Below are 72,089 nucleotides of genomic sequence, written 5' to 3'. Positions count from 1 at the left end.
TTGCAACACTCACTACTGAGTTCCAAAACTGCCTCTGGAAGCAATGTCAGCGCAATAACTCTTCGTCGGGGGCTTCATGAAATGGGTTACCATGGCCAAGCAGTTACACACAAGCCTAAGATCACCATGCACAATGCCGAGTGCTGGCTGGAGTGGTGTACAGCTCGCCTCCATTAGACTCTGGAGTAGTGGAAATGCGTTCTCTGTAGTAATGAATCACACTTCACCATCTGGCAGTTCGAAGGACGAATGTGAGTTTGGCGCATGCCAGGAGAATGCTACCTGCACCAATAAATATCGTAAACTGTAAAGTTTGGTGGAGGAGGAATAATGGCCTGGGGCTGTTTTCATGGTCCGGGCTAGGACCCTCAGTTCCAGTGGAGGGAAATCTTAACGCTGCAGCATACAATAACAGCATACAATAGCATTCTAGACAATTCAATGTTTCCAACTTTGTGGTAACAGTTTGGGGAAGGTCCTTTCTTGTTTCAGCATAACATTGCACATGTGCATGAAGCAAGATCCATATAGATATGGTTTGTTGAGATCTGTGTGGAAGAACTTGACTGGCCTACACAGAGCCCTGACCTCAACCCCATCTAACATCTTTGGGATGAACTCCAACAGCGAGCCAGGCCTAAACACCCAACCTCACTAATGTTCCAACTACAATTGGAAAGCCTTCCCAGAAGAGTGGAGGTTGTTATAGCAGCAAAGGGTGGGAATGACGAGCAGGTGCACACATACTTTTATTAATGTAGCGTATATGAAATTAGTTTCTATTATCAAATGGGCAGGAACAGGGGCAGGGGAAAAAAGACATCACCTGTATGCACTCGAATAGCGAATGGAGGCATGCTTTCCCGCTACTCCGTTTTTTTTCTTCAATTTTGCCTGGAGGCTACTTCGATTTTATAGCAGAGCTATGCTTATTATGAGCAGCTGAAAAAATAAATATAAGAACACTTATTTCGCTAAAACTCTGTAAGACATGGGCTCTCGAACCCTGTTTCTGCAGCTACCCCGTACTAAATTTGGGAAAGGAAGTTATATAGACCAATTAGCCTGTGTACCAAAGACATTTTAAGTCAGTTTTATTGTATGTTTTTCTGCCATGCGTAATGTGCAAAATGCGGTAGGCTATGTATTGTATAAGACACAATCAGTGGAGTAGTGGAGGGTATACATACTGTAGGTAAGCCCTGTAGGCTACGCACTTATTTTTAAGTGGGTATTGCCTATACTCACTGATAAGTATCAAAGTAGTGTAGTGGAGGTATATGCCGTATCAATTAATAGGGCTGATGGAACAGATAGTAATGTTTAGCTTAAAATGTTGACAAACTACTATTTCTTCACATTTTATGGACAGAGATGGAAATATCAGTTAGGAAGAGGGGGGTTTAAAGAAGCAACAACTATCATGGGCTGCTAATATGAATAGGATAATGCAATTTGGTTGCTAGACAATAAAGAAAGTTGAAAGAAAACTAATAGAACAAGAGAACGCATATGAGTAAGTCTTTATTATAATAATTGTCTCCAAGATTCTATGGTGGGATTTTTTCTAAAGGCTACTTTGTAGAAAGTTAACACATGGCTCATAAAATGAAGCGAAACATCAAGGTTTCAAACAATTTAGGAACAGGAAAAAATATAGTGATGCTAATGATTGGCCTAACAGTCTTCTGGTAGATGGAAAGGCTTTTCCAAAATTCTTCTCTATTAAATGTTAACTACTGTACATACAAAGTAGACTATGCCTACCTGTCAGAATGATATCATGATTATTTGCATCAATTCAGAAACACCTTCAATCAAACAACAGTGCCAGGTGCCTACACATTTGAATTAAAGGGTAAATACTCTCAAAAGTGGTCTCCTGGTGTGGGTTAAGCATTGTTATGGAATTAGAACATACATTTTTGTCATATTCAGTTAAAAAAAAAAAAAAAAGTATGACTGAGAATGAAAACCTGAAGAAATGATTTTAGAAAATCTGAAACCTGTGAATTTCAGACTTATATGTTTCAATAGTAGGCCTACCATTAGCCTACTGCACAGTGCAACTTGGTTTGGCCTGACTGAAGGACCAATATGGGATTTATCATATAAGTCATTCAAAGTGTATGTCACTGTTTGTAATATAATTTTTTACACAGCCTTTCCTTCGCCTGGGAGGGCCTCTTGCATATTTTGGGGCAAAATTATAGTATACCTACTTCTTCAGGCACCACTACACCACTGGTACAATTTTATTTATTTATTTTATTTAACCTTTATTTAACTAGGAAAGTCAGTTCAAAGAATTTTACAATGATGGCCTACCCCGGCCAAACCCTCCCCTAACCCGGACAACACTGGGCCATTTGTGTGTCGCCTCATGGGCCTCCCGGTCGTGGCCAGCTGCGACACAGCCCAGGACCAGGCTTCTTTCTTCAAAATTATCATCACATTGAGGTGAGTTTAAAAGCAGAATACTCTGTTTCATCTGATTTTCAAATACATTTGCATTGATATCAGAGTTAGAGGGATAATATAGCCCTGAGTGCCAGGCCATCAGGGCCTGATGGTTATTAGGAAGTTGGGTACTACCAAAGAATGTCCAAAATGCATAAAAGGAGATTACCTTGAGTCAACGGTCACATGGAATTATACTTGCTGTCATGACTCATGACTGCCGGTGTGGCGGTGATAGTCACCGCAACAGCACTAGTTAGGACAGCATTTTGTAGCCAGACTTCTTTTTAGCTATCCCATGAGTGTTTGCGAGTTATTAGACAGATCAGTGCAGATGGCCGTCACGCTATCTGACTTGAGACAATGGTGTTGGAAAAAAAACTGTCACTGACTTGAAAGCAGACCACTTTGGTAACTAACAGCAAGCAACACTTGGTAATACGTGTGAAGTATTTCAGCATTCCCTATGGGTCTGCCCTATGTGACAGACCTTGCTAAGTGAAATCATGGCCACAGACAATTTGGATGTGTCAAAGCAGAGATAATCACCTAAAAACCAAGAGATTGAGGAAAAATGACTAAATCCGACAGGTATTCACCGCCAAGGGATAAATGTCTGTCAATCTATTGCTGCAAAGTTGCTCTCATTTACTCTACACTATTCACCCTAACTGTATTTCAATAAAGTGAACACATAATTGCCGTTTTTTGCCTGTCGAGTGTGTCATCACCAATGTAGAGGGAGGAAAGAGGTGATTATTACAAAAATGTTTTACCATCATGAAATGTAGTACACAGGGAACATGTCACACACAAACAAAGAATTAAACTGACATGTATCAAACACACACATCACATTGACACCTTAAAAGTATAATTAAGGGGGTGGTGTCGTTGTTAAAATGACTTCAAATCACTACAAAGACATGCCCAATAAATAGCAATAGTTGTCTCAACTCAGAACATTGGACACCAAATGTATCATTAAAATAAAAAAGACTACTACTGTATGGTGTCTATGTCAAATGTTCCTCTATTTCAATGCAACTGCTGTGTGGTATCATCTTGACAGCAGTGAAACTGTTTCATGCCTCCTATCGACAGAAAACGGTTGCCCAAACCATCAAAAATTGGACAGGAGATGAGACGTGTGTGTTGGAATGGCAATTACGGAGAGGAGAACAGCTTTCATTGCGAATATAGGACAGTGAAAGAATCAGAGAGTGATGATCAAAAATAGAAGAGAAAAATACAAAAAGGGAGTTTCAGAGAATGAACATATGGATCAGGAATATTGGCTCAGTTCCAAAATGTCAGAATGAAGAGTTGTATTGGGTATGCATGCTAACTTTGGAACATAGCCATGGATTGTGATAATCAAAAGGTTTGAATTTCTTAACCTGCAGTTTCACTTAGGATAAACCTTTAGCTGGTGAAACTATGTAAAAACTTAAATCATCAGCACATTCTCTAAATCCAATTGGCCGCTGAGGTTTCTCCCAATCTATTAGGGCAGCTTTACAGAAATCAAATTTTGTAAACTCACAAAGTTCCATTGATCAAAACATCAAATGGATTATATATTATGTGGTTATAAGAGTAATGAAATTAATGGTGAACATGAAGGTATCTCTAATCTCTAATGAATACATCAACAAATTAATTAGTTCATTATACCAAAGAATTCCACATATAAGGTTTCAGATGTGCTCACAAAAATAATCAGATTACCACTGACAAAATTACTGAACCGATGGCCTGTGTCAATTTGAATGCGGGCAATTTCCTCTGAGCAAATATAGAGCCAAGATAAAAGATCATTAAAATAGATTACAGGTATGGAACAACAAATTTCATTACTGTGATAGGCTAGTAACGGACGCTCTTTGGAAACATGATAATTGTCACAAAGTTGCAGGGTTGCCAAATTGAAATATATAAGATGTCAGGTCGGTAGCGCAGGCAGTTAAATGTCAGGTGGTTCCACACTCAGGAACAAAGAACATCCCTAAGAGGTGAGCGATTCATTTTTCAATGGTTGGTGTCAGTCATATGCTGCCACGGCAGAATGGAAGGAAATGACATCTATGATTATGGCCTGGTACGTTGCCATGGAAGTAGTCGTTTGTTTGCTTTTCTTTCCCAATAGTTTAGTCTACAATTTTAAAAAGTTCAATGGAAAGTAGTACTAATCGATTAGTGCTTTTTGAGGTTGGTTCGGTTTCAGATAGATTATTAAAAGATAACCATGTTTTTCGATTTCAGTTTTGATTATTATTACATGAAATGCACTATGCATTATGTGGGCTGAATACTGTAACACAGAATACAACAATTAATAAAAATCCAATGATGGTAGTGACTGCCCATTTTTGCTTATTACTTATTAACCATCATTTATTCACATTACTTTACTTTAATAAATATATTGTCACGTTCTGACCATCGTTCGTATGTGTTTTCCTTGTTTTAGTGTTGGTCAGGACGTGAGCTGGGTGGGTGCTTTCTTTGTTGTGTGTCTGATTTGTCTATTTCTATGTTTGGCCTGATATGGTTCTCAATCATAGACAGGTGTTAGTCATTGTCTCTGATTGGGAACCATATTTAGGTAGCCTGTTTTGTGTTGGGTTTTGTGGGTGATTGTTCCTGTCTCTGTGTTTGCACCAGATAGGGCTGTTTAGGTTTTTGCACATTTATTGTTTTTGTTAGTTTATTCATGTATAGTGTATTTATAAATCAAACATGAATAACCACCACGCTGCATTTTGATCCGCCTCTCTTTCACCAGAAGAAACCCGTTACATATAATATTTCAGTTGTTGTGTTATTTCATGACTCTATAGAGCTGCTGCCTATGCTGTGCTGTCTTACAAAATCATTATTTTAGTAGTTCTTCAAAGTAAATAAGTCATAATTTATGACTGCTGAATACCAACTATCAATCACTTAGATCATGTATTTTCAGGTAGAGATACCTTGTCAAGCAACTGCTTTCTATCCCTCTTGATCACGTGTTCTCTCTTCTCTCCATCTCCATATGTGATCCACATAGATGGGACAAGTAGGCGTGCATGCAATGGATTATGGTCATTGAAGTTAATTACCATGTTTTCTGCGGTAAACTATGTAGATTATTGGTCTGGTGGAAACTACAACTCCCTAGTACATCGCACAGTTCAGGCTTGAACTGATTTATTTTTAGAGAAACTGCGCATCGAGCTCACACATTGTCATGCTGAAACAAACAAGAAAGATCCTTCCCCAAACGGTCGCTACAAAGTTAGAAGCACATGTTATTGTATGCTGTAGCGTTAAGATTTCCCTTCACTGAAACTAACGGGCCTAGCAGTTACAGTTGGCACTATGTATTGGCGCATGTATCGTTTCTCCTGGCATTCGTCCATCGGACTGCCAGATGGTGAAGCGTGATTCATCACTCCAGCGAACGCGCTTCCAATGCTCCAGGGTTCAATGGAGGGGAGCTTTACACCCCTCCAGCCAATGCTTGGCATTGCCCATGGTGATCGTAGGCTCGCTATGCACTTCAGCACTCTGTCGTCCGGTTCTGTGAGCTTGTGTGGCCACTTTTACCACTTTGCGGCTGAGCCGCTGTTGCTCCTAGACATATCTACTTCCCAATAACAGCACCTACAGTTGACCGGGGCAGCTCTAGCGGGGCAGAAACTTGATGAACTGACTTGTTGGAAAGGTGGCATCCTATGATGGTGCCACGTTGAAAGTCACTGAGTTCTTCAGTAAGACCATTCTACTGCCAATGTTTGTCTATGGAGATTGAATGGCTGTGTGGTTGATTTTATTCACCTGTAAGCAACGGGTGAGGCTGAAATGGCCGAACCCACTAATTTTGAGTTGTCCACATACTTTTGAATGTATAGGGTGTCTGATTTTTTACATGGGCAGCTTCTCAATCCACCGCATCCGCCTCAATCCACCGTCGGCCTTCCTCATCTACGGTGGAAGGTGGCCGAGCTACAGCGGTGTTTGTCAGACCATGGGACATCCTGAAAATCGGTCTTCTCACAAACTAATTGGACCACTCTATGAAAAGATAAGACTCTCACGATGGTGTTCTCCATTTTCCTCTACGACCCTCACAAGCCCCACGGGACTCGTCTGAAGTCAGTCATGCTGATGTGCCAACTGCTGTCTGTAGCGTCAGATCCGTTTCAGCTACAATTGTCACAGAACTCTTCTGAAGGTACCCCATACAAATGAATGGAAGTATGGAGGTAGTTTTGTGCCAACAAAAATAAGGGGTTAAATAAAACATTTTCTGAGCTGTCTTATATCTTATATTTTTGATTGTCTTTTTGCCATTTATGAATTTCTTATTCAATGCGTTTTAAGGGCTATAGTAGTAAAGGCCAAATTCAATATTGTATCCAATATTTCATATGTTATAAAGTAGAACCCCCCTTCCTTTTCGAAGTTAAAAAACGAAAAATAACTGACATTTCGCTATTTTCTCATTTGAAGGTGCAAACTAATGAAATTCCTCAGTGTCCAGTTCCACAGCAATTGAATGGGTCACTGCTGTCATGTGGTTTCGTAATGTAAAGATTAAATTAGTAGTCGATCCTATACAATTACAGTGATACTGTACATGTACAGTATTCAGTAGATTGTATAATGTAATTTTAGAGCCAGCAATAAGCCAAGGTCTCTAATGGAAACAATTACTATACATCGACTATCACATGTGTATGTGCATGTGTAATGACTACCGTGTGTGTCGTTTCACATCAGTAATAATTTACATTCACAGGAAACTAAGACAGCTCTTCCAACCACACAGCTCGCAAATGGCATAGGGCATGGACAATTTCCCCATTACTTATGCCTCAGCTAATACAAAATAGTAAAGTCCAAAAGTAGGTATGATTTTCCAATAACACACGGCTCTGCAAATTGCTCACTTTGCCCAATCCCGAAAACCAGGTACAATTTCACACACTTGTGCACAAAAGTACACGAGAAACACAGACGCGCTTTGCTTCACTGCTTCGTTTATCACTCTTAAGACGGGGACTAAAGGCTGGTTTACAGTCCGTCTATCAACATGTCTATAGGCAATTGTCGTAGCGACATCATGAACATTCTATTGTCTTCCGACATCATTGTCATTATGAAAAAGTATAAACACAAAAGGACAGCCTCTGCATGACATCAGCAGCCTGGTGCTCCAAATAGCATACCTTCTCTGTTTTAACACCAAGAAACCCATCCGCTTAAAACTACATTCAGTAAATGTCAACCTAGCATGCCAGGCAACTAAAAAATGTTTTATCAACAAAGGTTTGGTTCGTTGCTAGCTAGCTAGCTGGCAAGATAGCCAGTTCAAATAATGACCAACATCTTAACTTTAACTACTTTTTATTCATCATTACAGGTAAATAAACCCACAACAATATAATTTACAAGTCTGGTTGCTGTGGCAGTCTGGTAAACATGACAACGGATGTTGCGACAGTCACAGAGACAAACTTTTTTCATGTCTGTGCAACAAGGAAACTGACAGTTGCAGCGATGTTCTACAGACATTCCACTGGAGTATAAATTAAATTGCATTTTGACCATCAACACTTGTCGCATTCTAATTGTCTATAGACATATCGATAGACAGACTGTAAACCAGCCTTAACACAAAGGCACACACATGTACACACACATACACACACACAAACATGTACACACTTGTGTGCACACACACACCCTGGGACCAGTTCTGGTTTCAACAGCCATATTATCAAGCTGGTGGAAGCTCAGCACACAAAAGGGGAGAGAATGTGGGTGAGGGGGTCGAATCCATAGAATTAGGAATTAGAATAATAGAATGGATATGAACCTTCTTATGATGGGATAAAGGTCAGACATTTTGGTTAGTTGGTCAACCATGGTTTTGTGTAAAATAATGAATTTGAAGAATTTATCTGCACTGTATGTTTGTCAAATGTGTCAAATTAAACTGCCAATATGCCAACATTCCATTCAAACAATGCAGTCCATCCACAGCCATACACTGGCTGAAATCAGTTGATAATAGGACTTAGACAAGTTGTAAATGCAACAAGTACTGATATTGTATCATATACTGTAATAGCACTCACAGCTTTCCCCCAAAACTAAAATTGAGACATTTATGGTCTGTTTACATATATTTTAGAGGCTATTTATATAGACAATTGGTATAAAACCAAGATAAACTATGACAATATTTTAGGTTGACAATCATTTTATTACAATTAAGCAATAAGGCACTGGGGGGTGTGGTATATGGCCAATATACCACGGCTAATTAGAGCAATAAAAATACATGTTTTGTCATACCCGTGGTGTACGACGACTGTCAGCCAATCAGCATTCAGACTCTCGAACCACCCAGTTTATAAATACTGACATATCACATGCCTTACTTTTATTTTCCTGCATAAGTAAAATTATGCCTCAACTGCCATTCATTCCAATTTGACTGGTTTTGATTTCTTCCTGACCAATATAGATGTGGTAAAGAGGTCAATCAAACTCAACCAAAACAATGGAATTGCCATAGAAATGCATGGGGGAATTATCCCAAATCTCCTCACTGCCCCCCAGAAAAATTTGCCAAATGCAATGGTTTATATGTGTATTTCACACTATGTTAAGGTAAAAATCATCTGAATATAATGCTTGTATGGATGTCAACCCCAACACATGTTCATGTCATAATCACCAATCAACTGCATTACAGTTAAAAAACTACTTTGACTACCACTACCCATTTCTGTATGCTAGCTATGCTAACCAGCTTAATCGAACTGCAGCATTTAGCAGTCCCTTCTTCTAATCCTGAAAAAGGACAACTTCTAAATATTGCCAGCAAAACAGCCACATATGCCCAAATCGGACTTAAGTAACCATATGTGAGCCTGTTACAATGCATAAATCATTACGGATTTCACAAATATCCATATATTTTTTTTATTTATTTAACCTTTATTTAACTACGCAAGTCAGTTAAGAACAAATTCTTATTTACAATGACGGCTCCAGCTAAACCCTTACGACACTGGGCCAATTGTGCGCCACCCTATAGGACTCCCAATCACGGCCGGATGTGATACAGCCTGGATTCGAATCAGGGATTGTAGTGACGCTTCTTGCACTGAGATGTAGTGCCTTAGACCGCTGTGCCACTTTGTTAGATCAGATTTATAGAATGTGTGCTAATCTGGTAAAAGTGTGGGGGAAAAAAACATATTTAATGCTGAAGCCCTCATATTAAACAGCATATTACATATTATGGTTTATATTTAGGATAATGGTTTAATGCTTTTTATTTTATTTTTTAAATCATCTTATTTTTATTATCTTATATATTTTACATTAAATTACAGATACCTGTGATAATCTGAAGAACCCAAAAAGATGACTGAACATGCAACAACAAAAAGTCTATTTACCAAAATTCTGGTCGTTTACTGGTACATTTTTAACCAAATCGTAGCTCTTTTCTTTTCCTTTTCCTTCCGAATGGCAGAAGCTTTCCTAGAAAACTTCAATTTGAACCCCTAGCACATCAACCACCTATGTTTCCCTCTGCTAATCAAAAGTCAAGAGTCAAAGAAGTAGTGGAATAATCTGATTCAAGGCCTCGTAACTACAGGTTAACGATGCGGATAGTATTGTGATGCAAAGGCGCAGAGAGACAAAGAGAAAGAGTGAGACACACAGAGCGACAGAGAGAGTGGTTAAGAGATTGAGAGAGATTAGCTAAAATAGAGAGAAACGGAGAGTGAAGGAGCGAGACCTGCCACTTGTGGCCCACACACAAACTGTACAAGAGCTTCCTCAAGATCACTTGCAAAGGTCCCACTAATTGGCATTTTAAAAACATGCAAACTGTTTGAGTCAGATAACCATGTGTTTCTGAAATGCAAAGTATACTCTCTAGATGTGTATTTACAGACAAGCATGTGTATGGGAAAGAAAACAAAGGGTACCACAGGATATTACATGGCATGGTATGAAATTTTCCACCAACAGTTTTCTGCGCCAATGCACCACACAACAATGATGTGTGGTAAGATTGCTAGTTAGCCTATTGCAGATCTGGACAAATGATCCACCTCCCACTATTGTCACTATTAATGGTGGATATTGTCACGCCTTGATCTATTTTAACTGTCCTTGTGATTGTCGCCTATCTTCCCCCTTATCCCCTGTGTATTTATACAAGTGTTCTCTGTTTTTCTGTTACCAGTTCGTCTTGTTTGTCAAGTGAACCAGCAGTTTGTCTCGGCTCCTGCTTTTCCCCATTCTCTCTTTTTCTCGCCCTCCTGGTTTTGACCCTTGCCTGTCCGACTCTGAACCTGGCTGCCTGACCACTCCACCTGCCCCTGACCTTGAGCCTGCCTGTCGTCCTGTACCTTTGCCTCTTCTCTGGATTACCGACCTCTGCCTGACCTGACCCTGAGCATGCCTGCCGTCCTGTACCGTTGCCCCACGACTCTAGATAATCAACGCCTGCCTGCCTTGACCTGTCGTTTGCCTGCCCCTGTTGCTGTAATAAACATTGTACTTCAACACAGTCTGCATTTGGGTCTTACCTGAAACCTGATAGATAGAGGACAGGACACACCGTTAGGCTGCTACATTTACAGTACCTGTGGTATAGTTAGTGTGCCGAAAAGCGTAGTGCATATGGGAGGTACCAAAATACCTTGATAGGGGAGCTGCATGCAATCAGATGAGAACATTTGACTAGGATGGAATAAATTATATACAGTGGCTTGTGAAAGTATTCACCCCCTTGGCATTTTTCCTATTTTATTGCCTTACAACCTGGAATTAAAATATATTTTTTTTTTTTTTTTGGGGGGGGTTGTATCATTTGATTTACACAACATGCCTACCACTTTGAAGATGCAAAATATATTTTTTTAAATAAGACAAAAATACGGAAAACTTGAGCGTGCATAACTATTCACCCCCCAAAGATAATACTTTGTAGAGCCACCTTGTGCAATTAAGTCTCTATAAGCTTGGCACATCTATCCACTGGGATTTTTTCCCATTCCTCAAGGCAAAACTACTCCAGCTCCTTCAAGTTGGATGGGTTCCGCTGATGTACAGCAATCCTTAAGTCATACCACAGATTCTCAATTGGATTGAGGTCTGGGCTTTGACTAGGCCATTCCAAGACATTTAAATGTTTCCCCTTAAACCATTCGAGTTTGCTTTAGCAGTATACTTAGGGTCATTATCCTGCTGGAAGGTGAACCTCTGTCCCAGTCTCAAATCTCTGGAAGACAAACAGTTTTCCATAATTTCCCTGTATTTAGCGCCATCCATCATTCCTTCAATACGGACCAGTTTCCCAGTCCCTGCTGATGAAAAACATACCCACAGCATGATGCTGCCACCACCATGCTTCACTGTGGGGATGGTATTCTCTGGGTGATGAGAGGTGTTGGGTTTGTGCCAGGCATAACATTTTCCTTGATGGCCAAAAAGCTACATTTTAGTCTCATCTGACCAGAGTACCTTCCTCCATTTGTTTGGGGAATATCCCATGTGCCTTTTGGCGAACACCAAACGTGTTTGCTTATTTCTTTCTTTAACTTCTTGACGCTACCCAACCCTGTCGTAGGATCATTTTCTTCAGCAACCGCTGAATAGCAAAGCGCAACAGTCAAATAATATTACAAAAAATATTCATATTCATGAAATCACAAATGCAATATTGCAAAACACAGCTTAGCCTTTTGTTAATCCACCTGTCGTCTCAGATTTTGAAATTATGCTTTACAGCGAAAGCAATCCAAGCATTTGTGTAAGTTTATCGATAGCCTAGCATAGCATTATGTACACTTAGCAACAGGAAGCTTGGTCATGAAAATCAGAAAAGCAATCAAATTAACCGTTTACCTTTGATGATCTTCGGATGTTTTCACTCACGAGACTCCCGGTTACACAACAAATGTTCCTTTTGTTCCATAAAGATTATTTTTATACCCCAAAATACCTCTGTTTGTTTGTCGCATTACGTTCAGAAATCCACAGGAAAGAGCAGTCACGACAACGCAGATGGAAATTCCAAATAGTCTCCATAATGTCCACAGAAACATGTCAAACGTTTTTTTATAATCATTCCTCAGGTAGTTTTTAAAATGTATATTCGATAATGTATCAACAAGGAGGAACAATGGTGGCTTTACTCAGTTGCGCAAAAACTCACTCTGAGAACCCCCACCTATCCACTTTCGCAATGTGATCTTTCACGCTCATTTTTCAAAATAAAAGCCTGAAACTATGTCTAAAGACTGTTGATACCTTAGGGAAGCCATAGAAAAAGGAATCTGGTTGATATCCCTTTAAATGGAGGATAGGCATGCATAGGAACAGAAGGGTTTCAAAATAAGAGGCACTTCCTGATTGGATTTTCCTCCGGGTTTCGCCTGCAATATCAGTTATATTATACTCACAGACAATATTTTGACAGTTTTGGAAACTTCATAGTGTTTTTTAATTATATGCATATTCTAGCATCTGGTCCTGAGAAATAGGCCGTTTACTTTGGGAACATTATTTTTCCAAACATAAAAATAGTGCCCCCTAGCTTCAAGAGGCAATGGCTTTTTTTCTGGCCTTTCTTCCATTAAGCCCAGCTCTGTGGAGTGTACGGCTTAAAGTGGTCCTATGGACAGATACTCCAATCTCCGCTGTGAAGCTTTGCAGTTCCTTCAGGGTTATCTTTGGTCTCTTTGTTGCCTCTCTGATTAATTCCCTCCTTGCCTGGTCTGTGAGTTTTGGTGCGAGGCCCTCTCTTGGCAGGTTTGTTGTGGTGCCATATTCTATCCATTTTTTAAATAATGGATTTAATGGTGCTCCGTGGGATGTTTCGGATATTTTTACCCAACCCTGATCTGTACTACTTTTTTGTTTTTTGTTTTTCAGACATTTTTGAAATAAGTACAAAAACATAATTTCACTTCACCAATTTGGACTATTTTGTGTATGTCCATTACATGAAATCCAAATAAAATCAATTTAAATTACAGGTTGTAATGCATTTCCTTTTTGAAAAATGGCAAGGCACTGTCGTTAAACCTGCAAAACTGTCCCTAAGTCTTCTCTATGCAAGGACAGACTCCTCTCTACTAATAAACACCCTTCATTTCCATACAATGCGGCAGCAATAAAAAGACGATAACACCCACAATGGGGAAGCTGCATCATCCAAAACTTCCCTCCCTCCCCTCCCTTACGTTGATTGGCTATTTATTTTGTATTTCACCTTTATTTAACCAGGTAGGCTAGTTGAGAACAAGTTTTCATTTGCAACTGCGACCTGGCCAAGATAAAGCGTAACAATTCGACACATACAACAACACAGAGTTACACATGGAATAAACTAAACATACAGTCAATAATACCGTAGAACAAAACAAAACAAAAAGTCTATATACAGTGATTGCAAATTAGGTAAGTAATCATTTTATCATTGATAAGGTACAGATGGTGGAGCCTGTCGCAGCTTAAAAGAGATTAATCAATTTTGTTATTCTCATGTGGCCCAGACCATAGACGAGCACTTTATTAGATTGGGGAATTCAATGCTGTCAGCTTCTCTGATTTCATTACTATGCGTCTTCAGAAGACAAAAAAGAAAAGGAAAAAATTAAGAAAGGAGGGATCTGCTTATTAAAATAATGGAAACTTTGGTCATTATTCATATCACTCCTCATGGTTGTTGATGAGCCGCTGAGCGTTTATCATTTAAGGCATGATGCACAAAGAGTTAAGTGAGCTGTAATCCTGGAAAGATTGCTCTGAGACCGTCTTTCAGAAATCAGAGCAAGGCGAGATCCCCAGGAGGTCTCTCTCTCAGTGTGTGACAACGCTTCCTTTACAGCTTGTCTGCTGATAGTCAGAGATGAGAGTGGAAACTAAAATAAAAGCTGCCATAGTTCATGATGATTTACTGGGGTAATAATGCTCTTAAGAACATACAAATGTGAGACAAGTTGGAAGTACCGTAACATACATCATTGCTACACTCTGGACAAAATTGTGGTTTAATCCATATATTGTATCGTATTTAACTTCTGAACTTGGACAATGGCTGAAAAATATTTTAATGCGTGAATCTCTAGTCATTTCCACGTGTTTTTACAACAGCTAGTCTATTTACTGCCACAATAAAGTAGCTGCAAAAATACCCCCATAGTGTGTGTTGTTATTAGTAAGGATGGGGAGGTCGGAGATGTCTCTGGTAACTGCAATTCAGCACTGCCGAGTCCAAGGAACAGTAGTCCATGCATTTAGTAGTGTGCACTGTAACAGAGTTGTGTGCAATAGCTACTGTAATCAAAATCAACATGAATAAATGTATGAATTCAGGAAAACAAGTGTGGTTGTCCTACTCACCTGTTTGATTGCATGCAACAGCTTACCATAGCAGTAGACTATGACCAGGAAGGGGATGATGAGGCAGAAAACAAAGAGACAGAGGATGTACGAGACATTGTTGGAACTCTTGGCCTTCCAGTCCACGGAACAGGTGGTACCGGGCCCCTCGGGGCCGTAGCGGCTCCAGCCGAAGAGCGGCGGCAGGGTCCACACCAAGGAGTAGAACCAGGAGAAAGCAATGCCCAAGGCTACCTTCCGGTAGTTGGTGGAGTCGGCCTTGGTTGGGCCCATCATGGTGCTGTAGCGCTCGTAGGAGAGCACGGCCAGGGAGATGAGGGACACGATGCCTGGAAACGAGAACACAGACACTCGCTCAGACTATGTAGAACAGGATCAATACAGGAGTTCATCGGGGGGTCAAAGACAACACAGACACAACACTCCAGCCTTAAAACAAACGTTAACCTACGGGGTGTTTAAACAAAATGCATGCAGAAACATTAGTAGGAGTACTCATACAGACACAAGTAAATTATATCACACTTGAGTGTATGCTGGCTTCCTACAGTTTTACCCTGGAAGGGTAAGTAATGCATCCATATAGATTGTTATTACTTTGCAAAGAGAGATTCCAATGTACATGTAAGTGTGATTGCTTCACACAAAGTAGCATAGGGCATGCAGAATTAAGCTTTTAGACATTCTGCGGGAGGGCCAATGATACCAGTGATGAAGAGATGCCACAAAAGCTTCCATATAGCATTCTATAATTTCTCACCTTTCAATGCACATACTTCCTGCTCTGCAGCATTTGCAAAGGAGCATTTCATATCCAGCCACTGCTCCCAGAAACCTGACCCCTCATCTTCTTTATCTTGTTTGTTTTTTCATTGAAGTGAAACGTAATATTTGTATGTAATATTTCCGCCATCGTTTCCTATGACTGAAAAGGACATCAGAACAGCGATCACTAACCTTGATTTGGATGAGGATTTCTACTTCAACGAGTCGAGGGCGCAGGATATACCACTTACCCGGACCAGGCCCTAATTTAAAAAAACAATGTATTTCACCTTTATTTAACCAGGTAGGCCAGTTGAGAACAAGTTCTCATTTACAACCTCGACCTGGCCAAGATAAAGCAAAGCAGTGCGGCAGAAAACAACACAGAGTTACACATGGGATAAACAAAAGTACAGTCAATAACACTATAGAGAAATCTATATACAGTGTGTGCAAATGGAGTAAGGAGGTTAGGCAATAAATAGGCCATAGTAGCGAAGTAATTACAATTTAGCAACTTAACACTGCAGTGATAGATGTGCAGATGATGATGTGCAAGTAGAATAAAAACAATATGAGTGTTACAACTTCTAATGATGGTGAGTGGAGGAGTCAAGCGCAGAGAGCAGGTAATTCAGTATGTGGATATTTTATTCCATAGACTGTGATTCCACGACATGTAAAACACCAGGGCGCATGAAACAACCCCTCCCAAAAATACACCTGACTAAAACCTGTCCGGAAAAATACTGATCACACTCATACATAGATAACAGGAAACAAGCCCGCACAAATACCCAGCGGGCCTAGTGCCCTTAAATAGCCTACAAACAAAAACTAACTCAATACCGTGTACCCAATTAAACCCAATAAACAGAAACAAACGGAAAGGGAATCGATGGGAGCTAATAGGCCGGCGACGACGACCGCCGAGCGCCGCCCGAACAGGAAGAGGCACCATCTTCAGCGAGATTCGTGACAGTACCCCCCCCCCCGGCTCCCGCAGCGCGCCGACCCTGGCCTCGATGGCGACGCGCGGGGTGATCCGGGTGGAGGCAGTGGAAATCCCTCAAGAGGGAAGGATCTAAAATGTCCCTCCCCGGTACCCAGCACCTCTCCTCCAGACCGTACCCCTCCCAGTCCACAAGGTACTGCAGGCCCCTCACCCGGCGTCTCGAGTCCAAAATCGCTCGTACTGTGTACGCTGGGGACCCCTTGATGTCCAGAGGGGGTGGAGGGACCTCCGGTACCTCACCGTCTTGTAGGGGACCAGCTACCACCGGCGTGAGGAGAGACACATGAAACAAGGGGTTAATGCGATAGTAAGAGGGAAGTTGCAATCTATACCACACCTCGTTTATCCTCCTCAGGACTTTAAATGGCCCCACACACTGCGGCCCCAGCTTCCGGCAGGGCAGGCGGAGGGGCAGGTTTCGGGTCGAGAGCCAGACCCTGTCCCCTGGTGCGAACACCGGGGCCTCACTGCAGTGGCGGTCAGCGTCTCTCTTCTGCTGTTCACTGGCCTGCCTGAGAGAATCCTGGACTGCCTGCCAGGTCTCTCTAGAGCGCTGTACCCACTCCTCCACCGCAGGAGCTTCGGTCTGACTCTGATGCCACGGAGCCAGGACCGGCTGGTAGCCCAGTATGCATTCGAATGGCGACATATTTGTGGATGAATGGCGAAGTGAGTTCTGGGCCAACTCTGCCCACAGGACGTACCTCGCCCATTCTCCTGGCCGGTCCTGGCAATACGACCTCAGAAACCTACCTTCTTCCTGGTTTACTCTCTCCACCTGCCCATTACTTTCGGGGTGATAACCAGAGGTAAGGCTGACCGAGATCCCCAGACGCTCCATAAACGCCTTCCAAACCCGGGACGTGAACTGGGGACCCCGATCAGATACGGTATCCTCTGGAACCCCATAGTGCCGGAAGACGTGGATAAATAGAGCCTCTGCAGGGCCGTAGGGAGACCAGGCAATGGGAGGAGACGGTAGGACTTAGAGAACCGATCCACAAAGACCAGAAAAACGTAGTGTTCCCCTGAGATGGGGGAAGATCAGTAAGGAAATCTACCGAGAGATGGGACCATGGCCATTGTGGAACCGGGAGGGGTTGTAACTTCCCTCGAGGCAGATGCCTAGGAGCCTTACTCTGAGCGCATACCGAACAGGAAGAGACATAGAGCTTCACATCCTTAGCTAAGGTGGGCCACCAGTATTTCCCCCTAAGACTCCGCACTGTCCTATCAATCCCCGGATGACCCGAAGACGGTAGTGTGTGGAGCACACCGAATCAATTTATCACGGACACCAAGCGGCACGTACCTACGACCGGTCGGACACTGTGTAGGCGCAGGTTCAACCCTCAATGTCCGCTCGATGTCCGCGTCCACCTCCCATACCACCGGGGCCACCAGCCGAGAGGCTGGAAGGATGGGAGTGGGTTCAATGGACCCGTCCTCGGTGTCATAGAGACGGGACAGTGCATCGGCCTTAGTGTTAAGGGAACCTGGTCTATAAGAGATCGTAAATCTAAAGCATGTAAAGAACATGGCCCAACTAGCCTGACACGGATTCAGTCTCCTCGCTGCTCGAATATACTCCAGATTGCGTTGGTCAGTCCAGATGAGGAAAGGGTGTTTAGCGCCCTCTAGCCAGTGTCTCCACACCTTCAGGGCCTTTACCATAGCTAGTAACTCCCGGTCCCCCACATCATAGTTCCGCTCCGCCGGACCCAGCTTCTTAGAAAAGAAAGCACAGGGACGGAGCTTCGGTGGCGTGCCCGAGCGCTGAGACAGCACGGCTCCAACCCCAGCCTCGGATGCATCCACCTCCACTATGAATGCTAATGAAGGGTCCGGATGCGCCAACACGGGAGCTTCAGTGAACAGCACCTTCAACTGGTTGACGCACCGGCCCCCCCTTCAGCAGTGAGGTAATGGGCGTCGCCACTTGGCCAAAACCCCAGATAAACCTCCGGTAGTAATTGGCAAACCCTAAAAACCGCTGCATCTCCTTTACCGTGGTCAGAGTCGGCCAATTACGCACGGTGTTAACGCGGTCACACTCCATCACCACCCCCAAGATGGAAATGCGATAACCCAGGAAGGAAACGGCTGGTTTGGAGAACACACATTCCTCAGCCTTGACGTATAGGTCATGCTTCAGCAGTCACCCAAGAACCTTGCGCACCAGGGAGACATGCGCGGCGCGTGTGGCAGAATAAATCAATATGTCATCAATATAGACTACCACACCCTGCCCGTGCAAGTCCCTGAGATTCTCATCTACAAAGGATTGAAAGACGGCTGGAGCATTTTTCAACCCATAAAAGCATGACAAGGTACTCATAGTGGCCTGATGTGGTACTAAACGCTGTTTTCCACTCGTCTCCTCCCCGAATACGCACCAGATTATACGCGCTCCTGAGGTCCAGTTTTGTGAAGAAACGCGCTCCGTGGAATGATTCCACTGCCGTAGCGATGAGAGGTAGCGGATAACTAAAACCCACTGTGATCGAATTGAGACCTCGATAATCAATGCACGGATGCAGACCTCCCTCCTTTTTCCTCACAAAAAAAGAAACTCGAGGAGACGGGTGACATGGAGGGCCGAATGTACCCCTGTCTCAGAGCTTCCGTGACATATGTCTCCATAGCCAACGTCTCCTCCTGTGACAGTGGGTACACGTGACTCCGGGGAAGTGCAGAGTTCTCCTGGAGGTTTATCACGCAATCCCACCGTTAATGGGGTGGTAATTTGGTCGCTTTTTTCTTACTAAAAGCGATAGCCAAATCAGCATAAGCTGGGGGAATGCGCACGGTGGAAACCTGGTCTGGACTCTCCACCGTCGTGGCACCGATGGAAACTCCTATAAACCTACCCGAACACTCGTCTGACCACCCCTGAAGAGCCCCCTGTTTCCAGGAAATGAGGGGATTGTGAATAGCCAGCCAGGGAACGCCCAACACCACTGGAAACCCAGGTGAATCAATAAGGTAGAAACTGATCCTCTCCCTATGATCCCCCTGCGTCACCATGTCCAGCGGAATCGTGGCCTCCCTGACCAGCCCTTACCCGGCCCTGGCCCTGACTCGGCTATCTAAGGAGTGCACGGGGACAGGTGGGTCTATCTGCACTAACGGAATACCCAATTTACGTGCGAGTCCGCGATCCATAAAACTCCTAGCTGCGCCTGAATCGACTAGCGCCTTATGCAGAAGAGAGGGGAAAAACACAGGGGAAAAAAAAAACAAAAAACGTGACCAACAGGGAGCTCTGGGTGAGTGTGGTGCCTGCTCACCTGGGGTGGCCGAGGAGTGTTCCGCCGACCAGCTCGAATCCCAGAGGAACTCCTCCAGCACCGGTCCGAAGTGTGTCCTCTCCGTCCACAATAGGCGCAGGAGGAGCCTCCTCCTCTGGTCTCCCTAGATGCAGCTCCTCCCAACTCCATCGGAGTGAGAGCGGGAGGGCCGGAGGGTGGAATAAACAGGACCCCTTCTGAACGCCCGCGGGCAGCTAGCAGGTTGTCCAATCGAATCAACATGTCTATCAGTTCATCCAGGGAGAGAGTAGTGTCCCGACAAGCTAGCTCCCGGCGGACGTCCTCCCGGAGACTGCACCGGTAATGGTCCATCAGGGCCCTGTCATTCCACCCAGCACCAGCAGCTCGGGTCCTGAACTCCAGCGCGAAGTCCTGCGCACTCCTCATCTCCTGTCTGAGGTGGAACAGTCGCTCACCCGCCGCTTTGCCCTCTGGTGGGTGGTCAAAAACGGCGGGTGAACTCCAGGTAGTTGTCCCGAGCTGAGTCTGGACTGTTCCAGACAGCGTTGGCCCAGTCCAGGGCCCTACCCGTTAAACAGGAGACGAGGAGGCTCACACTCTCCTCACCCGAGGGAGCCGGACGCACGGTAGCCAGGTAGAGCTCGAGCTGGAGTAAAAATCCCTGGCACCCAGCCGCCGCTCCATCGTACTCCCTCGGGGGGGGGGGGAGACGCAATGAGCTGGACCCAGAGGACGACGTAGGTGGAGTAGGTGGTGTCGTCTGTGGGGGAGCTGGGGTAGACGTCGGTAGACCACTCATCTCCCATCGCTCCATCCTCTCCATCATCTGGTCCATCACTGTACCGATCCGATGGAGGAGAGGGGTGGTCGCTGCTCCTGCTGACTCCATTTCGGTGGTGCGGGCTTCTGTTACAACTTCTCATGATGGTGAGTGGTGGAGTCAAGCGCAGAGAGCAGGTAATTCAGTACGTGGATATTTTATTCCATAGACTGTGATTCCACGACATGCATGGGCGCATGAAACAACCCGTCCCAAAATACACCGGACTAAAACCTGTCCGGAAAAATACTGATCACACTCATACATAGATAACAGGAAACAAGCCCGCACAAATACCCAGCGGGCCTAGTGCCCTTAAATAGCCTACAAACAAAAACTAACTCAAAACAGGTGTACCCAATTAAACCCAATAAACAGAAACAAAAACGGAAAGGGAATCGATGGCAGCTAATAGGCCGGCGACGACGACCGCCGTGCGCCGCCCGAACAGGAAGGCACCATCTTCAGCGAGATTCGTGACAATGAGGATGAGGTAAACAGTTGGATGGGCTATTTACAGATGAGCTATGTATCCCAGATACTCGGAAAAGGAAAAGACGGCGTAAGAGAGGCCGGCATGCGGGCACTCTTACAAAACTAAGTCTGCAAATAAATTAGCCACCTCTATCCTCCGTACAATTGCCGAATGTACAATCACTTGAGAACAAACCGGACGAGCTCCGTTCAAGACTATCCTATGTTACTCGGAGTCGTGGCTGAACGAGAACATGGATAATATACATCTAGTTGGTATTTCTATGCATTGGCAGTATCAAACGGAAGCATCGGGTAAGCTCAAGGGGGGAGGTGAGTGTCTTTTTGTTAACAACAGCTGTAATACTAAGAAAGTCTTGAGGGTTCTGCTTGCCTGAGTTATAATACCTCATGATAAGTTGTAGACCCTACTATTTACCAAGATAGTTTTAATTTATATTTATTATAGTTGTCTATTTACCACCAGAAACTGATGCTGGCACTAACACCGCACTCAAAGAGATGTATAGGGCCATAAGCAAACAAGAAAATGCTCATCCAGAGGCGGTGCTCCTAGTGGACGGTGATTTTAAAGCAGGGAAACTGAAATATGTCTTACCTAATTGTCATCTGTGCAACTAGAGGATCAAAACTCTAGATCACCTTTACTCCACACACTGAAATGCATACTAACTCTATCCTCCTGAATCCTGCTTACAATCAAAAACTCAAACAGGAAGTACCAGCTCAATATGGAAGTGGTCCGATGAAGCGGATGATAAGCTACAGGACTGTTTCACTAGCGTCTGGTGATCCATCTGGTCCTGCAGCTTTGTGAATGTTAACCTGTTTAAAAGTCGTACTCACATAGGCTACGGAGTGCGTGATCACACAGTCATCCGGAACGCTGATGCTCTAATGCATGGTTCAGTTGTGCTTGTCTTGAAGCGAGCATAGAATAAAGCATAGTTTGTAAGCCCTGCCACATCCGACGAGCGTCATAGCCTGTGTAGTAGGATTTGATCTTAGTCCTGTAATTGATGCTTTACCTGTTTGATGGCTCGTGGGTGGTCGTAACAAGATTTCTTATAAGCGTCCGGATAAGTGTTCCGCTCCTTGAGAGTGGCAGCTCTAGCCTTTAGCTCAGTGTGGATGTTGCCTGTAATCCATGGCTTCTGGTTGGGATATGTATGCATGTTCACTTTGGAGACAACGTCGTCGATGCAATTATCAAGCCGGTGACTGATGTGGTAAACTCCTCAATGCCATTGGATGAATCTCAGGAAACATATTCCAGTCTGTTGTTAGCAAAACAGTCCTGTAATTTAGCATCTACTTCCTCTGATCCCTTCTGTATTGAGCGAGTCACTGGTACTTCCTGCTTTAATTTTTGCTTGTAAGCAGGAATCAGGAGGATAGAATTATGGTCAAATTTGCCAAAAGGAGGGCGGGGGAGAGCTTTGTCTGCATCTCTGTGTGTGGAGTGAAGGTGGTCGAGAGTTTTTTTCCCTCTGGTTGCACAGATGACAAAATTTGGTTCAATTGATTTAAGTTTGCCTGCATTAAAGTCACCGGCCACTAGGAGTATTGCTTCTGCATGAGCATTTTCTTGTTTGCTTATGGCCTTATAGAGTTGGTTGAGTGCGGTCTTAGTGCCAGCAGCGGGCTGTGGTGGTAAATAGACGGCTACGAATAATATAGATGAGAACTCTCATGTAGATAGCTTATCATAAGGTAATCTTCCTCAGGTGAGCAATAACTTGAGACTTCATTAATATTAGACATCGCGCATCCGCTATTATTGACATATAGACACACACCCTCACCCCTCGTTTTACCAGACGTAGCTTCTCTTTTCTGCCGGTGCATGGAAAATCCTGCCAGCTCTATATTATTAGTTTCGTCATTCAGCCACGACTTGGTGAAACATTATATTTTACAGTTTTTATATATAATATAATATATGTCCCGTTGGTAGGATAATCATAATCGTAGGTCATCAATCTTATTTTCCAATGATTGCATGTTAGCCAGTAGAACAGATGGCAATGGGAGTTTACTCAGAAGGAAGCCTGGCATACGCCCCCATTTCCTTTGTCTTTTCTTCATGAAAATTATGGGGATTTGGGCCTGTTCCTGGGAAAGCAGTATATTCCTCTTGTCAGACTCATTAAAGGAAAAAGCTTCTTCCAGTTCGAGGTGAGCAATCACTGTTCTGAAGTCCAGAAGTAATTTTTCGGTCATAATAAATGGTAGCAGCAATATTATTTACAAAACAAGTTAAAAAACAAGTTAAGTTACAAACAAAGCAAAAACAATAACGAAATAGCACAGTTGGTTAGGGGCATGTAAAACGGCTGCCATCCTCTTCTGCGCCATCTTAAAACATCTGGATATGCTCCATGCCATAGGCTTGTTCATTTAGCTGACAAGATATGCTTGTAGGTCCTGTAGTTTATATTATTTAAAATATATTTTTTCAATAAGAAGAATATAATTGAATTTAGCTGAAGAAAATGGAAAGGATATTTTTCCCATTAAGGAGCGACTGCATATGAAGTGGCTATGTTGAACGTATAAGTGATCATTTGAAACTGGTCCTTTATTCTAGATTCAGAGTTATCTGGCAACTTTAGTTGTGAATGATACAAACCATAGAATGTCATATAAATTAAAACATATATGGGCTGCATGGTGCGACTACAGGCTACTGATGATTTGAGAAAGTAGACAAAAAAGCTCTGTTCCTTGTCTCAGGCTGCACAGCTGTTCTCTCATCAAGTGGTCATATTTTCACCCATGCTCCATTTAAAGTCTTTAATCTTGATTTAGAATGGCCGATTACGAAATGGGCAGGATCCGGGGAAGGGGGAAAAAAGACATGGCATCTGTATGCACTCGAATGGCGAATGGAGCCCGCAAGGTTTCCTACCGCTCTGTTTTGTAGGCTACTTCGGTTTTATAGCGGAGATGTGCAGCTGATGAGCAGCTGAGAAATACATATAAGAACACTTATTTCACTCCATGCATCAACCACTGTTTGAGGAGCATGCTCTGTCTGCCCCGAACTATGATATTCCGCTGAAACTCTGTATGTCTCTCCAACCTTGTTCCTGCAGCTCCCCAGTGCTTAATTTGGGAAACCAAGTGAAATCTGTTCGGGAACATTGATAGTAACATGTGTACGCAACTAAACATATTTCACGAAACTGTTGACAGCCCGTCTACACGCTAGAGAAAGTAATAAAGGAGAGAGAGAGGAGGAGAAATCATGATGGTGATATTTTCTGCATAGCTACAGGTAGTGTCACCCAATTTATGAAAAAAAGCACTATTACTTAGCTGTTCAAAATGCAGTCATTGTAGGCTAACTGTAAAGCCGCCCTGCACAATCAATGAACCAACAGCATCGCCTAGGGTTATACTTTCTCTTCCAGCTTCATGGATATTTTTGGGAACTTAGCATAAAATAACCAGTCCATCCAGTATACATAATACAGTTCACACTCAAAGGTGATTACTTGAATTTGTTTAATTTCTGAGTAAATGCTAGACCAATTATGTACCAAAGGCATATTTAATCAGTGTTTTAAATGTTTTTCTGCCATAATATGCGGTACGCTATGCATTTAATAACGGCACAATCCAATTTGTTCTTTTTTTGTTTTGGGGGGGGGGGGTGTTGTACTCATAAGTCTATGCATATGCATAAGCTCTACTTTGCTTATGGGTGTTTTGAATGAATCATCATCTTAGTAAGTGCTGTCCATTTTAGGCTTTGAAACAACATCCACAACAACCATGTTTGGGACGGTTTTAACCTGCTGTTGGACTTCTTTCTTCAAATTGATCATCACAGTGAGGTGAGTTTTAAAAGTACTATAGTCCTACTGTTTTGATTATAATATACAGTACCAGTCAATAGGTTGGACTAACCTACTCATTCGAGGGTTTTTCTTTAATTTTACTATTTTCTACATTGTAGAATAATAGTGAAGACATCAAAACTATGATATAACACATATGGAATCATGTTGTAACCAGAACAACAACCTCTCCCTCAAAGTCAGCTAAATAAAGGAGCTGTTTGTGGACTACAGAAAACGGAGGGCCAAGCACACCCCCATTCATTCACATCAATGGGGCTGTAGTGGAGCGGGTCGAGAGCTTCAAGTTCCTCGGTGTCCACATCACTAAGGATTTATCATAGTCCACACACACCAACAAAATCATGCAGAGGGGACGACAACACCTCCTCACCCTCAGGAGGCTGAAAGAATTTGGCATGGGCCTCAGATCCTCCAAAAGCTCTACAGCTGCACCATTGAAAGCACCTTGCTATGGCAAATGCTTGGCAAATTCTTGGCATCCGACCGCAAGGGGGCCGAGCACCATGCCATCCAGGACCTCTATACCAGGCGGTGTCAGAGGAAGGCACAGCAAACGTTACCGATGCACCAAGTCTGGAACCAACAGGACCCTGAAAGGCTTCTACCCCAAAAGCCATAAGATTGCTAAATAGTTGGTTAAATAGTTAAACAAATAGCACCTGCATTAACCATTTTTGCACTCACTTTTGTGACTCAGCATACACACTGCTGCTACGGTTTATTATCTATCCTGTTGTCTAGGAACTATATTCCTAGTTATATGTACTGTACATACATTCTGAATGTATTCAGACCCCTTGAAATAGTATTTTCCCTCAATCTACACACAATACCCCATAATGACAAAGCAAAAACATTTTATTTTATTTTTTTAAACTGATTTATTACAATTACATAAATATTCAGACCTTTGTTGAAGCACCTTTGAGAGCGATTACAGCCTTGCGTCGTCTTGGGTATGACGCTACAAGTTCGGCATACCTGTATTTGGGGACTTTCTCCCATTCTTCCCTGCAGATCCTCTCAAGCTCTGTCAGGTTTGATGGGGAGCATCGCTGCAGAGCTATTTTCAGGTCTTTCCAGAGATGTTAGATAGTGTTCAAGTCCGGGCTCTGGCTGGGCCACTTAAGGCCACTTGTTCCGAAGCCAATCCTGCTTTGTCTTGGCTGTGTGCTTAGGGTCATTGTCCTGTTGGAAGGTGAACCTCTTTGAGTTCCTGAGTGCACTGGAGCAGGTTTCGATCAAGGATCTCACTGTACTTGCCGCTGACAAACATCCCCACAGCATGATGCTGCCACCCACCATGCTTCACCTGGATGGTGCCAGGTTTCCTCCAGATGTGATGCCTGGCATTCAGGCCAAAGAGTTCAATCTTGGTTTCATCAGACCAGATAATCTTGTTTCTCATGGTCTAATAGTCATTTAGGTGCCTTTTGGCAAACTCAAAGCGGGCTGTCAAGTGCCTTTTTCTTTTACTGTGGAGTGGCTTATGTCTGGCCACTCTACCATAACCTGATTGGTGGTGTGCTGCAGAGAGGGTTGTCCTTCTGGAAGGTTCTCCCATCTCCACAGAGGAACTCTGGAGCTCTGTCAGAGTGAACATCAGGTTCTTGGTCAAATCAAATCAAATTTTATTTGTCACATGCAGATGTTAATGCGAGTGTAGCGAAATGCTTGTGCTTCTAGTTCCGACAATGCAGTAATAACCAACAAGTAATCTAACTAACAATTCCAAAACGACTGTCTTATACACACTGTAAGGGGATAAAGAATATGTATATAAGGATATATGAATGAGTGATGGTACAGAGCAGCATAGGCAAGATACAGTAGATGGTGTCGAGTACAGTATATACATATGAGATGGGTATGTAAACAAAGTGGCATAGTTAAAGTGGCTAGTGATACATGTATTACATAAGGATGCAGTTGATGATATAGGGTACAGTATATACGTATGCATATGAGATGAATAATGTAGGGTAAGTAACATTATATAAGGTAGCATTGTTTAAAGTGGCTAGTGATATATTTACATCATTTCCCATCAATTCCCATTATTAAAGTGGCTGGAGTTGAGTCAGTGTCAGTGTGTTGGCAGCAGCCACTCAATGTTAGTGGTGGCTGTTTAACAGTCTGATGGCCTTGAGATAGAAGCTGTTTTTCAGTCTCTCGGTCCCAGCTTTGATGCACCTGTACTGACCTCGCCTTCTGGATGATATCGGGGTGAACAGGCAGTGGCTCGGGTGGTTGTTGTCCTTGATGATCTTTATGGCCTTCCTGTAACATCGGGTGGTGTAGGTGTCCTGGAGGGCAGGTAGTTTGCCCCCGGTGATGCGTTGTGCAGACCTCACTACCCTCTGGAGAGCCTTACGGTTGAGGGCGGAGCAGTTGCCGTAGCAGGCGGTGATACAGCCCGCCAGGATGCTCTCGATTGTGCATCTGTAGAAGTTTGTGAGTGCTTTTGGTGACAAGCCAAATTTCTTCAGCCTCCTGAGGTTGAAGAGGCGCTGCTGCGTCTTCTTCACGATGCTGTCTGTGTGAGTGGACCAATTCAGTTTGTCTGTGATGTGTATGCCGAGGAACTTAAAACTTGCTACCCTCTCCACTACTGTTCCATCGATGTGGATAGGGAGGTGTACCCTCTGCTGTTTCCTGAAGTCCACAATCATCTCCTTAGTTTTGTTGACGTTGAGTGTGAGGTTATTTTCCTGACACCACACTCCGAGGGCCCTCACCTCCTCCCTGTAGGCCGTCTCGTCGTTGTTGGTAATCTAGCCTACCACTGTTGTGTCGTCCGCAAACTTGATGATTGAGTTGGAGGCGTGCGTGGCCACGCAGTCGTGGGTGAACAGGGAGTACAGGAGAGGGCTCAGAACGCACCCTTGTGGGGCCCCAGTGTTGAGGATCAGCGGGGAGGAGATGTTGTTGCCTACCCTCACCACCTGGGGGCGGCCCGTCAGGAAGTCCAGTACCCAGTTGCACAGGGCGGGGTCGAGACAAAGGGTCTCGAGCTTGATGACGAGCTTGGAGGGTACTATGGTGTTGAATGCCGAGCTGTAGTCGATGAACAGCATTCTCACATAGGTATTCCTCTTGTCCAGATGGTTACGGCAGTGTGCATTGTGGTTGAGATTGCATCGTCTGTGGACCTATTTGGGCGGTAAGCAAATTGGAGTGGGTCTAGGGTGTCAGGTAGGGTGGAGGTGATATGGTCCTTGACTAGTCTCTCAAAGCACTTCATGATGACGGAAGTGAGTGCTACGGGGCGGTAGTCATTTAGCTCAGTTACCTTAGCTTTCTTGGGAACAGGAACAATGGTGGCCCTCTTGAAGCATGTGGGAACAGCAGACTGGTATAAGGATTGATTGCATATGTCCGTAAACACACCGGCCAGCTGGTCTGCGAATGCTCTGAGGGCGCGGCTGGGGATGCCGTCTGGGCCTGCAGCCTTGCGAGGGTTAACACGTTTAAATGTCTTACTCACCTTGGCTGCAGTGAAGGAGAGACCGCACGTTTCCGTTGCAGGCCGTGTCAGTGGCACTGTATTGTCCTCGAAGCGGGCAAAAAAGTTATTTAGTCTGCCTGGGAGCAAGACATCCTGGTCCGTGACGGGGCTGGATTTCTTCCTGTCGTCCGTGATTGACTGTAGACCCTGCCACATGCCTCTTGTGTCTGAGCCGTTGAATTGAGATTCTACTTTGTCTCTGTACTGACGCTTAGCTTGTTTGATAGCCTTGTGGAGGGAATAGCTGCACTGTTTGTATTCGGTCATGTTACCAGACACCTTGCCCTGATTAAAAGCAGTGGTTCGCGCTTTCAGTTTCACGCGAATGCTGCCATCAATCCACGGTTTCTGGTTAGGAAATGTTTTAATCGTTGCTATGGGAACGACCTCTTCAACGCACGTTCTAATGAACTCTCACACCGAATCAGCGTATTCGTCAATATTGTTAACTGACGCAATACGAAACATATCCCAGTCCACGTGATGGAAGCAGTCTTGACCATGGCCCTTCTCCCCCGATTGAGTCTTGGTGGTTTCAAGCTTCTTCCATTTAAGAATGATGGAGGCCACTATGTTCTTGGGGACCTTCAATGCTGCAGAAATTATTTGGTACCTTTCCCCAGATCTGTGCCTCAACACAATCCTGTCACGGAGTTCTACGGACAATTCCTTCGACCTCATGGCTTGGTTTTTACTCTGACATGCACTATCAACTGTGGGACCTTATATTGGCAGGTGTGTGCCTTTCCAAATCATGTCCAATCAATTGAATTTACCACCGGAGGACTCCAATCAAGTTGTAGAAACATCTCAAGGATGATCAATGGAAATAGGATGCACCGGAGGTCAATTTCGAGTCTCATAGCAAAGGGTCTGAATACTTATGTAAATAAGATATTTGTTTTTCATTTTCTATACATTTGCAAACATTTTCAAAAATCTGTTTTTGCTTTGTCATTATTGTGTGTATGTCACGCCTTGGTCTTAGTATTTTGTGTTTTCTTTAATTATCAGGCCAGGTTGTGACATGGGTTTATGTTATATTGTATGTTCATATTGGGGTTTGTAGTATTTGGGATCGCGGCTGATTAGGGGTGTTGTATAGGCTTGGCTGCCTGAGGCGGTTTTCAATCAGAGTCAGGTGATTCTCGTTGTCTCTGATTGGGAACCGTATTTAGGTAGCCTGGTTTCGCTTTGTATTTCGTGGGTGATTGTTCCTGTCTCTGTGTAGTTTCACCAGATAGGCTGTATTTAGGTTTCACGTTCCGTTTGTTGTTTTTGTTTCTATAAGTTATTTCATGTATCGCTTTTGTTTTTCTTCATTAAAGACATGAGTAACCACCACGCTGCATTTCGGTCCGACTCTCTTTCAACAAACGAAGAACGCCGTTACAGAATTACCCACCACACACGGACCGAGTGGCGTGGCTACAGGCAGCGACAGCAGGAGCAGAAAAAGGAAGACGTTATGGACAGCAATGGCATGGAGTATACGACGTGGGAAGAAATAGACAGGTGGGCGGCCGACCCAGAGAGAGTGCAGGAGCCCGCCTGGGATTCGCTAGAGCAGTGCGGAGAGGGCTACAGGCGAATGGAGTCGAAAAGAAAGACACGACGGCGCAGAGCGAAAACCGAAAGTAACCCCCAAATATTTATTGGGGGAGGGCGCAGAGAGAGAGTGGCTGAGTCAGGAGTCAGACCTGAGTCAGACCTGAGCCTACTCTCCCTGTTAATTGTGAGGAGCAGCAATATAAGGACTTCTGGTCTTGGGAGATGATATTAGACGGAAAAGGACCCTGGGCGCAGCCGGGAGAATATCGCCGTCCCAAGGAAGAACTAGAGGCGGCTAAAGCGGAGAGGCGCTGGTATGAGGAGGCAGCACGGTGACGCGGATGGAAGCCCGAAAAGCAGCCCAAAAAAATTATTGGGGGGGGCTTAATGGGAGTATGGCTATGCCAGGTAGGAGACCTGCGCAAACTCCCTGTGCTCACCGTTGGGCTTGAGAGACCGGGCAGGCACCGTGTTATGCTATGGAGCGCACAGTGTTTCCAGTGCGGGTGCATAGCCCGGTGCGGTTCATACCAGCCCTTCGTATTGGCCGGGCTAGAGTGGGCATCGGGCCAGGTAAGCTTGGGCAGGCTCGGTGCTCAAGAGCTCCAGTGCGCCTGCACGGTCCGGTCTATCCAGAGCCAACTCTCCTTGTTTATCGTGAGGAGCCAAGGAGGAGACCTGAACCAGAGCCGGTGTTAGAGGTGAGCGAAGCAGAGACTGTGAAGGAGTTAATGGGGAAGGTGGAGTGGAGAGTAATGAGGGAGTTGCTAGCTTGGTGCTTAGGTACAAGATTTGTCCGACGGAGCGTGTCGGGGATTTGATGGCACCTGGGTCAGAGCTCCATACTCGTCCTGAGGTGCGTGTTAGTCGGCTGGTGAAAAATGTGCCAGCCTCACGCACTAGGCCTCCTGTGTACCTACCTAGCCTTGCACGTCCTGTGCCAGTCCTGCTCTCAGGCTCTCCAGTACACCTTCACGGTCCAGTCCATCCTGTGCCACCTTCACATACCAGTCCTCCGGTAGCAGCTCCTCGCACCAGGCTTCCTGTGCGTGTCCTCAATCCTGTAGCACCAGTTCCAGCACCACGCACCAGGCCTTCTGTGCGCCTCGCCTGTTCAGCACAGCCAGAGCCTTCCTTCCCTCCTGCGCTGTCGGAGTCTCTCGCCTGTTCAGCACAGCCAGAGCCTTCCTTCCCTCCTGCGCTGTCGGAGTCTCCCGCCTGTTCAGCGCTATCAGAGCCTTCCTCCTCTACAGCGCTGCCGGAGCCTCCTGCCTGTTCGGAGCAGCCTGAGCTGCCAGTCTGCAGGGAGTTGTCAGTCTGCAAGGTGCTGTCAGTCTGCATGAAGCAGCCAGAGCTGTCAGTCTGCAAAGAGCTGCCAGTCTGCAAGGAGCTGCCAGTCTGCAAGGAGCTGTCAGTCTGCAAAGAGCTACCAGTCTGCAGGGTGCTGTCAGCCTGCATGGAGCAGTCAGAGCTGTCAGTCTGCATAAAGCAGCCAGAGCTGTCAGCCTGCATGGAGCAGTCAAAGCTGTCAGTCTGTTCGAAGCAGCCAGAGCTGTCAGTCTGCATGAAGCAGCCAGAGCTGTCAGTCTGCAAAGAGCTGTCAGTCTGCAAAGAGCTGCCAGTCTGCAAGGAGCTGTCAGCCTGCATGGAGCTGCCAGAGCTGTCAGTCTGCAAGGAGCTGTCAGTCTGCATAGAGCAGCTAGATCCGCCAGTCAGTCAGTCATCTTCTCGATCTGCCAGTCAACCAGATTCTTCCAGATCTGCCAGTCAACCAGTCTCTTCCAGATCTGCCAGTCAACCAGTCTCTTCCAGATCTGCCAGTCAACCAGATTCTTCCAGATCCGCCAGCCAGCCAGGATCTACCGGAGCCTACTACCTGCCTGAGCTTCATCTCAGTACTGGGCTTCCTCTCAGTACTGGGCTTCCTCTCAGTACTGGGCTTCCCCTCAGTTCCGGGCTGCCCCTCAGTCCCGAGCTGCCCCTCAGTCCGAGCTGCCCCTCAGTCCTGAGCTGCCCCTCAGTCCCGAGCTGCCCCTCAGTCCCTGCCCTCAGCTGTCCCTCAGTCCCGCTGTCCCTCAGATGCCCCTCAGTCACGAGCTGCTCCTCAGTTCTGTGGGGTTCTGGGTGAGGACTATTAGGCCATGGTCGGCGGCGAGGGTGGATTATCCCAGGACGCGAAGGGGAGGAACTAGGACATTAATGGAGTGGGGTCCACGTCCCGAGCCGGAACCGCCACCATGGACAGACGCCCACCCGGACCCTCCCTATGGTTTTGAGGTGCGTCCGGGAGTCCGCACCTTAGGGGGGTTCTGTCACGCCTTGGTCTTAGTATTTTGTGTTTTCTTTAATTATCAGGCCAGAGTGTGACATGGGTTTATGTTCTATTGTATGTTCGTATTGGGGTTTGTAGTATTTGGGATCGCGGCTGATTAGGGGTGTTGTATAGGCTTGGCTGCCTGAGGCGGTTCTCAATCAGAGTCAGGTGATTCTCGTTGTCTCTGATTGGGAACCGTATTTAGGTAGCCTGGTTTCGCTTTGTATTTCGTGGGTGATTGTTCCTGTCTCTGTGTAGTTTCACCAGATAGGCTGTATTTAGGTTTCACGTTCCGTTTGTTGTTTTTGTTTCTATAAGTTACTTCATGTATCGCTTTTGTTTTTCTTCATTAAAGACATGAGTAACCACCACGCAGCATTTCGGTCCGACTCTCTTTCAACAAACGAAGAACGCCGTTACAGTGTAGATTGATGAGGATTTGTTTTTATTTAATCCATTTTAGAATAAGGCTGTAACGTAACAAAATATGGAAAAAGAAAGGAGTCCGAATACACTGTTTCTACCTCGATTATCTCATACACCTGCACACCGACTCGGTACTGGTACCCTGTGTATATAGCCATGTTATCGCTACTCATTGTGTATTTATTATTACTTTAATTATTACATGTTACTACTTTTCTATTATTTCTTTATAAGAATTTCACTGTTAGTCTACACCTGTTGTTTATGAAGCATGTGACAAATAACATTTGATTTGATCCATGAGGCTGTCCTCTAATTTAAAAGTGTGGGCCAGAGACCTTTCACTGAGCTGCTGTATAGTTCTTAGCTCTCACAGGCAATGGGAGATATTGTATGGGTTCTGAAAGTGCAGGTTGTTTAGGTGTGAGTGTACGTTCATCTGTGCGTGCACACCAGTTCACAGCAGTGTCTGCATACATGTGTAATATACAGCTGTTGACTGTTTGAGCCGCAGGCAAAGCTCAGAGATATTAATCACATGTTTACCTCATACGACCACAGCTACTGGATTCACATGTGCTTGCTTGATGGACTTAATGGCCTTTTTTTATACTCTTGACCTATCTGGGCTGGTGAGATGTGTAGCTTTATGAAAGTTATGAAATTGCAATATATTACAAAAAATGACACCAAAATACTACAGCATCTCATGGTTTCAATACATAGACATCCAGGTAGTCCATTTAATAAAGTGCCCAGTATATTCACTGACCCCAGCATATTCAAGCATCTAAACGTATAATAAAGGCGATGCTCTGCTAATGGAGAGCTGTATACAGCCAACAAATTACTCAAATCAAATAGAATTACTCAAAAATATTTAAAGCCTTTCTTCAAAGACGGCGAATATGAAATCTAATATTCCCACCATTATGTGGAGGAAACAACCACGGAAATGAGGTTATGTTAGTTGGCCAAGCAGATGCCTCTGCCCAAGTTTGGACCAGCTCACTAGCATGAAATCAACATGGGACTGCTTATTCAAAGTAGAGCCTTATGGAGTGAGACACCAACTCGATGGACCTCACATCAGAGATGCCAGCTTAATCTAATATCATCAGCATTTTCAAAATGTTTTGAAATTACCTAAATAAGATGAAATCCACTTGAGAATTTTGTTTTGGGTTAGTTCCTTGTGCATCGTGTATTTGTCTTTCACAGAAAATCGAATCAAGTAAATGTTTCGTTATTGTACAGTTCTTATCACAGGGCTCCGGGCAGCCGAGCGGAAATGGAGGAAAACTCGCCTCCCTGCGGACCTGGCATCCTTTCACTCCCTCCTCTCTACATTTTCCTCCTCTGTCTCTGCTGCTAAAGCCACTTTCTACCATTCTAAGTTCCAAGCATCTGCCTCTAACCCTAGGAAGCTCTTTGCCACCTTCTCCTCCCTCCTGAATCCTCCCCCCTCCCTCCTCCCTCTCTGCAGATGACTTCGTCAACCATTTTGAAAAGAAGGTCGATGACATCCGATCCTCGTTTGCTAAGTCAAACGACACCGCTGGTTCTGCTCACACTGCCCTACCCTATGCTCTGACCTCTTTCTCCCCTCTCTCTCCAGATGAAATCTCGCGTCTTGTGACGGCCGGCCGCCCAACAACCTGCCCGCTTGACCCTATCCCCTCCTCTCTTCTCCAGACCATTTCCGGAGACCTTCCCTTACCTCACCTCGCTCATCAACTCATCCCTGACCGCTGGCTACGTCCCTCCCGTCTTCAAGAGAGCGAGAGTTGCACCCCTTCTGAAAAAACCTACACTCGATCCCTCCGATGTCAACAACTACAGACCAGTATCCCTTCTCTCTTTCTCTCCAAAACTCTTGAGCGTGCCGTCCTTGGCCAGCTCTACCGCTATCTCTCTCAGAATGACCTTCTTGATCCAAATCAGTCAGGTTTCAAGACTAGTCATTCAACTGAGACTGCTCTTCTCTGTATCACGGAGGCGCTCCGCACTGCTAAAGCTAACTCTCTCCTCTGCTCTCATCCTTCTAGACCTATCGGCTGCCTTCGATACTGTGAACCATCAGATCCTCCTCTCCACCCTCTCCGAGTTGGGCATCTCCGGCGCGGCCCACGCTTGGATTGCGTCCTACCTGACAGGTCGCTCCTACCAGGTGGCGTGGCGAGAATCTGTCTCCTCACCACGCGCTCTCACCACTGGTGTCCCCCAGGGCTCTGTTCTAGGCCCTCTCTTATTCTCGCTATACACCAAGTCACTTGGCTCTGTCATAACCTCACATGGTCTCTCCTATCATTGCTATGCAGACGACACACAATTAATCTTCTCCTTTCCCCCTTCTGATGACCAGGTGGCGAATCGCATCTCTGCATGTCTGGCAGACATATCAGTGTGGATGACGGATCACCACCTCAAGCTGAACCTCAGCAAGACGGAGCTCCTCTTCCTCCCGGGGAAGGACTGCCCGCTCCATGATCTCGCCATCACGGTTGACAACTCCATTGTGTCCTCCTCCCAGAGCGCTAAGAACCTTGGCGTGATCCTGGACAACACCCTGACGTTCTCAACTAACATCAAGGCGGTGTCCCGTTCCTGTAGGTTCATGCTCTACAACATCCGCAGAGTACGACCCTGCCTCACACAGGAAGCGGCGCAGGTCCTAATCCAGGCACTTGTCATCTCCCGTCTTGATTACTGCAACTCGCTGTTGGCTGGGCTCCCTGCCTGTGCCATTAAACCCCTACAACTCATCCAGAACGCCGCAGCCCGTCTGGTGTTCAACCTTCCCAAGTTCTCTCACGTCACCCCGCTCCTCCGCTCTCTCCACTGGCTTCCAGTTGAAGCTCGCATCCGCTACAAGACCATGGTGCTCGCCTATGGAGCTGTGAGCTGTGAGGGGAACGGCACCTCAGTACCTCCAGGCTCTGATCAGGCCCTACACCCAAACAAGGGCACTGCGTTCATCCACCTCTGGCCTGCTCGCCTCCCTACCACTGAGGAAGTACAGTTCCCGCTCAGCCCAGTCAAAACTGTTCGCTGCTCTGGCCCCCCAATGGTGGAACAAACTCCCTCACGACGCCAGGACAGCGGAGTCAATCACCACCTTCCGGAGACACCTGAAACCCCACCTCTTCAAGGAATACCTAGGATAGGGTAAGTAAGGGTAGGTAATCCTTCTCTCCCCCAACAAGATTTAGATGCAAGTGGCTGTTCCACTGGTTGTCATAAGGTGTATGCACCAATTTGTAAGTCGCTCTGGATAAGAGCGTCTGCTAAATGACTTAAATGTAAATGTAAATGAAATGATACCTACATTTGCCCAATTATTGACTGCAGCGATTTTTCTGCCATTGAAATCCTTGGGTGGGATTTCAAACTGTCAGAATTACATTTTCAGTGTGGAAAAGCGCTTTCAGTATTAACTTAAACCAGAGATAAAGTATGTAGAAAATATAATGGTCCTATATATTTTTTTTTATAATATAATCTACACATTGAGGAAGATTTAAAATTTGCAATAACAATGAATTTAGTGGTATGTATTTTGTGTTTACGTTTGAGCAAAAGAACAGAGGATTAGCCAAAATGAGTAGAATTACAGGAAATTTGGTTTGAAACTGCAGCTCTATTGAGAACTTTGAGAAAATGATCTCTACATTTCAGCCACAATGAGTGTGCGACCATGCCAGAAAAATCCTGAACTGCCGTCATTTCTGATTTCCATTTCGGACAGTAACTCAACATCTGGAAAAGTTTAATCAGTGCAAAAGTTTCCCTATCAAATATAAAGTTGAGAGGTCACCACAAATGTTTTGCAAAAGGTTTTCATGCACACTATCTGTAGTTCAACCATAGTCAACCTTGTGGAAAAACCACACCAATTTCACATGTGAACAAGTGAAGTGTTCCAAAACACGTTTTCACAAAATCAGTATAGAATCCTTTGTACCATAAGGAAAATACAATCAGCATGAAAAAGAATGAAGGCCCATTGTTAAAAGTTTGGACTCAAATGGATACACTGTTTTATTACGGAGAAGAGGCTCTTTGATTAAATGAATTCACTTTAGAAAGAGGACAACCACTCTGAATGACTTTCAATGTGGGAATGATACAGATTAGAGAAAGGAAGCCTTTGCAAAGTTTGGGAACCTCTGCTTTATCTTTCATAAGGCCAGAGGAGGTGCATACATTTAAAAGAAATTACAGCCACAAAGGTCAAAGAATGCACCACCGACAAGATACAGGATCTGAAAGTGGCTTACACAATTAACATAAGCTGTGTACTTTTTTTCTTTGTATGAATAAAAGGTTACGGATAAAGTACAAATGACTGCCTTGGCTTTCGGCACCCAAGGCAAGTCTGTATAGGAATACTAATGTTCTGAAATACCACCTCCCATCATACATAATGAGTATTGTGAGATGTGTTTATTCACTATTTATTGGACTTGCTCATTACCATCGTATCATGACCTTTACGTTAGAGTGATTTTGCTTCCCTTTACTGTTGAGAGTTCTCACCGACCTTGAAAAAAAAAACACTAGACGAATCCAGGCCATATACAGAATACAGTCCAACTTCAGCAAGAACAGACAAGGTTAGGTTAATTCAAAGCCTGTGTACACATGAGGCAGATATAATATACAGTGGGGCAAAAAAGTATTTAGTCAGCCACCAATTGTGCAAGTTCTCCCACTTAAAAAGATGAGAGAGGCCTGTAATGTTCATCATAGGTACATCTCAACTATGACAGACAAAATGGAGAAAAAAAATCCTGAAAATCACATTGTAGTTATTTGTAGTTATTTGCAAATTATGGTAGAAAATTAGTATTTGTTCAATAATAAAAAGTTTATCTCAATACTTTGTTATATACCCTTTGTTGGCAATGACAGAGGTCAAACGTTTTCTGTAAGTCTTCACAAGGTCTTCACACACTGTTGCTGGTATTTTGGCCCATTGCTCCATGCACATCTCCTCTAGAGCAGTGATGTTTTGGGGCTGTTGCTGGGCAACAGGTACTTTCAACTCCCTCCAAAGATTTTCTATGGGGTTGAGATCTGGAGACTGGCTAGGCCACTCCAGGACCTTGAAATGCTTCTACGAAGCCACTCCTTCTTTGCCCAGGCGGTGTGTTTGGGATCATTGTCATGCTGAAAGACCCAGCCACGTTTCATCTTCAATGCCCTTGCTGATGGATGGAGGTTTTCACTCAAAATCTCACGATACATGGCCCCATTTATTCTTTCCTTTACACGGATCAGTCGTCCTGGTCCCTTTGCAGAAAAACAGCCCCAAAGCATGATGTTTCCACCCCATGCTTCACAGTAGGTATGGTGTTCTTTGGATGCAACTCAGCATTCTTTGTCCTCCAAACACGACGAGTTGAATTTTTACCAAAAAGTTATATTTTGGTTTCATCTGATCATATGACATTCTCCCAATCTTCTTCTGGATCATCCAAATGCTCTCTAGCAAACTTCAGACGGGCCTGGACATGTACTGGCTTAAGCAGGGGACACGTCTGGCACTGCAGGATTTGAGTTCCTGGCAGCGTAGTGTGTTACTGATGGTAGGCTTTGTTACTTTGGTCCCAGCTCTCTGCAGGTCATTCACTAGGTCCCCCGTGTGGTTCTGGGATTTTTGCTCGCCGTTTTGTGATCATTTTGACCCCACGCGGTGAGATCTTGCGTGGAGCCCCAGATCGAGGGAGATTATCAGTGGTATTTGATGTCTTCCATTTCCTAATAATTGCTCCCACAGTGGATTTCTTCAAACCAAGCTGCTTACCTATTGCAGATTCAGTCTTCCCAGCCTGGTGCAGGTCTACAATTTTGTTTCTGGTGTTCTTTGACAGCTCTTTAGTCTTGGCCATAGTGGCGTTTGGAGTGTGACAGTTTGAGGTTGTGGACAGGTGTCTTTTACACTGATAACAAGTTCAAACAGGTGCCATTAATACAGGTAATGATTGGAGGACAGAGGAGCCTCTTACAGAAGAAGTTACAGGTCTGTGAGAGCCAGAAATCTGCTTGTTTGTAGGCGACCAAATACTTATTTACCACCATAATTTGCAAATAAATTCATTAAAATTCCTACAATGTGATTTTCTGGATTTTTTTTCTCATTTTGTCTGTCATAGTTGAAGTGTACCTATGATGAAAATTACAGGCCTCTCTTATCTTTTTAAGTGGGAGAACTTGCACAATTGGTGGCTGACTTTTACTTTTTTACTTTTTTGCCCCACTGTATATACAAAGGTATGCGGACACCCCTTTAAATTAGTGGGTTTGGATATTTCAGCCACATCCGTTGCTGACAAGTGTATATATATTACACAGCAATGCAATCTCCATAGACAAACATTGGCAGTAGAATGGCCTTAATGAAGTGCTCAGTGACTTTCATGTGGCACTGACATAAGATGCCACCTTTCAACAAGTAAGTTTGTCAAATGTATGCCCTACTAGAGCTTCCCCGGTCAACTGTAAGTGCTGTTATTGTGAAGTGGGAATGTCTAAGAGCAACAATGGCTCAGCCACAAAGTGGTAGGCCACACAAGCTCACAGAACGGGACCGCCAAGTGCTGAAGCGCTTAAAATCATTTGTCCTCGGTTGCAACAGTCACTACCGAGTTCCAAACTGCCTCTGGAAGCAACGTCAGCACGAACTGTTCATCTGCAGTTTCATGAAATGGGTTTCCATGGCTGAGCAGCCGAACACAAGCCTAAGATCACCATGTGCAATACCAAGCGTCAGCTGGAGTGGTTTGAAGCTCGCTGCCATTGGACTCTGGAGCAGTGGAAACGTGTTCTCTGGAGTGATGAATCACGCTTCACCATCTGACAGTACGAGGGACGAATGTGGGTTTGGCGGATTCCAGGAGAACTCTACCTGTCCGAATGCATAGTGCCAAATGTAAAGTTTGGTGTAGGAGGAATAATGGTCTGGGACTATTGTTTATGGTTCGGGCTAGTCGACCTTAGTTCCAGTGAAGGGAAATCTTAACGCTACAGCATACATTCTAGACGATTCTGTGCTTCCAACTTTGTGGCAACAGTTTGGGGAAGGCTGTCCTGTTTCAGCATGACAATGCCCCTGTGCACAATGCGAGGTCCATACAGAAATGGTTTGTAGAGATTGGTGTGGAAGAACTTGACTGGCCTGCACAAAGCCATGATCTCAACCCCATCCAACACCTTTGGCATGAATTGGAATGCTGACTGCGAGCCAGGCCTAATCGCCCAACATCAGTGCGCAACCTCACTAATGTTAATTTGGCTGAATGGAAGCAAGTTCTAATATCTCGTTGAAAGCCTTCCCAGATGAGTGGAGGCTGTTATAGCAGCAAAGGGGGAACCAACTCCATATTAATGCGTATGATTTTGGAATGAGATGTTCGACCAGCAGATGTCCACATTCTTTTGGTCATGTAGTGCATTACCGTATGCAGGATCACGAAGCAATGATGGGGGAAAGGAAGTTCAAAAAGAGGAAGGAAGTGATTTTCAATATAATAGAGGACAGTGACACTGCGAGATAAGGATACACATGCAAAGAGGAGTTGGACTGGTTAAATGGTTGCCCAGGGCTGCTAACTAAGCAACCCCTTTTAATGTGAAATAAGATGTGTGACTGCAATAATGTTTTCCGGTCTTAAACCTGCTGAGTTCTCATCTCAGGCCATTAAGTTGAGGCAGCAGGTTCTAAAGTCATTCCAGACATCACTTAACTACAATAATGGCCGTTCAGGTCCAAAGGCGAGACTGATGTATGCAACATTCAACTGTTTTACAGCCTAAAAACCAAAGCTAATGTCATAATGTCATGCTAATATCATGAGCACAGCTTCTTGAGGGTCCTCTTGAGGGTAAGTGAGTGTGCTTTTCTTTAGGTAGATTGCTTATTCAGCGATATGATGTTCCTATGCTGGGCAACTAACAACATAGAATAAAGACGGTGTTACAATTTGAGATCTGCTCACTTAACACAAATTTCCACATAAGTCACCCATTGACATCAATTAATGATTTTACATGAAAGTCTGAGTTGTGTACACTTACCTCACCTCTGAATTGGCCTGAAAGAGAATATGAAGTGAGAGGTTATCCTTGTCAATATTTGTTGTCAAACAGCTGTCAAGAAAAACAACCAAGAAAACGGTGCAGATAGATAGGGCAGCAGTATTTTGTTTTATTATTTGTTATTTCTTACATTATTAGCCTAGAATATTTTTTGTGTTATTACATACAGACAGGAAGATCTTTTGGATATCAGAGCGGCGGTAACTCACCAGCATTACCAGCATTACGATCAGGAATACAAATTTCCCAAATCGCATCCTTTGTTCCAGAGGCTGATCCAAAACACCGCCGGCAGAGAAGAGGGATTCGGAGTGGACATCAATTCCGAGTATATTACTCGCTAATGTTCAGTCTCTGGATAATAAAGTTGACAAGCTCACGGAGACGATTTTCTTCCAGAGAGACATCAGGGATAGTAACATACCCTGTTTCACAGAAACATGGCTCTCTAGGGATATACCCAAAGCTCAGTTCATTGTGCAGACAGGAATACATTTGGGAAGAATAAGGGCGGGGGTGTATGGTTCATTATTAACTACTCATGGTGTGATTGTGATAACATACAGGAACTCAAGTCCTTTTGTTCACCCGACCTAGAAGACCTCACAATCAAATGCAGACCGTATTTCCCCCCCAAGAGACATCTCTTTGGTTATAGTCATAGCCGTGTATATTCCCCCTCAAGCCGATACCACGACGGCCCGCAAAGAATTTCACTGGACTTTAGGCAAACTGGAAACCACATATCCTGAGGCTGCATTCAATGTAGCTGGGGACTTGAATTTGAGGAAAACGCAACCGAAGTTCTATCAACACATTGACTGTAGTACTCACGCTGCTAAAACACTCAACCACTGCTACCCCAACTTCCCGGGATATCTACAAAGCCCTCCCTTTAGCAAATCTGATCACGACTCCATTTTGCTCCTCCCTTCCTATGGGCAGATACTCAAACAGGAAGTACCAGTGCTATGGACTATTCGACGCTGGTCTAACAAATTGGAATCCACACTTCAAGATTGTTTTGATCACGCGGACTGGGATATGTTCTGGGTAGCCTCTGAGAATAATGTCGGCGAACACACTGATACGGTGACTGAGTTTATCAGGAAGTGTATAGGAGATTGTGTGACTACCTACTGTGACTATTAAAACCTACCCTAACCAGAAACCGTGGATAGATGGCAGCATTCACGCAAAACTGAAAGCAGGATCCACTGCATTTAACCATGGCAAGGTGACTGGGAATATGGCCGAATAGAAACTGTGTAGTTATTCCTTCCGTAAGGCAATCAAACAGGCAAAAAGTCAGTACAAAGACAAAGTGGAGTCGTGATTCAACGGCTCAGACACTACACGTATGTGACAGGGTCTACAGACAATCATGGACTACAAAGGGAAAACCAGCCACGTTGCGGACACTGACTACTTGCTTCCGGACAAGCTAAACACCTTCTTCGCCTGCTTCAAGTATAACACGGTGCTACTGACCACTGTGGGCTCTCCTTCTTCGTGGCAGATGTGAGTAAGACATTTAAGCGTATTAATCCTCGCAAGGCTGCCGGCCGAGATGGCATCCTTAGCAGCGTCCTCAGAGCATACGTAGACCAGCTGGCTGGAGTGTTCATGGACATATTCAATCTCTCCCTATCCCAGTCTGCTGTCCCCACATGCTTCAAGATGGCCACCATTGTTCCTGTACCCAAGAAAGCTAAGGTACCTGAACTAAGCACTCACACGCTGAGCACTCACTTCTGTAGCACTCACTACCTGACCTGACACCCTAGACCCACTTCAATTTGCTTACAACCCCAAAAGATCCACAGACGATAGATCCACAGATCCATGCAATCGCCATCGCACTGCACACTGATCTATCCCATCTGGACAAGAGGAATACCTAGGTAAGAATGCTGTTCATTGATTATAGCTCAGCATTCAAAACCATAGTATCCAAACTCATCATTAAGTTCGAGGTCCTGGGTCTGAACCCCAACCTGTGCAACTGGGTACTAGACTTCCTGATGGGCCGCCCCTGAGTGGTGGTGAAGGTAGGAAACAACACCTCCACTTCGCTGATCTTCAACACTTGGGCCCCACAAGGGTGTGTGCTCAGCCCCCTCCTGTACTCCCAGTTCACCCTTGATTGCGTGGTCATGCATGCCTCCAACTCAATCATCAAGCTTGACACAACAGTAGTAGGCCTGATTACTAACAACGAGACAGCCTACAGGGAGGACGTGAGGGCCCTGGGAGTGTGGTGCCAGGAAAATAACCTTTCACTCAACGTCAACAAAGCAAAGGAGCTGATCGTGGTCATCAGGAAATAGCAGAGGGAGCAACACCCTATCCACATCAATGGGACCGCAGTGGAGAAGGTGGAAAGCTTCAGGTTCCTCGGTGTACACATTACTGACAAACTGAAATGGTCCACCCACACAGACAGTGTGGTGAAGAAGGTGCAACAGTGCCACCTCAACCTCAGGAGGCTGAAGAAATTTGGCTTGGTAACTAAATCACTCACAAACTTTTACAGATGCACAATTTAGAGCATCTTGTCGGGCTGCCCACAACCGCAGGGTTCTCCAGAGGGTGGTGCGATCTGCCCAACGCATCACCGGGGAAAAACTACCTGCCCTCCAGGACACCTACACCTATGTCACAGGAAGGCCAAAAATATAATCAAGGAAATCATCCACCCGAGCCACTGCCTGTTCACCCCACTATCATCCAGAAGGCGAGGTCAGTACAGGTGCATCAAAGCTGGCACCGAGAGACTGAAAAACAGCTTCTATCTCAAGGCCATCAGACTGTTAAATGGACATCACTAGCACATTAGATGCTGCTGCCTTATATACATAGACTTGAAATCACTGGCCACTTTAATAATGGAATACTCGTCACTTTAATAATGTTTACATATTTTGCATTACTCATCTTATATGTATATACTGTGTATTCGGAGGAGAAGGCTGTCGTTTTACGGTCCCCTAACCAATTGTGCTATTGTGTTTTTTCACGTTATTTGTGTTAAGGGAATTTTTATCAATGATGACTAATTATGTATACATTTCAATCAGGACTGACTAGTCCAAATGCTATGATGAATTTTCTCTCTTGCTCCCATTCCCAATTGTATATAATATAGTCAGGAGTTTAGAACAGTGCCTTGGTACAAATGAACAAACTATCTCCAGATGGCAGGGACGGACTATCTCCAGACTGTCTAGAATGCTTATCTACACTGACTGACCTTGGCTTCAGGCGAGGAGGGAAGGCTCGAGAACTATAGGGCCTCTCTACCAGTGTCATGAAGAGATAGAACATTTAGAAAACGCTGACGCCATTTTCAGTTTATAACCTGTGGAAAAATGTGTATGTACCCAGTACTCTCTTGAATTAAACGCTGTTACCTAACTTTTGAGACCGGGGCTCTGTCCATTCTTATAAAAATATAGGGTCTTACAAACCTTTCGAATGCATTGACAGAGTATTTAATTCTGATTGGGAAATAACACAGAGGAATTTAGAATTCCTTCAACAATTGGTCCTTCGAAGCCGGGATCTAAAAATCCGTCCCTGCCATCTGGAGGTCGTACGCCGGGAAAAAACGTGCACGTTAAAATTAAAATACAACAAAAATACCTGGCTTCTGGATTGAAGTTTAAAAACAGGCCCGATGTCTGAACCCAGATAGACAGATTCAAACGAACAGTGCTTTTCCCAGTCGGCAGCAGGTCAGTAGCCTTTATTCTCGAATTTGGGAGGGATAATTTAGGATATTTATTGATTAAAATGTTATAAAGGAGTTGGAGTTGATCAATAATAGGTGCTTAAATATTCTGAACAAATAAAATGGGTTTCTACCTTGGGTTTTAACCAAAATCGATAGGAAGGAAACAGGTCTGAAATTGACCTGTGGTAAGGTGCACTACCATAAATAAACTAGAGCTTAATAAATCCTGGTTTTGCAAGCCAGAAGGTTATTAAGGAAGGGATATAGTACGCATTGGAGAATTAGGACGCTTGTTCCGTACAAATAGGATAACCATTAATTCAAAAAACATACCTAAATAAAGTTTGAACCTGAGTAGTCTATCTGTATATGGGAGGTAGTCTGACTATCAAGAAGTAGCAGATAAGATATATATATAGGCGAACAGAATAATTGAACCTGTACGATGCTGAAAGAAATTAATATCCAAAAAAGGAGAGGTTAACTTAGTCTAGAGTAGTGAGATATGAGACATTAAGGTTGAAAGTCCCAAAAAGAATATCCTATGGGTGAAATGTAAATGTCCGATCAAAAGTCTTCTATGGACGCGGTTCACAGGAAGGAAAATACATAATGATTATTTTTAAAGAGACACACACATAGTCAGACAGAAAAGGACTGAAAGTAACTGAGTAACGGTAAATTGCAAATTCGTAGAAAGACACACACACATAGGATTTAAAATTAAATATAGTAAGGCATAGATAAGGGTTTAAATACCATAGCTACTAGTAAAGGTAAGGATTAAGAATGGGTGGAAATGCCTCAAAAGAAGCCCTGGAACTAACGGGAGACGAGCGTTATATGGAACAGAAAGACAAGAGAAACATCGATTTCGGTCGAAGATGGAGAAAGAAATACGATTTTGATGGCCGTCTAAATGTAGAAAAGCTGGAATCCCTTATAAAACAGATACATAAGGAATGTGGAAATAATGTGAAAAAGCAGAATAAACAGGGGTTATACACAGCCGGAGTTTGGAAGCAAAAAAAGAGAATTGGATGCGCAGGAAAAAAGGTTAAATCTGACAAGACTCGAGAGGCGCTGCCCTCCCGCAGATGAAAAAGTTAACCAATTGGGTGGGCGTGAGGGTAACAAACTATATCTTCCTCGATTATACTAACAATACAGAGATAATCCAGTCGACGAAATAGTGGTTATAAGAATACGGCTGCAGGAGCTACCTGTGAAATTACCACCCAAGTATGTCGATCCCGCTGAAGCCGAGGGAGGTATAATGGAGTTAGAGAAGGGAATAAAGTCGAGAAAAGTGGATAAGGTGAGTCAAAAGAAAAATATAAGATGTTTTAATTGTAACGAGTATTGGACATTTCGCCCGGGAGTGTAACACTCCCTGCAAACGTCGTCAACAAGGTTTTAATTTAACTGTGGGGAAAGTCAGAGGCGACAATCGGGTTAAACAAAAAGAAGTGTCGGAAACTAGCGGGAGATTACCGTTATAGGAGAACAAAAAGAATGGAAGGGAGGCGTCCAAAATCTGACTCAGACAAAGAACCTGAATGGAAGCTGATATAACTAATATAGCCAGGAAGGGTCTTAAATTAGGACGATTTTCTGGGAATTCCCGGTGTCGAAGTTTTGCGACTACGGACAATTATAATAATATAATAATTGGCGGGGAAACGCAATCATTTTAATAGCGGGACACCAAGGTACAGTATTTCAGAGAGGCAGGCAGATTTGTGGCGTCGTTTTCTGAAAAGATGCTACAGCCAACAACGGAATTGCTAGACACACAAAAGGGGCTATATAGTGCAACGCTTTGGACTATAAAATAGGTAAGAATAGTTTAATCGTAAAAAGTTGTGATTGTTTTCCCAAGTATTGATTTTTGGTTAGGTAACGCCAGTGAATTCGAACAAAAAGTAACGTATTCTAAACATTATCCGTTTTTATTGCGGGAAAAAAAAGTATTTATCTTAAAGCGACAGTGCACGGTTATCACAGTGGTTTGAGAGTATGGCAGTGTATAAAATATTTTGGGACGACAATTTGAAGATATACTGAATGAGTTACATAAAACATTGAGAGATTTAAAACAAATGATGTGAAGGGATTATCAGAATTATTAGGTTTCGTTGTTGTAGTAAAAGTTTGGGTTAAGGGGATTTCCCTGTTAAAAAAAACCAACGAAAAGACAATTACGATTTATGTCCATCTAAATGTTTTATAAAATTAGCGAATTTAGAGATATTGGTTGTGTGTTGTAAATTATAATTCAAGATTCGAACAGAGGTGATAAATTAGGTTTGGTTTATCGAACAACAATTATTTAAATTCATTGCCGAGGTTGAGCGCTTGTTGATGACGTCACTCGCAAAGCACTTTTGGTCGCCACGGAAATTACGTTGTGACTGGGGGGTAACGGAGAAAATTGTTTGTCTGTTAGAAGGAAAATGGGTGCATTAGTTTCGAGTCACTTTTCAGAAGTTGATCAAAATTACAAAATACATTTTTAAAAGTAATTTGAGAGTCGCCAGGATAGTCAGGAAAGATGCTAAAAACTAGCAGCTGATACGTTAGGTGGGCATCATACGATTTGTGACGTTTATTTGGATTGAATTAGACTATGAGAGAGGGAGACGGGTTGTCGGAAACGTAAAACATTGTGACAATGGATTCTGATGGTTGTCAATTCCAGGTTTGATTGTTTATGTAACACCAGTGAATTTGAGCACTGTTTCCATTGTGTGGAACCATGTTAGGGTATTTAAAGTTTCAAAAGCAAACTCTATAGAAAAACATAACTGCATATGTTTTAGTTAGCTATTCAAGCTTTTCCCCTGGTACGTAGACATCCGTAACACGGGCAAGTTGTTTTTTTCTTTCTTTTTCTTGAGGAACTAACAGATGTAAACGTGAGTAATTTTGCCATCTGAAGCATTATAAGTAGTGAGTTTTCGAATAGTTTGTTTTTAGCTGATACAAGTGGTTTGTTTATTTGTTTACTGGTTATGGTCAATTTTGGAGTTTGATTTAATTTAGGTAAACATTGTATTCTGGCATGTTTAAGTAGGATTCTTCATTCCCGGGACGGATGGAAGTTATCTAAAATAAGTAAATTAAAGGAGTCCAACTAGACTAATTATGTATACTGACTGACCTTGGCTTCAGGCGAGGAGGGAAGGCTTGAGAACTATAGGGCCTCTCTACCAGTGTCATGAAGAGATAGAACATTTGGAAAACACTGACGTCATTTTCAGTTTATAACCTGTGGAAAAATGTGTATGTACTCTCTTGAATTAAACGCTGTTACCTGACTTTTGAGACCGGGGCTCTGTCCATTCTTATAAAAATATAGGGTCTTACAAACCCTTTGAATGCATTGACAGAGTATTTAATTCTGATTGGGAAATAAAAGAGGAATTTAGAATTCCTTCAACAATTTGTAACTTATTTAGTTCATAATGTTTCTGCCACCGTCTCTTATGACCGAAAATAGCTTCTAGATATCAGGACAGAGATTATTCACCCAGTACTGGAAGAAGATTTTTTTCTTCAACGAGTCGGACACAAAGGATTTACACCAGACACCAGAGAAGGCCCTCATCCCGTCATTCGCAGGAAAAAGAGACGGAGATATCGGGGACGTAGGTCTGGGTGCCTTGTAATGATCCGGCGGCGAGTGGGTAATCTGCCTTTACTATCGGTCCCTATTGGCCAACGTACAATCATTGGATAATGAAAGAGACGAAACTACGAGCACGTATATCCTACCAACGGTACTTTAAAAACTGTAATATCTTGTGTTTCACTGAGTCGTCTGTCAGGTTTTACGTGTTTTCGGCAAGATAGAACAGCAGCCTCTATGTACACAGGCAAAGTGTCAATACAGGACTAATCTATATTCTTCGCTTATTTACACCACAAAGCCACTAAGATCTATTGAATCGTACTACACTGGCTCCGAAGCTCGTCAGATGTGGCAAGGCTTGCAAACTATTACAGACTACAAAGGGAAGCACAGCCACGAGCTGCCCAGTGACACGAGCCAACTAGGTGAGCTAAATTACTTCTATGCTCGCCTCGAGGCAAGCAACACTGAAACATGCATGAGAGCGTCAGCTGTTCCAGACGACTGTGTGATCATGCTCTCTGTTGCCGATGTGAGTAAGACCTTTAAACAGGTCAACATTCACAAGGTCGTAGGGCCAGATGGATTACCAGGATGTGTACTCCCAGCATGCTCTGACCAACTGGCAAGTGTCTTCACTGACATTTTCAACCTGTCCCTGATTGAGTCTATACCACCAACATTTTTCAAGCATGTACCCAAGAACACTAAGGTCACCTGCCTAAATGACTACTGACCGTAGTACTCACGTCTGTAGCCATGAACCGCCCAAACACATCCACAGATGATGCCATCTCTATTGCACTCCACACTGCCCTTTCACACCTGGACAAAAGGAACACTTATGTGAGAATGCTATTCATTGACTACAGCTTCGGGTTCAACACCATAGTGCCCTCAAAACTCATCACCAAGCTAAGGACCCTGGGACTAAACACCTCCCTCTGCAACTGGATCCTGGACTTCCTGAGGGGCCGCCCCAAGGTGGTAAGGGTAGGTAAACAACACATCCGCCACCCTGACCCTCAACACGGGGGCCCCTCAGGGGTGCATGCTCAGTCCCCTCCTGTACTTCCTGTTCACTCATGATTGCATGGCCAGGCACGACTCCAACACCATCATTAAGTTTGCTGATGACACAACAGTGGTAGGACTGTTCACCGACAACGATGAGACAGCCTACAGGGAGGAGGTCAGAGACCTGGAGCCAGGACAACAACCTCTCCCTCAATGCAATAAAGACAAAGGAGAAGATTGTGGACTAAAGGAAAAGGAGGACCGAGCCAGCCCCCATTCTCATCGACTGGGCTGTAGTGAAACAGGTTGAGAGCTTCAAGTTCCTTGGTGTCAACATCAACAACAAACTATCATGGTCCAAACACACCAAGACAGTCATGAAGATGGCACGACAAAGCCTATTCCCCCTCGGGAGACTGAAAAGATTTGGCATGGTTCCTCAGATCCTCAAAAGGTTCTACAGCTGCACCATCGAAAGCATCCTGGTTACATCACTGCCTGGTAAGGCAATTGCTCGGACTCTGACCGCAAGGCACTACAGAGGGTAGTGCGTACGGCCCAGTACATCACTGGGGCTAAGCTACCTGACATCCAGGACCTCTACACCAGGCTGTGTCAGAGAAAGGCCCTAAAAATTGTCAAAGACTCCAGCCACCCTAGTCATAGACTGCCCTCTCTGCTACCGCACGGCAAGCGGTACCGGAGCACCAAGTCTTGGTCCAATAGACTTCTTAACAGCTTCTACCCCCAAGCCATAAAACTCCTGAACAGCTAATCAAATGGCTACCCAGACTATTTGCATTGTCTCCCCCCTCTTTTGTGCTGCTGCTACTCTCTGTTTCTTATCTATGCATAGTCACTTTAACTCCAACTACATGTAGATTTTACCTCGACTAACCTGTGCCCCCGCACATTAAATCTGTACCGGTACCCTCTGTATATAGCCTCGCTATTGCTATTTTACTGCTGCTCTTTAATGATTTGTTACTTCTACTTTTATCTTAACACTTTTTTTCTTAAAACTGCATTGTTAGTTGAGGGCGTGTAAGTAAGCATTTCACTGTAAGGTTTAAACCTGTTGTATTCGGCACATGTGACAAATAAAATTGGATTTGATTATATTCTACTGTATCTTACTATATGCCGCTCTGACATTGCTCGTTCAAATATTTATATGTTCTTAATTCCATTCCTTTACTTAGATGTGTGTGTATTGTGTGTATTGTTGTGAAATTGTTAGATATTACTGCACTGTTGGAGCTAGAAACACGAAAGTTTCGCTACACCCGCAATAACATCTGCTAAACATGTGTATGTGACCAATAACATTTTATTTTATTTTGATTTCATGTTGCAGCAGAGCTCAGCTTAGCGAACGCTTGTGTATATGGAAAGATGCTTAACAGTATATGTGTGGGTGCTGACTACTGCAGCCTCTTACTTTACACTATCGTAAATATTTGATACCAAACACATTTAAATTGTGTGTATACTATAAATGTGTATACTTTCTGTTTTGTTCCCCTCTAAGTGATTATTTCTTAGAAGCATAATTTATGATACATTTATGATTGTTCTTCCACTGAGTATTTTTCTGACAAGCCTGCATAAGACAAATCCTACAAGCCTGAGTGCATAACACTGAAACTGAGAAATAATCACTTCAAGGGTGACTCTGAGTAATTCCTCAGCCACAGCCAATGGAAAATCGAGCCTTGTTGATGTCTGGGAGCAACCATGCCTAGCGACCACACACCATGCCTCAGATTCAGATGCCAAAACTTGTCAAAGGGTTAGTAAATTGGCTCCTTGTGGAACATACTGTTATCACTTCGGATAAGTAATGCGGAACCACTGAATGTCTCATATAGTGGGTAACTTAGTAAGCAATAAATCAAGACTAAGAGACTTGAAATGATCACAATGAAATGTCCCAGCCAAAACTCCGGGAGCTGGTGTGATGCTATGTGAGCTTCCTTTCAAGTTGGAGGCAAAAAAATATTTTAGAAGAGAAAAAGTCAAGATAGTTCTGTGAATATAAAAAGTTTTAACAATGTCACAAGGATTCCACTTATCTAACCTGAAGGGATGCACTAACAATGTTTCTGTATGAAATTAAGTTGTAAATATTTTATGATACTGCCGATAGCTCTACCGAAAAGCACCCTTTTTTTGTTTTAGAAGTAAGCCATTGAAGAGAAGAAAATAAAATAATTCTGTAAATTTCAACTTAATTTCCCCAAAAATGAATGAATTAAACCATGCAGGAGTATCACTAAACATAATTTTTTTATGAAAAAATGCATCTGTATTCAATAGGCCTAAATGATGGTTGTATTCTGTATTTCGCCATGGCTCACCGCCACTGCCAAACCAGTGTGGAAAAGCTTTTTAATGGAACATGCATTGTCTAGCAAAATTCAATTGAAAAAAAATGGATTCATGATACAAAGTTGGATGTGCCATTTTTAGATTTTAGCCCACTGAATGTATCTGCTGAAAATCCTGGCTCATGGGCCACATCAGACCTTTATGTCACAATACGCTGGTTTGTGAAGTGAGGGAGGATATTCAATAATTTGAATATTTTATCACACTCAACCTGTACCCTGAATGACTACTATGGTGATGGAATTAATAAACAAGACTAGCTAACAGATTGGATTAGTTTAGAAAAATGTCAGTTATTTATCTTTGTATAGATTCATGAATTAATTGATGTGCATGAGGAAATAAAATAGATATTAAAACAAACTATTCTAAAAATCTCCCTGCAACAAAGCATACTGGGAAACATTATGAGGCCCCTCCTACATCTTTTTCACTCTGAGTTAACAGAAATACATTTAACAAGGTGGAGTAATAACACCACTCAATTAAAAATATTTATTAAATTAAATGTCATGTTCAGTTGTGCTGAAATGTAGGTAAGGTGACATACATTCCTAACACTGAACTGAATAAAAAACATGGAAGGTCACATACATTTCTAATGATTAGATGCACTCAAAACAGGATGTTTGGAAAGTAAACACTTGTGTTTAAAATCGAAACACTCAGGAGATATAGATGTCCTCCTGGTTGGAACTGACTGGAAAATGCTGACTATCATGATTCATTCTGTATTCTGAGCGCCTGTGTTTAAGATGAGAATACTAGCAAATCAAAATACCTAATGTGCCTAAATGCCTAATGTTTAAGTTTTAAACATTGACGTTTTGGTTATAAACGTGTCAGATGTCATGGTTTTACACTAGAGGCATCGGACCATATCACTGCATGGTTTATCAGTAAATAGACAGCTATAAATCCACACACACCGCCACAGTTGATTGTGACTAAAGCTCTTGAAGCATCTCCCGTGCAATACAATTGTATCTATACTCTCATTCTTGGCGAGGAAGCCTATGGTGAGTCTATCTTCGACTTTACAATCTTGCACTCTTGCTACAGTCTCCCAACAAAACATGTGACAGACAGCAAGCACACTGTTGTTAAAACAATCTGGTCGTTGAAAGGACATGATAGCCGACCTGTTGGTGCCCTCACATGCATTTCATTATCCTTTGAAGACCGCATATGAATCGTGTGAAAACTATTATATTTTAACAGACTAAATAACCATTTGACTCACAACACAGTCGGGCGTGCACTTTAAACACTAATGAAGACTAAACAAAATGTCCAAACACTGTAAATAAGATTAGTTTTTGATGCCAGAGCTATTTTCATGTAGCCTACCTACAGTGAACACCATAATGCAGTTTAATCAAGCAGAGATAATGTTTAACTAGCCTAATTTAATGGTCCTTCTGAGCTCAAGATATGGCGCTTGTAACGCCAGGATAGTGGGTTCGATTCCCGGGACCATATACGTAGAATATATGCACACATGACTATAAGTCGCATTATAAATCACAAATGAGTTATAAATAAAAAATAAAAAAAAAAAGATATGTCATAATATAATATAATAATTATATAATAATAATAGTATGTCGAAACAAGATATTAATTGATGATTTATGGAAGTTTCAATAGAAAGAACCCATCATTCATCTAGGCCTGCATGCTACGGTTGGAACTGATGACAATCGATATGCAATTGTGATATTCAAATTAAACTATAAAAAAAATCTACCAAGCATATCCCCTCTACGCATTGTGCTGGCCAGATTCCAAAAGCGCACACCACATCGAGGATAGCCTATATCTCTTTCACAACCACATTTGAAACATAACCAAACGCTAATAATGAAGCAACTCTGTAGTACACTTACCAAATAGTGAATTGGCAAAGCCGTACCATACACATCCACTTTTTCCTATGAGCCATCTTCCTTGCGTACTTGCCGCGAAACTGAACGGAGTGCCCACCACACACACAAGCAGATCGCTGAAGGAAATGTTCATTAGTAGCAGGTTGATAGGCGAGCGCAGCACCTTGTAGCGGCAGAAGAGGACGAGAACTAGGAGGTTGTTGAGGAATCCGAAGGTACCAATAAAGCCTAAACACACAGCGACTATCAGGTTCCCGGTCGGGCTTAGGGTGGTGCGGTATGACGCTTCCAGATTCCTGTCTCCAGCACCCGCACACAGCGCGCTACTGGTCCTTGTGCAGCCTCCGACGCTCACGTTGGGCACAATCATCGCAATCCGTTTTCTCAGCACAAGCGTGTGGTTGGCATTTTTAGGAGAGACGAAAAATGTGGGATTCTGAGTTACAATCCATTAAGGTTGATTGCAGAGAAACATTTTGTTTTGAATAATATTTTTTCCAAATGTAGAACTTTGTTTCCCAGTTCATGGTTTAAAACCAGAACAAAGTTTGATAAGGCTGAGCTCCACCATGTGGTAGTTAAAATCCACACACACCGCAGGACTAGACTCTCTCCGTCGGTGTTGATATTATTGTACTACTTTCACAGATGACGTGAGCGCCGTGGAACTGAGCGCAAAATGTATTCGCAGGGGGTCCAAATGACCTGAAAATGCAGTGAGGGTTAAAAGGCCAACGCAGATGAAAGCGAGCGAATAGAAGTTATACTGCGACTGCCTGACCTCTGCCACTTCCACCTTTTATTTTGCTGCCACTTCCACTACAGAAAAAGTAGGGTACAATTGGCTACACCACCCATATGCAGCCGACTCTCAACTTCTTTTTACTAAAATCTAACCAAATTTAGGCTAAGTGCTGTGATAGTAGCCTATCACTGAAACTGTTATTCTGTACCTTAGTAACCACAACGTGCAGGCGCGGTCCATGGTCCTGAAATCTTTGCCAATTGAATTACATCACTACATCAAATATATCCACCAATCAACGGTGCGAAAAGTTTCGTAGAAAATAGTTCCCTTTACGAATGTCAGCATCCCATGAGAGAGGAGCTACTCTTCTGTTTCAGAGCAATACTTTTGTTCCTTTTGTTTTACTCGCCTTTTCATTCGTAGCATTTAATCACTCCTTAAAAGACAAGAACACATGTAAATCGGTTATAGACTACACAATGACAGACAGTCTGTGCCTGTTTTGTGCTCGCTATCAAGCCTTCTTCGTTGTTAAGGTAATGTATAATTTCTGTCTAAACAAAGGTGAAGTTGCAAATCCAATAAAGCCTATTCATTTTCAAGCTGTGTATTGTTGTCATGGATGATTTCAGACCGAGAAGATATGACATTTCATACAATTTTTGTTAAGATTAGCTGCTGTACAGAGCTCTGATCTTAACGCAGCCAGTAGGGTTTTGGATAAAGACGGGTGAAACCTTAGAAAAAATAAAAATATTCCTATATAATTTGTGATTGTTCTAAAATAATCCTATTGGTTTCTCACAATCCTATCGGAATCCTATTGGACAATGTTTTCCTATTGGAAATCGAAAGTAATTATATTGGATCCTATATACGATTCTTGCAACCCTATAGGATTTTGTGTCACCTCTATCAGAATCATATTGGAATCCTATTGGACTACTTTTTTCCTATTGGAAATCAAAAGATATCATATTAGATTCCATAGGTTTTTGATCATTCTTGTAGGATATTGTCACCTCAATCAGAATTGTTTTAGAAAGTTTTTTCTTAATCAACCCATTGAATTATTGTTTGTCGACATTAATTACAAAAGTTTCGTTGTTCGGAAACAACAATTCTATATTAATGTCGGTTTTATTCACCATTACAATACGAGAGTGACTCAAGGCTGGAAGTTAATTTGCAGTATGATCAGCAGTACAGTACAAAAAAAACATACTCACTTGAGTTATTTGATTTGATTCTTATTCATGCAACTTCCTGTCTTTGATTTAGACATTACAACATATCTCATTTTACAGTGCCTTCAGAAAGTATTCATACCCCTTGACTTATTCCAAGTTTTGCTGTGTTGACTGAATGCAAAATGGATTAAATAGATTAGTTTTCTTACCCATCTACACACAATACCCCATAATGACAAAATGAAAGCATGTTTTTAGAAAATGTGCAAATTCTTTGAAAATTAAATACAGAAATCTCCTTTACATACAGTACTAGTCAAAAATTTGGACACACCTACTCATTCAGGTTTTTTTTAAGTATATTTTCTACATTGGAGAGTAATAGTGAAGACATCAAAACTATGAAATTACACATTTCACAAATCATTTAGTAACCAAAACTGTGTGAAACAAATTCTTTGTTTAAAATTCAGATTCTTCAAAGTTTTTGCCCTTCGCCTTGATGACATATTTTCACACTCTTGGCATTCTTTCAACCAGCTTCTTGAGGAAGGCCTTCCAACAGTCTTGAAGGAATTCCCACATATGCTGAGCACTTGTTGGCTGCTTTTATTTCACTCTGCAGTCCAACTCATCCCAAACCATCTCAATTGGGTTGAGGTCGGGTGATTGTGGAGGCAGGGCATCTGATTCAGGACTCCATCACTCTCCTTGGTCAAATAGCCCTTGCACAGCCTGGAGTTGTGTTGGATCATTGTCCTGTTGAAAAAAAAAGGGGCCTTGTTAAAAGTTAATTTGTGGAATTTATTTCCTTCTTAATGCGTTTGAGCCAATCAGTTGTGTTGTGACAAGGTAATACAGAAGATAGCCCTATTTGGTAAAAGACCAAGTCCGTATTATGGCAAGAACAGCTCAAATAAGCTAATAGTAACAACAGACCATCATTACTTTAAGACATGAAGGTCAATCAATCTGGAAAATTTCAAGAACTTTGAAAGTTTCTTCAAGTGCAGTCGCAAAAACCATCAAGCGCTATGATGTAACTGGCTCTGATGAGGACCACCACAGGAAAGGAAGACCCAGAGTTACCTCGGCTGCAGGGGATAAGTTCATTATAATTCATTGCACTTCAGATTGCAGCCCAAATAAATGCTTCACAGAGTTCAAGTAACAGACATGTCAACATCACCTGTTCAGAGGAAACTGCGTGAATCAGGCTTTCATGGTCGAATTCCTGCAAACAAACCACTACAGACACCAAACCACAACAGACACCAATAAGAAGAGACTTGCTTGGGCCAAGAAATACGAGCAATGGAAATGAGACCAGTGGATATCTGTCATTTGGTCTGATGAGTCCAAATTTGAGATTTTTGGTTCCAACCGCCGTGTCTTTGTGAGATGCAGAGTAGGTGAACGGATGATCTCCGCATGTGTGCTTCCCACTGTGAAGCAAGGAGGAGGAAGTGTTATGGTTAAGGGGTGCTTTGCTGGTGACACTGTCTGTGATTTATTTCAAGTCACACTTAACCAGCATGGCTACCACAGCATTCTGCAGCGATACGCCATCCCATCTGGTTTGTGCTTAGTGGGACTATCACACCTCCAGGCTGTGTAAGGGCTATTTGACGAAGGAGAGGGATGGAGTGCTGCATCAGTTTACCTGGCCTCCACATTCACACGATCTCAACCCAATGGAGATGGTTTGGGATGAGTTGGACCACAGAGTGAAGGAAAATCAGCCAACAAGTGCTCAGCATATGTGGGAACTCCTTCAATACTGTTTTAAAAGAATTTCTCATGAAGCTGGTTGAGAGAATGCCAAGAGTGTGCAAAGCTGTCATCAAGACAAAGGGTGTCTACTTTGAAGAATCTAAAATATATTTTGATTTGTTAAAAAAAATATTTGTTGTTACACTTTCATATGTGTATATGTAAAAATGTGTAAATAGTAAAAATAATGAAAAACCCTTGAATGATTAGGCGTGTACAAACTTTTGACTGGTACTGTATACACACTGTAGCTTCGATATTGTTTTTATTGTGTTACTACTTCCTTTTCTTATTTAGCAAACACTTGTTTTTAACTCTGCGTTATTGGTAATGGGCTATTAAGTAAGCATTTCATTGTAATGTCTGCACCAGTTGTATTCGGTGCATGTGACCAATACCATTTGATTTGATGTACTCCGAATCACATGACATGGATGTTTTCCAGATATCTTCCCTGTCGCCTGCTGCAAACTCATTATGAATATGCAAATTAGACCCGATTTTTGGTTACTTTTTGTATTAACAACATTGAAATGTTTTATCTACATGAATAAAAAATCTAACTTTAAATGAACTTGCTTCTCACAAAGAAAACTAAACATACTAAATGTACTAAATATTCTAAACAGACAAAAATAAATCCAATATAACTTGAAATCATTAGTGTGCTAATGAAGAAAAGAGCAAAGACTGTATTTCCCAAATACATTATTTCTGTAATATTTGTATGTAGCTACAACATTTACATGAGAGAAATGTGAACTCTAAAGGGATGTTGCCCTTAGGATGTTTAAAGGGGCAGCTACAGAATTTACATGAGCCAAGTGATGACTGAGCAATATCTTGCAACTCATTAGAAAAAAGAAGAAGACAAAAGAAAACAGAAAACAACAATGCAAAAAAAAGGACATCAAGGACAACTAAAATCCTAACAGCCAGGCCAACTGTACATGTTTGAGTGCATGTCTGGCACTATTTACATATGTGTGTATTTGGGTGAAAGTGTGTGTATATGCATGTGTACAAACACCTGCACTGTATCAGCCCCAGGCAAACTGACATTAGCTGTAAAAACACTGCCCCTCAGTGTCCTTCAAACATACTTTTTATTATGTTTTATTTTGACTATCATTCTATCTCCCGCCCAGCAACTCCACTCCCACTTGTTTCCAATTCCACATCCCAACCCTGAGCTTCCCCCAGCCCATCCCACCTATCTCTGCTGGCCCCCCTCTGGATTTCTACGCAAAATATATCTTTCAACTATGCTGTGATGTTTAACATAGATTGAAATGGTATCTAATCGAATAGAATCCACAGATTGCGAGTTGAAGATAAATACTTTTACTAAGAGTATTAGTATATTAGTAATTTACTGACCCGGTCTCTCCAGATCTCCTAACAGTACTATTTCTAGGGTCAATTTTAAATACATTTTAAGCATTTTCAGCCATTCCATTCCAACCTGAGACCAAAAACAGGCTACCTGAGGGTATCAAAATAATTGGTCTATTGATTCTGTATCCTCACAACAAAATCTGCAGTTTCGATAATTTTATGCACCAAATATTCAATATTTTCTTGATGGAAAGAATTCTATATAATAATATTCACTGAAAAGCACAAAGTCTTGAATCTGGGGTTGTTTTATATATCAACTCTTACACCCTGTACAGTGGAATCGGTACCAACATCTCATCCCAACTATTTTGCAACCTGTATGACACAGTTGTCAACATACTGGTCCTCAAACTAAAATGGTATGCTTTCCTATTTATGCTAATTTTATTCTTCTGCCAGTTTTCTTCTGCCTTTATATTGGGCAGACAGAACAGTTCCCTACATCCTCCTGCTGCCACCTGCCTCCTCTATTTTTGGGGTAATGTTGGAATCAATTGGTTGCAGGTAAGGTTTTGGGGAAACAACATCAGCTGTTACAAAGTTGTCTTGAAATTAATATGCTTCTCACTGACACCAGCATTCTAAATGTTTGTGATTTGTATAAATGCTATATAAACAAACAATGTAGCTACTGTAGCATAAACTGACAAATCAAATTTTATTTGTCACATACACATGGTTAGCAGATGTTAATGCGAGTGTAGCGAAATGCTTGTGCTTCTAGTTCCGACCATGCAGTAATATCTAACAAGTAATCTAACCTAACAATTTCACAACAACTACCTGATACACACAAGGGTAAAGGAATGAATAAGAATACATACATAAAAGAATATAAATGAGGCCCGGGTGGCAGCCGGCCGCGACCAGGAGGTCTGTGGGGCGACGCACAATTGGCCTCGCATCGTCCGGGATAGGGAGGGTTTGGCCGGTAGTAGGGATATCCTTGTCACATCATGCACCAGCGACTCCTGTGGCATGCCGGGCACAGTGCGCGCTAGCCACGGTAGCCAGGTGCACAGTGTTTCCTCTGACACATTGGTGTGGCTGGCTTCTGGGTTGGAGGTGAGCTGTGTTAAGAAGCAGTGCGGCTTGATTGGGTTGTGTTTCGAAGGATGCATGGCTTTCGACCTTCGTCTCTCCCGAGCCCGTACAGGAGTTGTAGCGATGAGACAAGATAGTAATTACTAACAATTGGATACCATGAAATTGGGGAGAAAAGGGGGTAAAAATGTAAAAAAGAAAAGGATATGAATGAGTGATGGCTGAATGGGGCTGCAGGGTAGCCTAGTGGTTAGAGCATTGGACTAGTAACCGAAAGGTTGCAAGTTCAAATCCCTGAGCTGACAAGGTACAAATCTGTCATTCTGCCCCTGAACAGGCAGTTAACCCACTGTTCCTAGACCGTCATTGAAAATAAGAATTTGTTCTTAACTGACTTGCCTAGTTAAATAAAGGTAAAAATTAAAAAATGGCATAGGCCATGATGGCTGAATGGCATCGTAGATGGTATAGAGTACAGTATGTACATATGAGATGAGTAATGTAAACATTATATAAAGTGGCTAGTGATACATTTATTACATCAATTTTTCCATTATTAATAAAGTGGCTGGAGTAGAGTCAGTATGGAAGTCCAGGACCCAGTTGCACAGGGCGGGTTCGAGACACAGGGTCTCGAGCTCAATGGCGAGTTTGGAGGGTACTATGGTGTTAAATGCTGAGCTGTAGTCGATTAAAGGTATTCTTACATAGGTATTCCTCTTGTCCAGATGGGTTAGGGCAGTGTGCAGTGTGATTGCGATTGCGTAGTCTGTGGACCTTTTGGGGCGGTAAGCAAATTGGAGTGGGTATAGGGTGTCAGGTAGGGTGGAGGTGATATGGTCCTTGACTAGTCTCTCAAAGTACTCCATGATGATGGAAGTGAGTGCTACGGGGTGGTAGCCATTTAGCTCAGTTACCTAGCTTTCTTGGGAACAGGAACAATGGTGGTCCTCTTGAAGCATGTGGGAACAGCAGACTGGTATAAGGATTGATTGAATATGTCCGTAAACACACCAGCCAGCTGATCTGCGCATGCTCTGAGGACGCGGCTGGGGATGCCGTCTGGGGCCTGCAGCCTTGCGAGGGTTAACACGTTTAAATGCTTTACTCATGTTGGCTGCAGTGAAGAAGATCTCGCAGGTTTTGTTATCGGGCCATGTCAGTGGCACTGTATTGTCCTCAAAGCGGGCAAAGAAGTTGTTTAGTCTGTCTGGGAGCAAGACATCGTGGTCTGCGATGGGGCTGGTTTTTCTTTTGTATTCCCTGATTGACTGTATTCCCTGCTCAGACCTCTCGTGTCTGAGCCGTTGAATTGCGACTCTACTTTGTCTCTATACTGATGCTTAGCTTGTTTGATTGCCTTGCGGAGAGAATAGCTAAACTGTTTGTATTCGGTCTTGTTTCCGATCACCTTGCCCTGATTAAAAGCAGTGTTTCACGCTTTCAGTTTTGCGCGAATTCTGCCATCAATCCATGGTTTCTGGTTGGGGAATGTTTTAATAGATGCTGTGGGTACAACATCACCGATGCACTTGCTAATAAACTCGCTCACCGAATCAGCGTATTCATCAATGTTGTTGTTCGACGCTATGCGGAAAATATCCCAGTCCACGTGATCAAATCAATCTTGAAGAGTGTAATCCGATGGTCTGACCAGCATTGAACAAACCTGAGCGCGGGTGTTTCCTGTTTTAGTTTTTGTCTATAGGCTGGGAGCAACAAAATGGAGTCGTGGTCAGCTTTTCTGAAAGGAGGGCGGGGGAGGTCCTTATATGCATCACGGAAGTTAGAGTAACAATGATCTAGCGTTTTGCCAGCCCTGGTTGCGCAATCGATATGCTGATAGAATTTAGGGGGCCTTGTTTTCAGATTAGACTTGTTAAAATCCCCAGCTACAATAAATGCAGCCTCAGGAAATGCGGTTTCCAGTTTACATAGAGTCAAATGAAGTTCTTTCAAGGCCGTCAATGTGTCTGCTTGGGGGGAATATACACGACTGTGATTATGATCGAAGAGAATTCTCTTGGTAGATAATGCGGTCGGCATTTTATTGTGAGGAATTCTAAGTCAGGTGAACAAAAGGACTTGAGTTCCTATATGTTGTTATGATCACACCACGTCTCGTTAATCTTCTTCTTACCAGAGAGAGATGCTTGTTTCTGTCAGTGCGAAGCGTGAAGAAACCAGGTGGCTGTACTGACTAAGATAGCGTGTCTCGAGTGAGCCATGTTTCCGTGAACCAAAGAACGTTACAGTCTCTGATGTCTCTCTGGAAGGCAACTCTTGCTCGGATTTCATCTACCTTGTTGTCAAGAGACTGGACATTGGCGAGTAGTATGCTCCGGAGCGGCGTGCGATGTGCCCGTCTACAGAGCCTGACCAGAATACCGCTCCGTCGGCCCCGTTGTTTTGGGCCGCCGGCTGGGATCCGATCCATTGTCCTGGATGGTGGGCCAATCAGAGGATCCGCTTTGGGAAAGTCGTATTCCTGGTCGTAATGTAAAGTTGACGTGAGTTGACGTTGCTCTTATATCCAATAGTCCCTCCCGACTGTATGTAATAAAACCTAAGATTTCCTGGGGTAACAATGTAAGAAATAACACGTAATAACACATACACAAACAAAATACTGCATAGTTTCCTAGGAATGCGAAGCGAGGCGGCCATCTCTGTCGGCGCCGGAAGTCATAAAAGACCTAGACCTACTAAATCAACGTTTAATGTGTGGCCAACTGTTCCTAGGGAACCACATAATACAAAACATTTCTCCATCCAAGCCTCAACACAATTGATTAAAAGTAATCAACTAATTATAATATTTAATCTAGACATCATTAAGAATCAGTTGTCTTCTAGTTGTCTCTTCTTCCTGACTGAATTGTATTAGGCTTGAGTGAAAGAAAAGCATAAAATAGAATGCCTAATATGGCAATTCATATCATTTTTACGAAAACAAATGATTGATAACTTAAATCTCAAAGCCATGCATTCAGACCACTTCACTTATTCCACATTTTGTTACATTACAGCCACTTTCTAAAATGGAGGAAATAAGACATTTTCCTCATCAATCTTCCGACAATACCCCATAATGACAATGCAAAAACAGGTTTTTAGAAATACCTTATTTACATAAGTATTCAGACCATTTTCTATGAGACGCGAAATTGAGCTCAGGTGCATCCTGTTTCCATTGATCATCCTTGAGATGTTTCTACAACGTGATTGGAGTCCACTTGTATTAAATGACATTGATTGTACATGATTTGGAAAGGAACACACTTGTTTATACAAGGTCCCACAGTTAACAGTGCATGTCAGAGCAAAAACCAAGCCATGAGGTTGAAGGAATTGTCCATAGAGCTCCGAGACAGGATTGTGTCGAGGCACAGATCTGGGGAAAGGTACCAAAAAATGTATGCAGTATTGAAGATTCCCAAGAACACAGTGGCCTCCATCATGCCATCATTCTTCCTAGAGCTGGCCGCCCGGCCAAACTGAGCAATCGGGTGAGAAGAGCCTTGGTCAGGGAGGTTACCAAGAACCCGATGTTCCCTCTGTCAGAGCTCCAGAGTTATTCTGTGGAGATGGAAGACCCTTCCAGAAGGAAAACCATTTCTGCAGCACTCCACCAATCAGGCCTTTATGGTAGAGTGGCCAGACGGAAACCACTCCTCAGTAAAAGGCACATGACAGCCCGCTTGGAGTTTGCCAAAATGCACCAAAAGACTCTCAGACCATGAGAAACAAGATTCTCTGGTCTATAGAAACCAAGATTGAACTCTTTGTTCTGAATGCCAAGCGTCACATCAGGAGGAAATATGGCATCATCCCTACGGTGAAGCATGGTGGTGGCAGCATCATGCTGTGGGGACGTTTTTCAGCGACAGGGATTGGGAGACTAGGCATGATCGAGGGCAAGATGAAAGGAGCAAATTACAGAGAGATCCTTGATGAATACCTGCTCCAGAGCACTCAAACTCAGACTGGGGCAAAGGTTCACCTTCCAACAGGACAACGACTCTAAGCACACAGCCAAGACAATGCTGGAGTGGCTTCGGGTCTCTGAAAGTCCCGAAAGTCCTTGAGTGGCCCTGACAGAGCCCGGACTTGAACCCGATCAAACATCTCAGCAAAGACCTGAAAATAGTTGTGCCTGGAAAAGAATGGGAGAAATTCAGGTGTGCCAATTTTCTAACGTCATACCTATAAGAAGACTTGAGGCTGTAATCGCTTCCAAACATGCTTCAACAAAGTACTGAATAAAGGGTCTGAATACTAATGTAAATGTGATGAGTTTTTTTTATATAAACTTGCAAACATAAAAAAAAATGTTTTGCTTTGTCGCTATGGGGTATTCTGTATAGATTTATGAGGGGAAAAAAACAATTTATTACATTTTTTAATACGTCTTGTAACGTACTGTGGAAAAGTCAAGGGGTCTGAATACTTTCCGAATGCACTGTACACTATATTGTATACTGAATGCAAAAGTATGTGGACACCACTTCAAATTAGTCGATTTGGCCATTCCAGCCACATCCGTTGCTGACCGGTGTATGAAATCAAGCACACCGCCATAAAAATCTCAATAGACAAACATTGGCAGTAGAATGGCCTTATTGAAGAGCTCAGTGACTTTCAACGTTGCACCGTCATTAATTTGTATTTTTTATTTTTATTTTACCAGCTAAGTTGACTGAGAACACTTTCTCATTGACAGCAACAATCTGGGGAATAGTTACAGGGGAGAGGAGGGGGATGAATGAGCCAATTGTAAACTGGGGATGATTAGGTGACCGTGATAGTATGAGGGACAGCTTGTGAATTTAGCCAGGACACCGGGGTTAACACCCCTACTGTTACGATAAGTGCCATGGGATCTTTAGTGACCACAGAGAGTCAGGACACCCGTTTAACATCCCATCCAAAAGACGGCACCCTACACAGGGCAGTGTCCCCAATCACTGCCCTGGGGCATTGTGATATTTTGTTTTTTCATAGAATTCCACCTTTCCAACAAGTCAGTTCATCAAATTTCTGCCCTGCTAGAGCTGCCCCAGTTCTGCCCTGCTAAAGCTGCCCCAACTCTAAGTTCTGTTATTGTGAAGTGGAAACGTCTAGGAGCAACAACGGCTGCGCCTCAAAGTGATAGGCCACACAAGCTCACAGAATGGGACCACCAAGTGCTGTCCTCGGTTGCAACACTTACTACCAAGTTCCAAACTGACTCTGGAAGCAATGGCAGCACAATAACTGTTCATCTGGAGCTTCATGACATTGAGTTCCATGGCCAAGCAGCCGTATACAAGCCTAAGATAACCATGTCAATGCCAAGCGTGGACTGGAGTGGTGTAAAGCTCGCCACCATTGGATCTGGAGCAGTGGAAATGCATTCTCTGGAGTGATGAATCACGCTTCACTATCTGGCAGATTAACCCAGATTAACCCTGCCCCAATGCATAGTGCCAACTGTAAAGATTGGTGGATGAGGAATAATGGTCTGGGGTTATTTTTCATTGTTGGGGCTAGCCGCCTTAGTTCCAATGACGGGAAATATTAACTCTACAGCATACAATGGCATTCTAGATCATTCTGTGCTTCCAACTTTGTGGCAACAGTTTGGGGAAGTCTGTTTCAGCATGACAATGCCCCCGTGCGCAAAGCAAGGTCCATACCGAAATGGTTTGTTGAGGTCGGTGTGGAAGAACTCGACTGGCCTGCACAGAACCCTGACCTCAGCCCCATCGAACACCTTTGGGATTAATTGGAACATCTACTACGAGCTATGCCTAAATGCCCAACATCAGTGTCCAACCTCAGTGCCCAACCTCACTAATGCTCGTGGCTGAATGGAAGCAAGTCCCCGCAGCAATGTTCCAACATTTAGTGGAAAGCCTTCCCAGATGAGTGGAGGCTGTTATAGCAGCAAAGGGGGGACCAACTCCATATTAATGCCTATGATTTTGAAATGAGATGTTCGACGAGCAGGTGTCCACATACCTTCTTGGGATGTATTGTAGGTTTGCCACAGATTCAAACATACTATTGAGAGAATTGTTTGCCTGTGGCAATAAATGCTATTGTTGCCAAAGGTTTGCTGCAGATTCACCACACTATTTAGTTTGTAGCAAATTTGTCACAAACTTGCCGGAAGTTTGCCGCAACAAATGTATTTTTGTAAGGGCAGACCAATAGTCCAACTATTATGTTCTTCCCAATGGATCAGTGTTATTTCCTAATAGTTGCTGGTTGAAAATACAATTTACACAGGACCTTCTAATCATAAGGTTTGCATAGGCGTGAGATTCAGATTTCCATGGTGACATCACCATGCGATAAATTGGTTAATAGAACAATAACAAAAGGAGTTCCAAACCACTCTGCCAATAACAGCTGGTTTTCAGTTTCCTCCTCTCTGCTCAGACCACTCTAGACAGTCCCTGCAAAATTCTTGTTTGAGAAATAGTTTTTTGCTTATAAGCCATTTTTGCCAATTTTATCAGAGATCTATTACAGTAAGGTACTTAATTGTTACCCAGAAATGATTTGATATTGCATTGTGCATGTTCTTTCAGGTAATGTTCTTTCATTAACAGAGCAAGTAGACGGTTTAATTGGAATTTACCTTTACATTTCAAGCAAGTTATAACACAGTTCGGATTGAATCCCGGCCTAAGTCTATTCTGTTTCATAGGTGTTTGGCAATGAGAGCAACATTTTAATTGGTCTAAATAAATCTGCCCAATTTCCCTTTGAGTGAAGATTTGCCTTAGGAATGTACTACAGCGGTCATAGACATGCACACAAAGACCTCCAGGAATTCAAGTTGAGAAGCACTGTTAAAAGTGTTCCATAAAAGCCACTTGGAGAGGACATGGTGGAGAGATGGAACAGAGTGGTGTTAAGGGTTTAGTGCAGTTCTCTAGTCTCTTTAAAATAGCATCTGTCCTCCTCCACCCCAGTCTGCACAGTAATTTAGCATGTGGTGAGAAGGAAAAACAGTCCACCATGGACACACCATGCAGTGACATGACCGATTTCCCGCTGGGACGGACTACACTTTTAATCATATCCTCAGGGACAGAGGGAGGGAACGAAGGAGACAAAGAGAAATGGAATAACAGACAGATAGTGAAACAGAGAGAGGGAACCATCTCATTAGATGAACAGTCAGTGCAAAGCCTGAATAGCAATAGAACTGGGGCATTAATTTGGTTAGTTAGGGTAACAGGACGTACTGCATCACAGCTGTTGTAATCTTTAGAATGTGATTTTCACAAATTGGAGTGTTTGATTAGAAAAAATCATCGAAATTGTTAAAATGTTTTAAAAACAATTCTCAAAGCACCTTTCCAAAACCATTGAACTTGATAATAACCTTATTGCCCAAACAAAATAAAGACTCGGTAGATTACAGCAATTACAGACCAATTCAACGTGCATAATAAAATATTTGGTAAGATATTAGCTTAGATAAGTTACACAAACTAATCCACAAAGACCAAATTGACTTTGTAAAGATTGACTTTGTAAAAAAATAGACAAAAAGCAGACAACATGCAAAACTCATGCACAGTCTTTTTTTATGCCAGAGAGTCCCAAACACCAGAGTCCTATTTCCCAACAATGGCTGTTTCCTTGGACACGGAGAAGGCATTGGAACACATAGAATGGTCACACTTGTTTAGAACACAATCAGAGTTTGGTTTATGGCCAAACATTATTAAGAATATATCACTTTTATACAAGTAACCAACAGCCCAAATCTGCTCTAATAGTCTGATATCAGATGCCTTCACCCTCCACAGAGGAACACACTAATGGTGCGTTCTCTCACCTTTGCTCTTCATTCTGTCTTCATATAGCCTGCTTACTGAGAGATGATAAAAGGATACAAGGAATTAATAAAGGTAAAGAGACCGTCAAACCAAGCCTCTGAGAGGATTACATACTGCTAACAGTACTTAATGCCCAGCAAGCTATCTAGCTATAAGATCAATTGGGGCAAATCGGAGGCAATACCTTTAAAAATACACTGTCACAAAGACAGTATTGCCTCCCTTCCATTCAAATGGTCTCCAGAAGGAGTTAAATACCTTGGAGTAACACTAAAACCCCAAATACATGAAATTCCCTCCCTTTAACATTCTAATTGAAAATACATCTGATCACCTTGAAAGATGGAAAGACGTCCCTCTCTCACGTTGGGGTAAAATAGACGCAATAAAAATGTATAACATTGATAGAGGAATTTTTAAATTCCTTATGTTTTATTATCAAAGCCAATCAAATTCGCACTCATTTCTAATTCATGATAAGTTGTAAGTTTATCATTTGCATGAATTAGCAGAGACCAGTCTTAAAAAACAAGTTCAGCATTTATTCTTGATGAGTACTAAATGCTCACACACATTACCACAGGTTATAAACTGAAAATGACGTCAGCGTTTTCCAAACTTTCCATTTCACAAACAGAGGGCCCCTCTAATTCTCAAGCCTCCGCGTTATCAGCACGAAGTCAAGGCCAGTCAGCATAAATCAACATTCCCGACCATTTTGGAGATGGCCCGTTCCCACCACCTGGAGATTTGTACAACTGAATGAACTTAAAGAACAGACCTTCATTGTTACTAAACTTCTTGACTACATTATATACAATTGTGAAAGGGAGCAAGAGGGACAGTACATTATAGCATTCGCACTAGTCAGTTTCTGATTGGAATGTATACATAATTAGTCATTTCAAACATATTTTCCTCTATCAAACATAAAGTGCAATCTATCTACTCCTTTCGGGAGACTGATTCAAGAAGTTAAATCATTTGTTCAGAAAGTTCCTTGAGGGAGAAACCTCTGAGTAAGCCGGTCAAAATGACCAATGGATAGAAATAGAAGTGGCCTGGGCCTTCCTGATATTCAGAAATAATATTTGGAATTTGTCTCTCAAAATTATTGTCACATGGTTAATCATACATATAAGAATTAAATGGTAAAAATCTTAAAGTTAAAATTCATCTAATGCAAGAGCACCATCCTTTGCCATATGGACACATTGATAGCCTACACTGTGTTCCATTGGCAGCTAAAGAAATTAGCACATGGAACTCAGAGAAATTCCGCAGTAGTCCTATAACTTCTATCATTAACTACACTGAACAAAAATATAAACACAGTCTCATGTTTCATGATCTGAAATAAAAGATCCCAGAAATGTTCCATATGCACAAAAACCTTTTTTCTCTCAGATTTTGTGCACAATTTGTTTACAACCCTATTAGTGAGCATTTCTCCTTTACCAAGATAATTCATCCACCTGACAGGTGTGGCATATCAAGAATCTGATTATTACAGCATGATCATTACATAGGTGCACCTTGTGCTAGGGACAATAAAAGGCCACTCTAAAATGTTCAGTTTTGTCACACAACACAATGCCACAGATTGTCTCAAGTTTTAACTGAGTGCGCAATTGGCATGCTGACTGCAGGAATGTCCATCAGAACTGTTGCCAGATAATTGAATGTTAATTTCTGTACCATAATTGAATGTTCAGAGAATTTGGCAGTATGTCCAACCGGCCTCACAAACGCAGACCACGTGTAACCCAGGACCTCCAAATTCGGCTTCTTTACCTGCGGGATCGTCTGAGACCAGCCACCTGATGAAACTGTGGGATGAAACTGATGAACAGCTGATGAAACTGTGGGATTGTACAACCAAATCATTTCTGCATAAACTGTCAGGAATTGTCTCAGGGAAGCTCATCTGTGTGCTTGTCATCCTCACCAGGATGTTGACCTGTCTGCATTTCGGCGTCGTAAACGACTTCAGTGGGCAAATACTCACCTTAGATGGTCACTGGCACGCTGGAGAAGTGTGCGCTTCATGGATGAATCCCGGTTTCAACTGTACCGGGCAGATGGCAGACAGTGTGTATGGCTTCATGTGGGAAATAAAGTCTACACCTGTTGCGCATGTAACCAATAACATTTTATTTGATATTTAGAAGAATTGTACTGACAAAAATGGGAAGTTTGTCTACAGACAAAAAAGTGCTATGTAGAACCATAAAGGGTTCTTCAGCTGTCCCCATAGGAGAACCCTTTGAAGACCACTTTTTGGTTCCAGGTAGAACCATTTTTATACATACTGTAGATGGTTGTTATTTACAGGATAAGAAGTGTAACAATATATGTACATGTCAGACAACTTAGTTCCAAAAATGTTTTCCCAGAACAGTTAAAAAGGAATTAGTGTATATCCATCACATTTTTTATGTATCTATAACCAAGAAAATAAGAACAAAATAGGTGAAGGTGAAGACTGTTATTTTATCAAATCTCTGTAATTATTATTGCGTGATTAAACTAATCATGTAAATTTTATCAACTAGGAAGTCGAGGCACCACGGAAAATCTTCAGATTACAAAGTTACATTTTTCCAAATATAACTCTTCAGCTATTTTAATATCTGATCAATTAATTTATATTAATTAATTATTCTTTACCTCACGACAGTCTCCTTCCAAATGCTGTAAATTGTTGGTTATCTTCATGAACCCAGCCTTTACTATAAATCATCCAATTGCCAATTATCTTAATCATGTATTTAATAACTAACTAAATAAATAATCACAGAAATGCATAAACAAATAAACAGTAGATATTGGTTACTAACAAGGATAGGGAAGATTCCCCAGTGGGCTAAGCTGATATGATGGCTTGGTGGACAAAGGGAAGTAGGTGTGAACTGAGAAAGAAGGGGGAAAGACAAAAGGGATCACTACACACAGTTGATAATTATATTAATTCAAATGCTAATCCTTTGCACATGAACGCTCACTCATTCGGGAATAAATGCAATCAATATATACTTATGCCCATGTGTCTTTGTGATCTTCTCTGTTGGAATCTGCTCGAGAGTTCATCCGAGTCTCTCTCTCTCTTCCTGTTTCCCTGAAGATCAAAGTCTTTAATGATTAGAATGGTTACTTCAGAGAACCAATCAGAAATGTTCTCATAGAATAGATGTTTCGGCTGTTGTTGGTATTCTCGTCCCAGGTTTACATAATTTCTAGCTGCAGACTAGTAATTAGTATCTAAAATATGCTCTTATTCTGTAGGGATTGGTAGTCTCAGAGTTGAACCACTTCCAGCCGTGTAGCAAATGCTCCACGTGGTATGGTTAGGAATTCAATAACTATTCGCAATCACAGCTCACTATGTAGATTTGCTTAGTCTTGGTACTCAAACCTGTGCCACCCCAGCTTACACTGAGGTATTTGTGGTCTATACTATTCACAATCACAGCTCACTCTGTGGATTTGCTCAGTATAAAGAGGATTTTCTTAGGAGGGGCTTTTATTCGTAACAGTAGAAAAGGTGGTTCTATGACGCCTGATAATGTCTGTTCTCACGGGAGCAGGCCAACGACATAGTTCAACTCTAAAGGGAATACAATTCTCTCACATTAAAGGTTTAACATCACATTACATCATTTCCCAAATAGATTCATCTTTACTCATTCATTTTATACAAATGTACCCATTCAAAGATATAGTTATGTGTGTTTCCTGTACTTCGTTAGGTCACCAAATGAAATGCACTCGTCATACCCGTCCCTTAAGTGTCCACGGACCATTCCCACAAGTGGACATATTGTTTTATTTTCTCATTTTGGGGATTTAGGAGTTCGGCCACGTGAAATCCTTTGTTCAGTCTTTCACTCTCTGCATGAAAAGGGAGAGAGAGTCTCCGCCAGGAATTTACAACCTGAGATAACAGAACCTGGGTGTAGGAGAGATTGAGAGAGGGGGGAGCCACAATCTATACCCAGAAAGGGCCACATCATGACACAATCCAAGGCCAAATAGAAACTTCTTAAAATTCAAAATGATATTGATCCTTCCATTGACTGTACATTTTGTGGGAATGACATTGATACTACTGAAAGTATTTTATTTACTGTGATCATATGAGCACTTTCTGAAGTTACATGATTTATTGTTTTCAAAGACTATTAATATTGTCAATTCCACATACAATGACGTCAAATTTGATTTATTCCAAGATGCTAATGATTTCAATTTCCTGGTAAATAATTTAATTGTATTAGCCAAATTCTTTACATACAAATGCAGATTTTTAAAGACTACCCCCTTATTATTACTTTTTGAAAGAGAGCTTGTTATTTTTTGTGCAATCTTTAAGATTTGTTAAAAACAAACGTACCCTGA

General features: G+C 42.8%; 1 pseudogene; it reads right to left on the bottom strand.

The window, feature by feature from the left end:
• Positions 1-14,914: 14,914 nt before the first annotated feature.
• LOC118402294 (opsin-3-like) lies at positions 14,915-54,276 on the bottom strand (annotated as a pseudogene).
• Positions 54,277-72,089: the final 17,813 nt, after the last annotated feature.

Source organism: Oncorhynchus keta, chromosome 23 (assembly GCF_023373465.1).
Source record: "Oncorhynchus keta strain PuntledgeMale-10-30-2019 chromosome 23, Oket_V2, whole genome shotgun sequence".
NCBI classification, from domain to species: Eukaryota; Metazoa; Chordata; class Actinopteri; order Salmoniformes; family Salmonidae; genus Oncorhynchus; species Oncorhynchus keta.
This window is presented reverse-complemented; position numbering and strand designations above follow the sequence as displayed.